The 72,089-nt window shown below is 32.9% G+C and overlaps 4 protein-coding genes across 5 annotated transcripts; all 4 read left to right on the forward strand.

Annotated features, from left to right (window-relative positions):
* Window positions 1-15,814: 15,814 nt before the first annotated feature.
* Window positions 15,815-25,294, forward strand: LOC131601514 (sterol 3-beta-glucosyltransferase UGT80A2-like). The gene is made up of 14 exons (XM_058873353.1): window positions 15,815-16,362; window positions 17,882-18,063; window positions 20,047-20,283; window positions 20,472-20,583; window positions 20,974-21,144; window positions 22,056-22,119; window positions 22,273-22,330; window positions 22,423-22,600; window positions 22,701-22,831; window positions 24,090-24,192; window positions 24,273-24,349; window positions 24,520-24,567; window positions 24,654-24,803; window positions 24,916-25,294. The coding sequence occupies exons 1-14, from the start codon at window positions 16,170-16,172 to the stop codon at window positions 25,081-25,083; spliced, it is 1,872 nt and encodes a 623-aa protein (XP_058729336.1). The 5' UTR covers window positions 15,815-16,169; the 3' UTR covers window positions 25,084-25,294.
* A 140-nt stretch (window positions 25,295-25,434) lies between these two features.
* Window positions 25,435-27,509, forward strand: LOC131601516 (vesicle-associated membrane protein 721). The gene is made up of 5 exons (XM_058873355.1): window positions 25,435-26,076; window positions 26,154-26,295; window positions 26,496-26,616; window positions 26,737-26,799; window positions 27,132-27,509. The coding sequence occupies exons 1-5, from the start codon at window positions 25,887-25,889 to the stop codon at window positions 27,273-27,275; spliced, it is 660 nt and encodes a 219-aa protein (XP_058729338.1). The 5' UTR covers window positions 25,435-25,886; the 3' UTR covers window positions 27,276-27,509.
* A 6,591-nt stretch (window positions 27,510-34,100) lies between these two features.
* LOC131601515 (zinc-finger homeodomain protein 2-like) lies at window positions 34,101-34,882 on the forward strand. The gene has a single exon (XM_058873354.1). The coding sequence runs from the start codon at window positions 34,116-34,118 to the stop codon at window positions 34,815-34,817; it is 702 nt and encodes a 233-aa protein (XP_058729337.1). The 5' UTR covers window positions 34,101-34,115; the 3' UTR covers window positions 34,818-34,882.
* A 17,735-nt stretch (window positions 34,883-52,617) lies between these two features.
* On the forward strand, window positions 52,618-56,067 carry LOC131601517 (3-ketoacyl CoA thiolase 1, peroxisomal-like). 2 transcript variants are annotated; one of them, XM_058873357.1, is made up of 13 exons: window positions 52,618-52,808; window positions 52,901-52,959; window positions 53,230-53,314; window positions 53,511-53,634; window positions 53,778-53,879; window positions 53,970-54,037; window positions 54,321-54,428; window positions 54,519-54,596; window positions 54,671-54,900; window positions 55,041-55,164; window positions 55,264-55,372; window positions 55,570-55,653; window positions 55,762-56,067. In XM_058873357.1, the coding sequence occupies exons 1-13, from the start codon at window positions 52,701-52,703 to the stop codon at window positions 55,806-55,808; spliced, it is 1,326 nt and encodes a 441-aa protein (XP_058729340.1). In that variant the 5' UTR covers window positions 52,618-52,700; the 3' UTR covers window positions 55,809-56,067. The 2 variants fall into 2 exon arrangements, with proteins under 2 accessions (XP_058729340.1, XP_058729339.1); XM_058873356.1 differs by having other exon boundaries at window positions 52,619-52,808; window positions 53,511-53,637; window positions 53,781-53,879; window positions 55,762-56,065.
* Window positions 56,068-72,089: the final 16,022 nt, after the last annotated feature.

Below are 72,089 nucleotides of genomic sequence, written 5' to 3' on the forward strand. Positions count from 1 at the left end.
AGATGAACAAGTAAGTGACCCATAATGTCAAAAAATGATGAGGAAAATACATCTCCAATTGACACAAGATTATGGCAGTCTCATCTTCTAATTCAGCTAACTTTTTGAAATCAAGAACTTTATTACATATAGCATTGAAGAATAAGCAAAATCTCGTTATAGTTACTCTCATATTCTTTGGTAGGATCCCACATATAACAACTGGTAGAAGTTGTTGCATCAATACATGACAATCATGAAATTTAAAACCAATTAACTTGAGATTTTTCATTGATACAAGTTTCTTAATGTTTGATGAGTAACCTTCCGGAACTTTAATACCTTGCAAACACTCGCATAAAATTTTCTTTTCCTTTTTTAGATAGAGTGTGACATGCTGGAGGCAAATAAGTTCTTTTTCCTTTCTCAATTGGAGTCAAATGTTTTCGTATACCCATCGCCTCCATATCAAGACGAGAATTCTTACTATCTTTAGTCTTGTCTGGAATATTTAGAAGCGTGTTAATTAAACTATCACACACATTTTTCTCCACGTGCATCACATCAAGATAATGTCTAACATCAAGACTTAACCAATACGGAAGATCAAAGAAGATTGACCTCTTTTTCCATATATTTTTTGCAACTGCCCCTTTTTATCTCTTCCTGAAGACAACATTAATGTGTTTCTTCTGTTGATAAACTTCATCCCCGGTTAAAGGTTCAGGAGCCTTATCAAACTCTTGCTCTCCATTAAAAGCCTTCCGCAATCTACGATAAGGATGGCCGAGTTTTAGAAATTTTCGATGCCCAAAGTAAACGATCTTTTTTCCAAACTTAAGTTGGTGATAACAAGTATTATCTTCACAAATAAGACAACTCAAGTTGGTGATAACAAGTATTATCTTCACAAATAAGACACACTTGATGTCCTTTGACACTATATCCATCCAAGTTACCGTAAGCAGGAAAGTCGTTGATTGTGCAAAATAACATTGAACGCATCTTAAACTTTTCCCCAGAATATGTGTCATCAACTTCAACGCCTTCATTCCACAAGAGTCGTAAATCATCAATTAATGGATTTAGATAAACATTTATGTCGTTACCAGGTTGTCGTGGTCTAGAAATCATCATACTTAACAGTATATACTTGCGCTTCATGCACAACCAAGGAGATAAGTTTTAAATAATGAGAAGAACAGGCCACAAAGATTGATTAGTGCTCAAATTACCAAAGGGGTTCATTCCATCGGTGGCAAGCTCAAGCCTAAGGTTTCTTGGTTCAACTCCAAAATCCGGAAATAACGAATCAATTTTCTTCCATTGCAACGAATCAGCTACATGGTGAATGTTTCCATTACAAGTCCTTTCATCTACATGTCATCTAAGATTCTTTGCGTCATTCGGATTAGAAAAAAGTCTCTTAAATCTTGAAATTATTGGCAAGTACCATAACACTTTAGCAGGAGGATGCTTCCTACTAACATTGTCATAGTCATTATCATCACCTTTGTTGGCCTTCAGCTTGTAACGCGACATACCATATTTCGGACATTGATACAAGTCTTCATACTCTTTACTATATAATATGTAATCATTAAGGAAAACATGTATTTTGATATACTCTAGACCCATTGGACACAATATCTTCTTGGCCTCATAACAACGATCAGACAAATTGTTATCTTCTGGTAACATTTGTTTTAGCAATTCAAGTAATTTCGTGAAACTTTTATCTAACCATCCATTTTTTGCATTCAGATTAAACAACTTTAACACCGCCAACAATCGTGTAAAATTTATGCATCCCTTATATAAAGGGGTGTCTTTATCACTACATAAGGTATCATAAATATGAGCATTCTTAAAAGAAAATTCCCCAATATCACGGAACATATCCTCTAGTTGATCCTCCATATATTCATCCATCCACTCTTTGACTTTGTGGCGCCCGACTTCCTCTTTATCCACCTCACTATGCCACATCCTTATTATATAATTTTGACATATACCATCACAACAAAGGTGCTGGAATATTTTGTTCTTTGTATATTTTGTTCTTTGTACCCTTATTGATATTCGTGCAAACAACAAAAGGACAATAAAAGATACCATTATTGTCCGGAAGATGTTTATCAGTGTATTCAAGGAATTCAAGAACTCCATTCTCATAAATCGGACATAATCTATCGACTTTCATTCAACTACGATCCATAACAACTTCTAAAATTTATTATACACGTATAATAATGTGAATGAAACAACCAAATCTAAACCTAAAACATATGAAAAATGCACTCTCATACTGACTTGACCATTTACACAAAGAAAAAAAGGAATGAAGATGTTGAAGAGTACCGTACTTTGAAGCTGAAGAATCTTATGCACGTAAGGAATGAAGATGTTGTAGAGTACCGTACTTCAAAGCTGAAGAATCAAATGAACGAAGAGGGTGAAGATTTGAGCATATACAACATAAACCAAGAAAAAACTAATGAAGATGTTGAAGAGTATCGTACTGGAAAGCTGAAGAAACAAATGAACGAAGAGGGTGAAGATTTGAGCTACAAATGAATGGATACGAAGAGGGTAAACATTACGCCACCTCTGTCGTCTCTGATTCGCTTGTTCGCCTAGGGCGTCTTATGAAAGAAATATGAAATAATTTTTTTAATTTATCAATAAACCCTTTAATCGCGGTTGGACAAACCAACTGTAGTGGAAACTTAAGTCCTCTAGCAATGGTTGGTGTATAAACTGTTTTTAAATCATTTACAATTTATTTTTTAAACAATGGAGATAGGTGACACACACTTAGGGCATGTTTGTTTCAGCTTTAAAAAAATAGATTTTTTTGTATTTTTTAAAATAGATTTTCCAAAACCGGTTTTTCAAAATATTACAATTTTTTTTAAATTCGATTTTTCTAAGATGAAACACTAATTTGGACATGTTATAACATAAACATACATTATTGAAGACCAAAACTTAGTCAAAATCGCAATTTTTTTAAAAAGTTGTATTTCAAAAATGATTTTTATGAAAGTCTATTTGAAATAGCTTCAAAATTAAGTGATTTTTTGAAATTTTGATATCTAATTTTTTTTCTTCCATAAATAGATGAAATACCAAATATCGCATTTTAAGAATAACTATTTAAACTAAATTTTTATTTGAAACTTTTATAAAAAGTTTCTTTGTAATAAAAATTTTCACAAAATTTTGTAACACTATAAAAATCATTTTAAAAAAAACCAAAACAAACGGGCCCTTAATGTACTCGGAAAAATGGAAAAAAATGTAATAGCTGAGAATCGAAGTGTGCTACACATTATTTTTTACTATGGTGTTTAAATTCAACCGTCATTAAATTAGTGTTTATAAATCAAGCAACTCACTGAAACTCATTGAATACATTGTAAATACAACGTTGTTGTTTACGCGTTTTATAATAGTGTTAGTTATAGACTCTCTGGAAACAAACAACATAAGATACATAAAGTGATAAAGGACAAGAAAAGTTACACAATGCATTAACTCAATTTAATTTAGTCACTAATATAATCTAATTGTAAATTTATGTACCATAATTCACGTTATGGATTATAAAACAAATTTGCATCTGACATTAGTACTACATGTTAGTATTTGGACAAATCAAAGAAAATGAAAGTTAACAAAAAGATATGAGACTATGCTTTGTTTTCTTTTAAAAAGAATAAATTTACAAATTGAAATCAAACTACCTCTATATGAAACCCAATAAATTGTATTGTTCATCGTGTTTCTAACTAACTACAACATTTCTTGCAATTGATGGAATAAAAAAAATCAATACTATTTAAACTAAATATTTATAGTGGTGCAAGAATTGCGCATCTAGGAAAACCAGTATCAAGTTTTACCTAAGGGTGTGTATGGTTGGTTATTTTCAAAAACCAAACCATAACCATTTTAAAAGTTTGGATTTATAACCATATCAAAAATTGGTTATAAAATCGGTTATAAATTTGGTTATGATTACATAACCGGTTTTTTAAAAAACAAATCCAATTTTGAAAAAAAAATTCCGAATTTTTTTTTCAAAAAATTTATTTATTTTGAGAATTAAAATATTTGGATTTGGATAGTAACCGGATTATAACCGAGTCCAAAATAATTTAACCGGTTAATAACCATTTAATTATATCTGGATTATATGAATGGATAACCAAACCATTAATAACTAAACCGGTTAATAACCATTCAATTATATCCGGATATTTAAAAGTGGTTTAGGTTTGATTATAGATTTGGACATCACAACCGGATATTTTGCACACACTACTAGAAATACACATATTACCTGCGGAATTTCCTGCGGAAAATATTCCGCAGGTTTACCTGCGGATTTTCCTGGGACTTTGTTAAATAAACTAAATTTTCCTGCGGATATGGAATTGGCAGAAAATTCTGCAGGAATACCTGCGGATTTTTCTGCGGTTTATATATTTCAAACGGAAAACGAAACTATAAAGCAAAATCCGCAGGTAAATTCGCAGGAAAGTTTCCTGCGAATTTTCCTGCGGATATCTATTTTAATAAAACCAAACTACTATACAAAATCCGCAGGTAATTCCGCAGGAAAGTTTCCTGCGGATTTTGCTGCAAATTTAACTATTTTCTATAGTAATTTTTGTCTAATTTTTTTTTAAAATTAATTATTATATTTAATGATTAATTATTTAATATTATTATATTAATTAATGTTTTAATGTGAATTGTGTTATTTTTAAATTTTCATCTTAATTTTTTAATGAAATAAAGGTATAAAAAATTTGAAAAAATAAAATTAATAAAAGGTAGTAAAAATTCTGAGAATGAGTATCGAAGATTTTTTATAATAACCAATTTTTTTAAAAAATTACATAAGTAATTCATATTTCAAATTTATTATCTCAATAATCACGTTTGGCCATTCTATATTACGCCTCCTATTTTTTTTAAAATTTTCAATAATCCGTGGATTTACTGTTTCTTACGGATTTACCTGCGAATTTACCTGTAGATCGGACATTAAAATATTTTACTACAGGTAACTGAATTTTTTTTAAAAAGTAGGTGGCGTCATATGAAATGGCGACTACGTGAAAAACACCCACAAACATGGTTGACGATTTCTCAATGCATCCCATATATCTTTTAGACACCACGCAAAATTTCATTTATGCCCCCAGCTTCCGTAAATGCATCTCCAAAAGCACCCTTTAAAAAAAATCTTCGGGGGTATCAATTAAAAAAATTAAATATATTTTGGTTAAGAATTCTAATATATATATATATATATATATATATATATATATATATATATATATATATATATATATATATATATATATATATATATATATAAGAAAATTGATTTAAATATTTTCTAAAAATAATAGTATTTTTTTAAAATTAATATAATTCTTCGATTTGTATTATAATAAGAGGTATGAAAAATAAAATTAAAAAAAAGGCATAATGAAATTTTGAGTTAAATGGTTATGCACAATATATCATTTAGCCATGTCATATAAAAAAAATTAAAAATTATAGTTTGATTTAGCATGATACATATTTGTGATTGATTGACATTGTCAGTCATTTTTCTCTAAAATTTAAAAGAAAAATTTGATAAAATTACTACATAAAAATCGAACTTACTCTCTATCTCATATTGGACCAACACTAAAAACAAATAAACAAATGTAAGATTAATTATCATTATTTTACTACAAATTAAAATTATATTTAATTTAAATTTAATAGACAATTATTTGTATAAATTACACATATAAACTACCACCTTTTTTTTTTTTTACAAAATAAACTACCACCTATTTAAACACTTTATATATATATATATATATATATATATATATATATATATATATATATATATATATATATATATATATATATATATATATATATATATATATATATATATATATATATATATATATATATATATATATATATATATTGAGTTTAAAGGTAGTGCACTGACAGTGTAAACAAACTTTACACATACATCCAATCAAAATCATTACACTTGTCATGTCATATTAGTTTTTTTAAATTAAAATTATGTTTTAATTGGATACATGGTTGTGATTGGTTGACAGTGTAAATATATTTTACACTGTCAGTGCATATTCCTATTTCTCATATATATATATATATATATATATTATAAATTATTTGGTTATTAATATTATTATTAATATTATTAATAATATGTTACATTAGTTTTTTTTTTTAAAACAAAAGGTTATATATAAATAAATTATAATATATTTTCTACATATTGTTTATGGGTTTAGTCTTGTATACTGTATCTCACCATGCTAACTTCTGAAAATGACTTCTTCCCTCCATAAGCACTTACGCTTTTTCATTCTAAAAAACACTTATTTTTAAAAGTCATTCTCTCTACTCTCCTGATCATCATGAAACAATGCTACCAAATAATCAATCAATTGATTCACTCCCAAAGAATGATTCACTCCCAATGATAAGGAATTACCGGCGAAAAATATGGATGACGGGGTGACGGGATTCTGGCTGAGGGACGTTTCCGACGGCACGTTAAGTTTGTGGAGCCGCGGAAGTCGAGATTGAGAGGTGCGGCAGAGCTATGAAGTAATTGTGGAGGTCGCGGTGGAGTTTCAAGGTTGTTCTCGCGTTTTTGTCGACAAATTCGGTGAGACAAGTATTCTGCGTTTTTGGTTTTCTCTTTTTCTCTTCTGTTCAATTCTTGGTCGCTTAATCGTAGTTGTGTTATCATTGATGATTGTTGCTCAGTTCTTGCTATCGAATGCTTTCAAAGTGAAGAGTTTTTCATCTTACACACATGGTGTTTGATGAAAAGTCTCAACCAAGCTCTTAGTCTTAGCATGTATTAGTATAAAATAAATTACTTGGTTTGCTTAATTGGTTTATTTATTTGGTTGTTTGTTTTGAATGACATCAATTTGTTCTCAGTAGGAAGTTAATTTGAACTGATTTTATGTCAGAAGTAGCTGTTATGAAAATATTAGGATCAAATTAGGGGCTTATGTTTATTTTGTTGACTTAAATTTGTGTTGGTTTTATATTGATTTTGCACTTAAATTATTTGAATGATTGTTGTCTGATTTGAGATTATGGACTGTGGTTTTAAAATGCGGCCGCGATTACATTGGGGCTACAACACTTGATGAATATAGGAAGTATGTTGAAAAGGATGCAGCATTTGAAAGGAGGTTTCAACAGGTTTACATGGCTGAACCTAGTGTGTCCGACACTGTTAGTATACTTAGTGGATTGAAAGAGAGATATGAGGGCCATCATGGTGTAAGAATTCAAGACCGTGCTATTGTTGTTGCAGCTCAGTTGTCTAGTCGGTACATAACTGGTATGCTCTTGCACTCTATTAATATTTGATTACTTATGTATTGGATGGGCATGATTTTGGTTGTGGCTTTGCTAACATGGTATACGTTTGTGTTTTGTATTTGTTAAGGCCAGAAGTGGTGCATACAGGAGGTTGCCATTGTAAGAGTGTAAGGTGAAAAGTGATTGCTCCTTCCAGTGTGGTCTTATGGGACTGCAACTGCTCAAACTGCTACATGAGAGCTAATACTCACTTTATTGTACCTTCTGACAAATTTGAGCTTTTGGGAGATTCTGCAGAGTTTCTTACAACTTACACGATTGGCACTCACACAGCAAAGCACACATTCTGTAAAATATGTGGTATAACTTCATTCTATTATCCACGCTCAAACCCAGATGGTGTTGCTGTTACATTCAGATGTGTTGACCCCATCAAGAGATATTTGTTGCTACTAGTTTATAAATTTGTTTGTTTATGCTAGAGGTATGCCTCAAGATAATCCACATCAAGAGTGTTTAGATTGCTTATTTCCACACTTTGAAGAAGGATTGTTGTTTAAGACTGTAGAGATTTATAAGATAAAAAAGTTATTGGATTACCACGATGAAATAGATCTACTAAATATAGGTCTTACCACACAACTGATGTAAATCATGATTTATGTAGTTAATCATATTGCGGTGTTACAAGTAGGTATCACATCGATGGAGAATGACTACCTTTGATGCAAGTTTTTGGATAGGCTGGGATTTAATACTCTATCTCTTCACCGCAATAATGCTTCTCCGATGTACGTTTTTTTATCATTGTTCTTTACAAATATTGATCATTCTTGATGATTCTTGATACATCAACGGTATGTGTAGTGATCTTTTTTACTATCTATGAAAATTGATTAGTGTTCATTGTAAATATAACAATGGATTGGATTTAACACCCTCTAAGGTTATTCAAAATCTATGATTTCTCAAACAATTCTACAGGCCACCATACAATGTAAGAAACTCTACTTATATTTTTCATGACAAGGTTGTTCAACCTGATACTTTGTCTTGGGTGAGTAGTAATAATAATAATATCTGATACTGTTTTAATAATCATAGTAATGAATCATTGATTGTGTTTCATTTTAATTTCATTAAGGTAAAGTTTTCTTCTACTAGTTGGACACATGATAGTAAAGGTTTCTTTTACAGCGCTATCCGGCTCCAACAATCAAGTGAGTCATTTCTATCAAATTCTTGCTGCAAATTTAGTTCCTGGTCTGATGAACCAACTCATGTTTCAAGGTAAGAATCATTCATTAAATAATGCGTGAGAAATAATGATGCCATGTTGTTTACATTTCAGAAGTGATATTTTAAGTTGCAACTCTTTTATTTACTACTCTTGTCATGTGCACTTATTATAATGCGTGAGAAATAATGATGCCATGTTGTTTGTAGACGTACACGGCCACCCCTAACAAAGCGCTTTGTGACGTCATTCTTCTTTCTTGGATTAACTGGGTAAGATTCTTGATATAGTCAGATATTCCCTAGTTTTATTATGTTTAGATTAAATGCAATTTTATTGATGCATCGGTATTTGGCTTCATTATTTGTGTTCAGGATATTTAGAAATCATCTTTTGTTTCTTATTGGTTTAAGCTATACTACTCCAACTTATGTTGCTGCAATTCAGCCAGCTACTCCAGTCTTTACATTTGTGTTGGCTATAATGATGGGGTTAGTTTCTCTCCTTTCAATTTTTCTGTGTTCATTTTGTGAATGCATTTTTTGTGTATGAAACAAAACAACAACCCACGCTAATATTTTACGAAAGTATGCATATTATTTATATTCAGATACACCAGGACATTTTATAATGTGTACCTTAATAAACTCATTCATGCAGTACAGAAAGAGTAAACTTGCTAAGGTAAACACTAGATATTTGTATCGATTGAGTTCAATTTAGCATCAAATCGAAATACAAATCACATTAATAGTAAGATACAGATAACTATGGTGCAGAATACTAAGGAAATAAATTTCTATCTTTCATGCATTATCACGAGCTTGCTCTTTGTAATACTATTTTGTGGGCGTTGACAGTTGATATTTGTGTTCAGCAATGGACGACGCTCTCTTGTTGGAGATCTTTTTGGCCTTCTCTCAGCCATGTCATATGGTCTATTTACCAGTTAGACAATGTCTTAGCTCTCTCATTCTACATTTTCTTGTTTCTTGATGATTTTGATGAATAATAACAGCTTCAACATTAATGCCACAGTTCTCCTAAAAAAGTTTTCTGGTGAAGAAGGTGAACGCGTTGACGTGCAAAAGCTGTTTGGATATATTGGATTGTTTACACTTGTAGCACTATGGTGGATTAGTAAGTTTTTTTCCGCTCAGTTTGGCCGTTGTCGGCCTTAGGAATTGAACCGAAGTTTGCAATTCCCAAGTCTGCCAAAATGGATGAAGTGGTTCTTGCAAATGGATCTGTTGGAAGTGTTCTCTCAGACTACTTCTGGTATTTGATATAAATTTGATTAATTTATGCGCGCGTGCACATCAACAGAGTTATGCAAATTCTTACATTAGATTTTATTCGATTTACAATCCAGGGCACTCTGTGTTGTATTGACAACTCCCCTCGTGGCCACTTTGGGCATGTCACTCACTATTCCTCTTGCTATGTTGGCTGATATGGTAATCCACGGTCGGCATTATTCAGCATTATACATTCTTGGCTCAGTTCAGGTATGGTTTATGTTTGTAGCGTAATGTATATATGTAACACTGACACTTTAGATTGAAAACATGTTTGATGTCTACCGCAATACAAACACATGTGCTTACTTTCATTCACTTTCATGTTCTTAAATTATCACCGGTGTTTATGTGTCTGTGTCGTGTCCATTGTATTGATCTTATTCAACATTTTTGTTGATATAGAGGTGTTTGCAGGTTTTGTGATAGCTAATCTTTCAGATTGGATGACAAAGAGGTTGGGATTATAGCACATGATGTTTTGTTGATTAGTTTGGAGACAACACTTATTCTTTTTTTGGTTGATTTATCCTTCCACTTCTCTGAATTTCACTTGTGAACAGTATAAAAATGTTCCTTGAACAAATAGCAATTGTAGTTATTTGAATATTTATATGTTTTATCCATTATGTATAGAATTGATTAACTAACTAGTTGATTCATTATAGAATTACTGCGGCCTTGATGGGCTTGAAACAAATGTAGCCAATCTTGAGCAGCTAATATTATTATTTTTTTAACTTGTTGACAAATGAATAGTAATGTGACTATGTAAGTATTTGGGACTAACTTTGTAGCAGATTTTATAGTAATTTGTTCTATAATTTGTATTATAATTCAAAATATTTTAAATTATAATTTTATTTTTATATTATGATTACATAGTCACATTATAAAAATATTTTAGATTTTTATCATGTTTCAAAAGTTTATAATTTTTTTTAATTTGAGATAGAAATTACCTGCGGATTTTAGTTTGCTGCGGATTTACCTGCGGAATTTTCCTGCGGATTTACTTGCGGAATTTTCCTGCGGAATTACCTGCGGAACTTGCTGCCGAAAATATTACCCACGAAGGTTTTAGCTGGGGACGTAAAACCGCAGGAAAATCCGCAGGAAATGTGTTTCCTGCGAAAATGTGGCTAAAATCTGCAGGTAAATCCGCAGGAAATTTGAGTATTTCTAGTAGTGACACCCCTAATTTTACCTATTTATCATTTCATACAAACAAAATCAAGAAGTAAAATTGTGACAAAAAAAACATTCAAGCAATATGTTTATCTTAAGAATCTCATTCTTCAAAATATGAACTCATTCTCCTTGTGACATTTACTCTTTATATGATATTAGGTCTACATAGGATATTTTCAACAAGAATGAGAGCAATTCCATGGGTCGTGATGTTCGAGGTATGCTCCGATTCCTTCAAATTCGTGTTATAAATTATGTATGTTTTATCATAATCGGTACAATTTTACTTACTAACAGATGACACAAATTTTACTAAAATATTATATTGTGTTGCAGATATTTCCGAATAATATTAAAGGACGAATCGGAAGCATAGCCACATTGGTGACCTGATTTGATGCATGACTATGCTCCTATTATGTTTACAATTTCTCGTGAGTTGGAGCTCATGTGCTAAATATATTATTTTTCAGATTTATTTATTTAAAAGAGTAATGATAAGTATTAGGGTCTGTTTGGTAAAAATAACGGTTGACTGATAAGCTAGCTGATAGCTTATAGCTTATGACTGATGGCTGATGACTGACGACTTATAGCTTATAGCAGATGGTTGAGACTGATAGCTTATAAGCTCATTGAAGTGTTTGGTAAAATTAGCGGTTTAATTAACTTATAAATGTAAAATGACATAAAAGATATTTAATATATAATTATTTTATTTTAAATTAAAATAAATTATAAGGGTTAAAAATGAATTTAATTGAAATAATAAGGATAAAAAAGGAAGAAAAAATAATAAGCTATAAGACATAAGCTAAAACGTTATTTAAAATAGCGTCTGGAAAATAAGCTATAAGCTAGTAAAATAAGCTATAAGCTCGTGATGAAAAGACCGTTACCAAACGGGTCTAAATTATCATATGAACTTATAAGACATAAGACATAAGCTATAAGCTCGAAAATATGTCTTACCAAACAGAGGCTTAGTATAAGATAATCATTTTTCCATTTTATTTCAAGAAACTTATATGTTTACTTTGTAATTATAATTTAATTATAATTAAATATTCTGATCTTATTTTTAAGAGAAAATTTATTTTTTAAATTTATTGAATAATCAATGTATTTTGACTATATGATGGATCATATTCATTGATTATTTAATGAATTTAAAAAATTAACTTTCTCTTATAAATAAAACATGAGGAAATATTAATTAAAATTTTCTATTGTCAATGGAATATAATGGGGGTAGCCCAAGGGGGTACTATCGCGTCGAACTAGATAGACTTTGGTGCGACTGCGGAAAGTTCCAAGCATTTTGTATGCCTTGCTCTCATGTCATAGCAGCATGTGCACATTCTCGCCTGAATCCTAGAAGACATATATCCCCCGTGTACAATGTCAAAAACATATTAATTGTGTACATCAATATGTTTTCGGTGGTGGCAAAGGAGGATTATTGGCCTGTTTATCAAGGGGATATTGTTTGGCACAATGACCAGATGAGAAGGAAGGAAAAAGGCCGCCCTAACAACACCTGTATTCAAACCGAAATGGATACGACAAATATAATGATTCGATTATGCAATACATGTCGTGAAACCGGCCACAATCGAATAAATTGTTTCAATATCGGGTCTAGCTCTGCAACATAATTTTTTCTGTCAATTTAAATATGCATTTTATGTTTATTGTAATGAAGCAATTTCAATTTCAGTTTCAATTAGACTTTCATTTCATATTCCACTAATCATTCAGATACAACTTTCTTAATGCAACCATACAAACAACAACAACAAGAAGGAAAAAAAAATTAAACAACTGAATACATCATAATAACTAAGAGATTACAACCATCAAGATAATTTCAGCTGGTCCAAACATCATCATAAGAACGTCATAGTCGTTTTCACGGGTTTCCATGCGCCAGACAGTGTGGCACCTCCTATAACACCCCTTTTCTAACCTCAAATAAATAAATATTTATAGAGTATTAACATGCATATAATAAAAGGGCGTCACATGTCGTTTTCACCGCAATGAAAACCCATAACAATTATGCAAACATGCACTGATCATTCCATAACATAATTTGAATCTTCATGTTTTCATAAATATGCATATCGCATGCGGAATAAAAGTAACTTACGAAGTTTCAATGAATATATTCCATGCTATATTCATCTACCAAATCATATAACATAATCAATCCAGAATATATATATGTCATATGAATTCAACATTTGGCTACATAGTCATCCACATTATATCCAAAATATCAAGTCAAATACCATAAAGACAACATTATCCAAACTTTAAAACATGAGTTCAAATAAAACCCCCTAATGTTACATGACCAAAGCATTTGACTCACTACCTAATCAAAACGATAAACCAAAAGCTCCTCGGCTAAATCCTCGGACAAGCTCACAACTCGTCGAAACCTGAACGATGTCACAATGAACATCGTTCAAACAGAGGGGGTGATAATTCACATCATAATGAATATATACAATATGTACAATGAATATATCATACAATAATATTATCACATCCTCACATTTCATAATTGAATAAGTTCCACAATTATTACACAAAGCGCAATTTCCAATCATCACAAAAATAATTCACATCAATTCAAGTAATCACATAACACATGCAATGAATGTGACTCAATGCATGTGGTACCATGTGAGTATTAAGCTCAACGCTTCCGATTATAAACCAGAGCCACGCTTTCGATCAGGATAAGATCAAAGCTCTCAAAATTATGAACCTTTTAGTTCACCGCTTCCGAACCACAAAGGAATAAAGCCACGCCTATGTTTCCACACAAGGATCAAATTCACCCGCTTATGTTTCCACACAAGAATCAAAGCCACCATGAATGCATGTACAATTATCACAAGATATATGCAATTAAGATTATCCATACAATCTTAACATACCACATACCATAATAATTCACACATTAAATTATCCATCAATTGTAAAAAATACATCAAGTAATCATTCACAACGAATGCATCCAAATAACCTACGTTCATTCACACAATTTCACGAATATCATATCACATACATATCAACAAATGTCATCCACAATTCATCGATTCATAACTCACATATACATAATTACATGTTATTCAGACAACAACATCATAATTAATTCATCAAGTGCTAACTGTTCCATTCTTATTATATAGATAATCACGTTAGCCCCCTAATACTTCGTACGACACATAAAACGGAGTTACGGATCAAAAGTTATGACATTTAGAAGTTTCAAAAAATTTTGCATAACAAGGGTCGCTTAGCGGGCTCCTAGCGCGCTAACTATAAATCCAGAAAGTTTCATCTTCGCAATCTCTCTTAGCAAGCTCGCGATTTCTGCAAAATATACACAGAACTCGCTTAGCGATCTGAGTTCGCTTAGCGAGGTAGCGATTTCTGCGTTTTCTGCAGAGCACACCAGACCTGTACCAGTGCATCCAAAACCCTCTAATTACATGTATGGCTCATTTATTAGCAATTAAAGGTTTTGATCATGCATTTTACCATTGATTAACAATATAAGCATCTTAGCATCATAAATCATGTCAAAAGCACTCAAACCCTAAACCCCAAAAATCCCAATAATTAGAAAGTTATGAGAAAGAAAGAGATGAACACATATCATAATACTACACATTGCATAAGTATATAATCAAGATATTGAAGATTCTCCCCTTACTTGATTCAAAACTCCTTCCTCTTCAAGTTTCTACAAAATCCTCTTCTCTCTTATACTCTCTTCTATTCCTCTTGTTCTTACCAAAGCCAATGTTATGAAAATGAAAATGACCTAACTCTCTCTTACTATCTCTTTTCTCTAATTTGGGCTTAACTCAATTATTGTCCACCATCCTTATTTCACTAATTAGACCCAATAACATATTATCTCATTAATAACTTTATCAACCCAAATAGCACAAATACACATATAATTAAATACTCAAATAATTATTATATCACATAATAACTAAATAAATAAATAATTAATAAAAACACAAAATAAAATAATTACTAAAATAATTAAAAAAAATTAGGATGTTACACCCCCCCATAAATTATTCCTCCATAAATTAAATGCATGTGTCACACAGAGTGGCGCCTCCTCTGTCTAACGATTTTTTTTTTAAAAGTGGTTAGATTGGTAAATTTTTTGAAAGTATGGTTATTTAGAGAATATGTTTGAAAAAATTAGTTATTTTAAAAAAAAAATCATTATTTTCTTTTAAAATTAATATATATTTTTTATTAATCAAGTTTTTTTTTAAAAATATCAAACAAACTAATATTTCAAAAAAATTACCTAACTAATCATGTTTGAGGTCTTTTTCACGTAGGCGACATCCTGGTTATTTACGAATTTGCCTGCGGATTTACCTGCAGACCAAACATTAAATATCTTCGTTGGTAAATTCGTTGGTAAATCCGCATAAATTAAAAAAAAAAATGCGCCATATGAGATAAGTTTTTTTGAAATATTAATTTGTTTGTTATTTCTTTTAAAAAAGTTGGTTATTAAAAAAAAATCTTAAAAAAATGTTTTTTTTTTTAAATTTATTTTTTATTTTGACTAAAAAAATCTTCTTAGAAAAAGACACATGTACTTATACGTGGACCTGTTTCTCTTTCCCCGCAGAAAAATATCCAGATTTTATGGAATCGGGTGCGGCAGCCTGTAAAGTCGATATCTCTCTCTGTAAATTACAAATCAAGCATCGCGCACTCACATTCGCAACACGTCACTTCTGCACAAACAAACCTTCTGATAAACCCATCCAATAACCGGTCTAGTCCGGTCCATCCCGGTCCAATCCAATCCAACCCGGTTCGGTTGGGTTTTACAACAGAGTAATAATAAAGCAACCGCACCACAGCGTATATTAGCATCTCCTTCGCCACACACTATTTCATTTCCTCGATTCAATTCAGTTTCTCTCTCTCTCTCTCTACACCCTGGAACCGTGCAGCGAATCTAGGTCACTTCCATCGGAAATCTCGCGGCGGAAATGACGGACTTGCCGGAGAATCGCCGGCGTTCTTCTTCCGATTCGTCGAGTTCGAGCGATAATTCGGTCAGAGTGGAGCATGATCAAGGTGCTGGGAGCGTTAGTACTAGCAAGGAAGTTGAGGAGAGTACTATCGATGTTGTTTCCAATGGAGTTTCCGTTAATAACGGTAGCAGCAGTTCTTCAACTTCAGGTTACTGAAATTCTCTTTCTCTATGTATGGATTTTGTTCTGTTTTGTTATTTGAATTTGTGAGTTTGTAGAGTTAGTTGCGGTTAATTGAAAGTTGAACTGTTTCTCGTTCTTACTTTGATACGCTTTTTCTATTGTGCTTCGTTATATATATTTTATTATGTTCTATTGTGTAATATTTGTTTTAATTTAATCTGATTGTTTCAGTTTCTTAATATGTATGTTATCTGAATTTATCTAAACTTTAGATTCAATGTTCATGTTGTTTGTTCTTAAATTTATTTTTGAAAAAGAATTGTATTCTTAAAGACAATTTCGGATGAACGAAAGTCCAACCAGAGTTGGTTATTTGATCTGATCTTATCATTCCGCTTTCATTTTTATTATTATGTTTAAATTTTGTATGTAATATTGTGCCTATGTCCATATTTTATTACACGTGCTTACTAAATTAGAACACTACCATTATTAGATGTGTCCTTGGGTTACACAGCATATTAACAGAAAGTTGTTGGATAAATCACATAATTTTTGCTGTCGAAGTATGTTGATATCATCAAATGGTTAATCCTTCACTAGGCTTTATGTCCACTCTTCCTTCGGTAGTGTTTGTGGCACTAATGTAGTCCTCCTTTCCCCACAAGAAAAGACACTCATCAGTTACTATCATACCCATGGCATGAGACATTACGGTAGTTTAGGTGGTGCGGAGAAGGCGTGTATATGTATCATTAAGGTGAATTGACTTGTTGGAGGATAGTACAATAGTTAGTAAGTCTTCTTCATTTGGAGTATCCAAACCCAAGTTATAATTATACATGTCTAAATCTTCCATGTTAGATGAACTTCCATCATCATCCATGTCCAATTTCTACCGGATGAAAAATCTTCAATATTATACTTAACTGTTTTATCCAGACTTTTCTTCTTCATGTGGAATTAACAAATGAAAAAGTAGTTAACGTATAACGAGTAGTGTTTTAAATCACAGTTCACATTTCCAATTTTAGCTGCAATATTGCAGTTTATTATTATTTGCTGCAGTGGTTTCATGGAATTTGATCCTCTATTCGAGAAAGTGCCTAATTAATTTCATTCTAAAATGTGCTCCCTTATGATCTTGACATTTCTTCCTCAACAAAACCTTGTTAGTGCTGCTACACTCATTCATGTTTTCCTGTTTTCTCCATGCTTCCCTGTGAAGAAATAAATTTATTTAAAGTAGAGAAACAGGGAGATTCAGTAGGAGGATAAGATATCCTCTTAGAAAACCAATAACAGAAACCAGAGGCCGAGACACAAGAAAAACTCGGTGGCCGAGCAAAGGTTGTCATTGTCTTTGTATATCCAAAACTGAAAGCCACCTAACTTGATAAATATTAAACGTGCCATGTCCGCTTAGCATTTTAATATACCTTATTTTTCTCTCTCAATATTTTATTTGATATCATTGTTTTGTTTGATTTCATTGCTTATTCTTAGGTCTAACTATGGGGGTCTTGTTTTCTCCCTGTATTTAGGCATTCCAAGCAGGGGGTTGCCCAAAGTGACCACATTGCCAGTAGATATATCCCATGGAGATAAATTAGAGTCAAGTCCAAGTAATTTTAAGTTGGAAAGGTCAAAAACAGAGAGGCAGAGACATCTAAGGCCTGAGGAGGCAGCACAAATTTTTGATGACAAATGTCCTGTACATGAAAAGGTATGTTATTGTAATCAGCGATGCTTGCTAGCTTTTTGTTTTCCCCTTTTGTCTGTGAAACATATCTATATGATGTCATTGGTTCTCTAAGGCTCTGGTTGGGTGTTTAGGAGGGAAAGGGGGAAGATTTATCCTTCTCTACAAAAGCACTCTCAAAAATATGCGAAAGATTTATCTATTTTTCCTTCTACTCCCCTTCATCCAAAGCCCTCTCTTTTCCTCCCCTCCAAACATGTATACTGTTGAGATATTGTTTTGTTATTAGTATTTATTGCTTTTATTAATAGTATTAGTTAGGATATCATTGTATCTAATTTTTTCTATCTTAATATGTCTCCCCCCTAATTAGTGGGGTTGATTAGGAGTCTTAGACCTATATATATGTGTGTATTCTCTATACATAATAATATAAGAAATTCAGATTTTAGCTGGTATCAGAGCTTGGCTCGAAAGACGGCTATATATGTTGTCATTGTAGCAGTCTTAACATTTGAACAAAAGACAACATAAATGCCACTGAAATTTGTAACTTTATATAGATGAAATAAAACACGAATTGGATGCTGAAGTCATTCAAGGTGAAGAATTTTAGTCCTAAGACTGAACAGAATATCACAAAAACTGCATGTAGATCACTGGTTAGGCAAGAAAACAAGCATATGAAATCATCCAATATGGACCCACCCCAAGACCATGCATTTTCATCATGATTCTTAGTTTTTGTTGCTTCTCATAAACCAGTGATGTCAGAACTATCGGGAAAAGAAACTGCAGAAAGCTTAAAAGTTTAAAATATTTGTATGCTTGCCAGTAATGAAGAATATTTTGTTCCCCAAAAGAATAAAAAAATATTGTGCTATGTTTGGATGAGGGATATGGTTAGGAAAATGAGGGGTGGGATGATGACTATCAAAAACTAAATCCCTTGATTATAAAGATAAAAATCAGCAACCCTAATCATAGAGATATTTACTCAATATAATTTAATATAATATAATTTAAATCTCAACAGATTTTAAGTGAACCTCACGTGTGCCAGGGAGTATGAAGAAAATGGGGGATTTTGACAAGGTAATTTTAATGCAGAAAAAGATGTAATGCTTGGTCAAGGGGTAAAGAGACTTATAATACTGAAATAGTATCATAGGATAAAGAAATAAGAAACATGTAGCATGCTGATCTCAAAGGTTAGTTGTGTTAGCGACATGGTAAGAGATTCATCTTGTAAGCGAGACTATGTGGCAAGTAGTATTAGGAGGGGATCTACTGAGCATATTAGGGGGATTATGTCGGGCATAAGTTGCTTGTGTACGGGCATATTTTCTCCATGGGAGCTCTGAGATCTAGAAATAATTGTAGATTTCCTTTAGTATTGAATAATACAGCTATTGATGTTCTTTAGTTCTTTTTCTTGGAATTTTATCCTTCAATCAGCCATCTAGTTTCTGACCAGATTTCACGTAATGCTCAATTTCCTGTATCTTTGTTACTACTTTATGAGGATTTTAAAGCAGCCCTATTTGGAAGACTTTAGAGGATTAACCAATGTATTAGTGGTTTGTTTTAAAGACTGGTAGTTAACATATACACAATCAACTTGTACTGAGAAATATTCTATTATGTTGATATTTAAATATAGGAATATTTTGTTTATATATGAATAACATAAACATATGCCATTGTAATTAATGTTGCTGATTGTACATTGATTTGTTTCTGAGCCTGTATGATAAAATTGTACTCTCACCATTTTATAATTTATTTATTTTCCCACTCATAATAGACATGATTTCTTAGAAAAAAAAAATAGAGATGATTTCTTAAGATACATTATTGCTTTATCTGATCCATGTAACTTACCTTATTGAATTATTATATTATGCCATGCCTTACTTTTCTTTTTTAAGTTTCTATTGACTATCATCTTTATTCTTGGTTTTAATCCCCCGGCTTAAACTTCAGTTAACATTTACAACTGTGCAGCTTAGATTGTTGAACAGAATAGCTACTGTAAAAGATGACGGAACTGTAGAATTTGAGGTTCCAATAGATGTTGAAACTGAAGCTCTTGGTGCTAGATCCACTCATGTAAATAATGTTATTGATGATTCACTTGGTACAACAGACCTTGATTACATTCCTCCATTGAATATAGTGATGCTTATTGTTGGTACAAGAGGAGATGTACAGCCATTTGTTGCAATCGGAAAACGCTTGCAGGTATAGTAATGATGCTTATTATATTTTTGGCTGTATCTTTATTTAGCTTGGAGCTCCCATTTTGTCCTACAAAAGTTGTTACTGATACCACTATTCTATTTTTATTGAATGAATACATTGTTTTTAACAATTCTATTCAAGGTATATTTGTATACGAATTTGAGGCCCTTATTCAAATTTACATGCAGGATTATGGTCATCGTGTTAGATTAGCAACTCATTCCAATTTTAAGGAGTTTGTTTTGACGGCTGGGTTGGAGTTTTATCCGTTAGGGGGCGATCCAAAAGTCCTTGCTGGATGTATGTACTACGTGTTCAACTGCAGTTTCTTTTTCTGGTGTTTGAGTTGTTTTAATGCATGTTTTCTTAGTTTCTTCTGTCCCATAATACTTTCCAATGCGTTTTATTTGGGAAAGTGGCAGGGGAAGAAACTTGCAACTTTTAAAATTTCATGGTTAGAAATGATAACTCCAGTGCTTAAGCAAATAAATAAGTCGGTTATTCTTCATCTACTCATTGCACATTCTTAACCATTAAGTTACTGAAAACAGCTGGAAATACGTCTTAAATCACTTCAAAATGTGTTGTGTCATGGATAAACTATTTACTAAGTTCAGACCATGACATTTATTATCGTCCTTTCTACAACTGCGTTATATGTTTTTACTTTGACTTTTTATGCCGGTGCAGATATGGTTAAAAATAAGGGCTTTCTGCCATCAGGACCCTCTGACATACCTACTCAGAGAAATCAAATGAAAGAAATTATTAACTCTCTGCTTCCTGCTTGTAAAGAACCTGATATTGATTCTGGTGTCCCCTTTAAAGCAGAGGCAATCATTGCCAACCCCCCAGCATATGGTATGCTTGCTTGTTACTTACATTTTTTATGATATGGTTCATTAAATTTGTGCAATTTTATTTAGTAACGATTCAATGTGCAATAAAAAAATCCGATGGTACTATGGAATATGGGAACAGAACCAACTCCAGTTATTGCCGAAATTGGGCCATGTGCAATTTTAGTTTTTCTGTTGCTTATACAAGGACTGATTTAGGATAATCTATCATGTGATCAGTTGCTTGTTATATTAAATGACTCATGGAGTCTGTGGATTCAGTTTGGTACTAAGAAGGGCCATGGTCAAGTACCATTTTATTTTCGGGGAAGGATAGTTGTTTCAAGGTTGTGTGCTATGTTCATCCAGATGCCATACTTTTCACCAATTATCCAGTGTCAATTTTATAGGCCAGTCATTCTAAATAGTTCTTCCCATTGGGATTGTGAATGATGAGTTGCACGGAGAAATTTTGAAATAGGGCCTCAGCCAAAACACAATGAACGTTTGGGTTGGTTTCTCTGAAAAGTGCTGTGAAGGTTGTTGTCATTTTGTCGACTGGTTTGGGGTTACCCTACATAACGGTTTCTAAATCAAAGCACTGGCTGTTACCAAATAGAGTTGGATAGGAAATACTAACTAAGATGCTAGAAAAGAAAAATACAAAGTGAATTAAGATGCCAACATTACAATTTAAATCAGATAATTCAGATCTTAATATACTCAAATTATTTCTCTTATACTACTTTTTCATGATAAAACATTTTGTCATTTCTCTATCTAAATTTTGAATTACTGTTTCTGATAATGTCATCCTTTCACATTTCTTGCTGGTTGATTCTATTTTTCTACTTTTATGATGACAATGGAAGATAATACTCTTTAATGCATATCATTGTTTTTGCTGCTGACACTGTTATGCTTTTAAAATAGGGCATACTCATGTTGCAGAGGCCCTAAAAATTCCAATTCATATTTTTTTCACAATGCCTTGGACGTAAGTTTCATCTCGATGATATTATCATACTCTTCCATATTTCTCTAGTCTTTTGTTTACTAATTTTTCTTTTACTTCTTTAAAAGTTGGTTATTTCTTGTAGTTTCCCTTGTGATTGAAGTGCATTATATGTATTTTATCTTTTTCACCCAGGCCAACAACTGAATTTCCTCATCCTTTGTCTCGTGTAAAGCAACAAGCTGGTTATAGGGTGAGTTCATTAATCAAACCTGGTTTTTATCATCCACCAAATTTGTTGCAACTATGTTTGAGACTTAATATTGATCATTCATAACTTTTCAGCTTTCATATCAAATAGTTGACTCATTAATTTGGCTTGGAATACGAGACATGATTAATGATCTGAGGAAGAAAAAGTTGAAGCTACGGCCTGTCACCTATTTAAGCGGCTCACAAGGTTCTGAAACTGACATTCCTCATGCATATATATGGAGTCCTCACCTTGTTCCTAAACCAAAAGGTGGATACTTTAGATCATAATCTTTATATTTTGTATATTTTCAATGCAATTATTCAGATCATTCTAACCAAGGATTAAATATATTATTTTTTATTTGCAGATTGGGGACCGAAAATTGATGTAGTAGGATTTTGCTTTCTTGATCTAGCATCAAACTTCGAACCGCCGGAGTCCCTTGTAAAATGGCTTGAAGATGGTGACAAGCCGATTTACATAGGGTTCGGCAGCCTGGTGAGTTTAACTATTTAAATCATACATTTATCTTGTCGGCAATATATCTCTATATGATAATGTTAGATGTAGGAACCTTCGAAACCAGTGCAGTAAATAGCGCCATATAATGGCGTACCAGAGCGATTCTGGCTGCTACAGGATACATAGTATTTAAGTGATTTGACGTAGCTAACACAACTTAATATTAGATCGAAAATTCCAAAAAGCCCTTGAGAATAAACAAATATCAGGGCTTTTGGTTAGGGTATGTCAGTCACAATTTGGTTAGGGTATGTCAGTCACAATTTGGTTAGGGTTATGTCAGTCAAAACTAATTGCTTACTATGTTGCGGTGAAGATAGCTTGACATTCAAATGATCAATTTTGCAAATCATTCTTGTATAGCTTAACTCATTCTCCAAATAGAGTGAACAACAGAAATTAAAAGTGCTCTTGTATGCTGCAATGAAGGTAGCTTGGCATTTAAATGATCACTTTTGCAAATCATTCTTGTATAGCTTAACTCGTCCTCCAAATAGAGTGACTTGCCTTGAATGATTAAATTTTGAAATTCAAAGCACCTTCTTAGTTGAGGTCTTTTTTGCCTTGACTTTGATTGAATAATTTGATGTAGACTTGAAGTCTTAAAAAAAGGGCATCTCCACTGAAACTTGTGTTATGTATACGAGCAATTTTTAATCTGTTATACTTATACATATACTTTTCACTGTTAGCTTGTTAACTGCTTATGCAAGTTTGTTGTTTTTTGGGCTATATTGGGGTTGTCCTAACTACCTGGAGACCTTTTTGTAAATAAGATTTATAAGGCTTGGAAAGAAGAGGTTAAGATTCTGTGGAACTGTCCTACGTTCACTATTTTCTGGTCTTTTTAGTTAGAGGAGAATGCTTAGATTTTTCAGGTTGTTTAGATGTTTTAAGCATTATTATGGGATGGAATGAAGATCCTTGCATCTCTTCTCTTTGGTGCTTGGCTCATGGTCTCTCAACTCAAAGGGGATTTTCGTTTAAGACGTGCATCCAAATTGTGCTTTGCAAATTATAGTTTTCATGAGTTTTGTTTGATGGTTCTTAGAAATTTGCTCTAGTTATAGTTTTCTTGTCGAGGATATCCTCTTCTTCCTTGGTATATGTCTGGCACAATTTCTTTTTTTATAAAACAAATGATTTCTCCATACTTTTTCATCTCATGGATTTCACTCTCCCCTCCTCTCTCTTACCACTCTGTATATATACTTATATCTCATTTCTGTTACAGCCGGTCCAAGATCCAAAAAAGATGACACAAATAATTGTAGAAGCACTGGAGACCACAGGTCAGAGGGGCATCATCAATAAAGGATGGGGAGGTCTTGGGAATTGTAAGGATACTGCTTATTCAAGCTTTCATTTGAATAGTTCATTAGTTTTTTTGTTTCTTTAACAAAATGTTCTTTCCCAGTGACAGAACCAAAGGACTCTATATACTTGTTGGATAATATTCCTCATGATTGGTTATTTTTACACTGCAAAGCAGTGGTAAGATCATCTAATTCAATACTTAGTTCAGCATTTTATTAAATGTAAAAACCACATTAAAATAACAACAAATATAATAGTTATATCAAATTATTAAATTTTGCTATCTAAATTTTTGGTTGCAATTATTTAGCTCTGCAAATTCTAATTGTTTTACCATGTTTTTGCAGGTGCATCATGGAGGAGCAGGAACAACAGCCGCAGGGTTGAAAGCTGCGGTAAGAAATTAATACCTTTTTTTAGTCCTTAGTAAATATCATATCATTTGGTTTTGTTTTTAATAAACTTATATTTTTTATGGCAGTGCCCAACGACCATAGTTCCTTTTTTTGGCGATCAACCCTTTTGGGGTGAGAGAGTGCATGATAGAGGAGTCGGTCCTCCACCTATCCCAGTTGACGAGTTTTCTCTTCCTAAGTTGATTGATGCCATAAATTTTATGCTAGATCCCAAGGTAAATAAAAAAAATAATTTCCTTAAACCTGTACGCTTATTAGCCAAATGAAATGAGCTTGCTTCTTTCAAAGCACATGCTTTGATTTAATTCTTGTTTGTACTACTTCCAGGTAAAGGATCATGCAATTGAACTTGCCAAGGCCATGGAAAATGAGGACGGGGTAACTGGAGCAGTGAAAGCATTTTTTAAGCAGCTTCCTCAAAAGAAACCCGAGACCGATACCGAGCCGTCTTCATCTAAAATTTTCTCTTTAAGTAGATGTTTTGGTTGTTCCTGATCCAATGCAAGCTGATCAACCCCAGCCTTTTCTCAATCTATATGTACATCCCAATTTTATATGTTACTGCATCAACGAGATGTGCTCAACTTGTTAGTTGTCACAGTCACGTGATTGCATAGTTCTGTGCATGCTTCTATTCAGTGTGAGCTTTAATATGTATATGTAAATTTTCTGTTGTGTTTAATATTATTGACTCTCTTGGTGCCTAGGTAACGGTTTTGTTCTTTTTCTCTTTTGTACTTGACAAATATATCAAATATATACATGATCTAATTTCAAAGTATGGAGTTATGATGCAAAATATTGACCAGCTATCTTATATGTATAAACAAATGAACTGCCTAAACTAATATTCTAGATTGTTAAATGTGGTACTTTTTTGAGGTATATTTCAGGCCGGTTTAAGAATTAAGCAGCCTAAACTAAGATTCTAGATAAAAAAAACCAATCAATCAATTTCAATTAAAAAAACATAGATCCTAACCAATTTGTCTAGTTGCTCCATGCTCTGAAAGCGAAGTTTCTATCTTAATTTCAAAACAATAGTAGTCATTAACTTGGAAAAGTGTAATACTTAGAATAAAATAACAAAATCAAATAATGTGTTCCTTTCTAGAATTGACGACTTTCTTCATTTCAGATGAACATTTGACATTATCCTTTTCCCGTTTCCATTCCTCTCAGCCCCCAAATTTGACAACTTCTCTTCATATCTCTCTCCATTATATTTCTTCATCATTTCTCATTTTTGTTAAAAAAAACAAAAACTTGTTACAGAGAGTTTTGATCATTGATATTCGATGGGACAACAGTCTTTGATTTACAGTTTCGTTGCTCGTGGCACGTTGATCATAGCAGAACACAGTGACTTCACAGGAAACTTCACCACCATAGCTTTGCAGTGTCTTCAAAAACTCCCTGCTTCTAACAACAGGTTCACTTACAATTGCGACGGTCACACCTTCAACTTCCTCGTCGATAATGGATTCAGTAATTAATAATCTCTTTTTTTATTGATATATTGTTTTTTTTGTTGATTTAGTTATATGATTAATTGATTTTTGTAGGTTACTGTGTTGTGGCCGTGGAGTCTGTTGGTAGACAAATTCCAATAGCTTTTCTTGAACGTATTAAGGATGATTTTAACAAAAGATATGGTGGAGGAAGAGCTGCAACAGCAACTGCTAAAAGTCTTAACAAAGAATTCGGGTATCTAATTATGTTCTATTATCTCGATGTTCAAAGTTTATTTATGTTTTAAATAATTCCGATCCATACCGGTGAATTAATCACAATTTGTTCTTTTATCATAAAAACGTTATTGTCGAAGCTGTTTTTGCTGTAACATACCGTTTTTAAAAACTTTTATAAATTTGCTCTCTATAATACTTATGATATATATGCTTTAGCCCAAAGTTGAAGGAGCATATGCAATATTGTGTGGATCATCAGGAAGAAGTTAGCAAACTTGCTAAAGTCAAAGCTCAAGTTTCTGAAGTCAAAGGAGTTATGATGGAAAATATTGACAAGGTATTATATTAGTTGTATATATAGACATACACACTTCTTCAGATTGAAGACGTGTATGGTGTCTGAATGTGTATGCGTTGGTGCTTAATAGTTGTTGATTGTCTATGAACTTATGTGCAGGTTATTGATCGGGGAGAGAAGATTGAAGTTTTGGTGGATAAGACGGAAAACCTTCATTCTCAGGTTAGATGCTTTATTTTATTGTTTATTTTCAATCACACGAGTGAAACTACCAGTTTTATGTATGTGAAATTGAGTAAGGAGATGATTATGGAAAATATATTGTTTTTATAAATGTTTAATTAATTAATATCACTCGTAGTTTAGCACGAGTAGTTTAGTTTATGTGCGGAGTCTGTGAGTGTTGTAAACTTTGTCTTGGATACCACCGATGTATAGTGCAATACGCGTGGAGTGTGCGAGTGTTGTAAAACTTGAACTACGAAATTTGATTCAAACCCTAATATTTGATTAATTAGTTATCAATTATTTATAATCATGGTTAATCTTTGCAGGCACAAGATTTTAGGCATCATGGAACCCAATTGAGGAGAAAGATGTGGTATCAGAACATGAAGATCAAGCTCATAGTTCTTGCTATCATAATTGCATTGATTCTAATTATTGTTCTTTCTGTGTGCCATGGCTTCAGTTGTTAAATATTGTCACTACATTTTGAGTTGTTAAATATTCTGATTATTGAAACTTTTTGATTTGTATATTAGACATTGAATGTCTTCATGTAAAAACAGTTAGGAAGGGAAATGAATAAGGTTTGGTAGGATGTTTTTCACTTCTTTTGTTTCTCTATAAACTTGATTATTTCATTTATGGAATTGTATATCATTTTGAATACTATCATTTGCAAGTCACCTTAGCTTCTTATAACTAAATCATATGTGACATTATTTTTCTTAGATTTAAACCCACTTTAACTCTCAAGAGAACCATATGATTTCAAATCTTTGTTGTTGTAACATTTGTCAACACACAAATAATCCATAGAACTGGCGTGAATAAGCTAAACCATGATTTATCAATGCATTACATATTCCTAACTAATAAAAAATGCAACAAAGCACATGTCTTAAAATAGACTAAGAAAAAATGATTAACTGTTTTCACAACACCATAGCCACTCAAATAAACTTGAGAAGTCACCTTCAAAATACTGCATTTAACCAAGCTATCATTGTGTATTGTTATTTGAATATAATTTATTTAAGCATTTGATATAATAATGTATACTAAGAATTTGAGTAATAAACACATAAACTTTGAGAAATTTGATGACAATGTGCATGAAGATGGCACTCGAGATAGTATCATTAAGTAAAAAATATGAAAGATCAATCAAGTTCGGTGAAACTACGAAGCTCGAAGTATGGGTAAGAGAAGACCAAAAGAGTAAGCGAGTATAAAATCAATAATCTATGTTTTACTAAAGTTGATATGTTAGAAAAATTTTATATTAAAAAGTTGTAGGACAAACAAGTTAAGTTTTATTGGATGTGCATGATAATTCAAACATTTTGTATAAGTTTCTGGGAGCAATTTGATGTGAACAGATTAAAAAATAAGCACTTTTGGAACTGCTATTTTCAAGGGCGTAACCGGTTACGTGAAAAGGCGTAACCGGTTACAGAAGGAGTTTTCAGTTATTTTTTTCTATTATGCATAGGCGTAATCGGTTACGGCCTTTGGCGTAACCGATTATGAGCCCGAGTTTGGACTGTTTAACTTATTTTTTAAGTTGTTTTGTATTTCACTTGTTTTATATAGCTTGTATAAATATCTCTCAATTGTAACATTGTTGTTAATGCCAAATTCACATCCCATCTCAATTACTCTCTCTCTCTCTCTATTATTTTTTCACATCCTCTTCTTCAATTACTCACTTTTCTCCATTGATTAACCAACATAGTTTGTGTATGTTCCAATATTTGGCATCAAGAGCCTGATTCTGATCCATAATCCGTTGCAAAGATGACTACCGTCTCCAATGATCGATTTCCCACCAATTTTCCAACCCTTGATACGAAGAACTATGATAAATGGTGCAAACAGAGGAAGATATTGTTTGACTATCAAGATGTTCTTGAAGTGGTTAACAATGGAGTTACTCTACTTGGGGCAGAAGCTACAGATGATCAGAAGGCTACACACAAGGATGAAAAGAAGAAAGATTACAAGACACTTCTTGATTCATTCTTGTGTTGATGGTGACAACTTTAAAAAAGTTGGTGATTGCAATTCAGCGATGCAATCTTGGGAGATCTTGAAGAAAGCTTGTGAAGGGGTTGATAAAGAAAAGGTGATGATGTTACAAACTCACAAGTGATAGTTCGAATTGGTTCAAATGGAAGAGAAGGAGACAATTAATGCGCATTACGCGATTAGTGAATCAAATTAAGTCACGCGGAGAAAATGTTTTTGGAGCAAAATGTTGTGTCGAAGATAAGATTCGACAACATTGTAGTGACAATCGAAGAATCAAAGGACTTTTCAACATTGAGCAAAAAGGAGCTTCAAATTTCTCTTGAGGCTCATGAACAAAGGATGGATGAAAGGGAAAATGATAAAGCTTAAGCATCAAACTCATAAAGACAAGAAATCCACACAAAAGAAAACTCTCAAACAAATCCTAACGGTCGTCAATATCCAAAATGCTTGTCACTGGGTTTTGGGACAACGACAATCAGCTCCTCATCAAGATGACAAACGTCATTTTTTCCAGAGGCATGAGGGTCAGCCTGTCATAGTGGTGACGACCGTCACGGCGCACCAGATGTGTTTTTTTTGTGTGTGCATAAAATGCAGAATAAACCCTCAAACCCTCAATTTCTCTACTTCTAAGCATCATACATAAAATACATAGCACAATAACAAATTTATCAGCATTAAAACATGCATTCCACACATATAACATGCATTCATAAGTTTAAGCATCAAACTCATAAAGACAAGAAATCCACACAAAAGAAAACTCATGAAAATCCTAATTTTTCCCAATCATGCTAAATCCGAAAAAAAATTAGATTTAAAGACCCCACTGTTTAAGAACCCCGCCTTTGAGTTAACAGAACCTCCTGGAATCTAAATAATGGAGGGGATATTGTTGAAAAGCTTTGAATCGTCTTCTTTCTTTAAGCTTCAAGAATGTATGCAATCTCCTTCTTTTACTCTTTCTTTCTTCTTTCCATGTTCCTTTTTCATCCCAAAAGATAATGAGAAACAAGTAAAAGAACTAGTAAGAGGGCTGGCTCCTCATGGAAAAGGACCATTTTCCCTCCAACTAAGTCCAATTTATTAGTTTTCTAGTAGTCCAAAACTAACCAATTCCTTAAAATTTCAATCTACTAGAAATGAGGTTCCAAGTGAAAATGACAAATGTGTGCTTCAATTACCATGTATTAAAAAAAAATCTAGTAATTAAATACTAAGCATCTGTGTTACATTTTCCCCCAAATTGAAGTTTGTTCTCAAATTTCTTTTATCATCAAGGTGGAAAATACTTTTACATGTACTACTCCAGCTAATGTGGTTTCACTTAGTTACGACTCTTCCACCACTTTCTAAAGTGTCCTTCACCGAACACACAACTCTCAAAGTTGGAATAAAGTTGGTTTGTACCATATCCTTTAGGTTTTGATTATAACAAAGTATTTAAAGAACAATTGAATATGCTAATGTTTGTTCAAGTGTGCAAGAACATATACTGTAATTTTGATTCAAAGACAGTTCAGATACTACGTTAAACATCCAAAGAAAAGTTTAAAGTTGTAGATTCTGAAGAATCAGCCTCTAAAGAGGTCGACTTTTGAATACCACAGTCTGAAGAATAGTCAGATCCTAGACTCTGATCAAGTCAACCTCTAAAGACTCGGAGTTTGAAGGACCAGAAACTAAGACTCATCTTCTGAAGACTCGGAACCTGAAGTAGTCAAAGATCAAGGATCAAAAAACTCTAATAGGTCACTATCAGACTCCGAAGACATTTTGTCTTCTTCTGATCACGTGAAAACTTAACATAAAATATGCAGAAAACAGAAGGAATGCAACTGATAATTTCTCTTGTAGCAAAGGAATTTCAAATGGTCCTTCATCGACATTAACCATACTTTTTTATATATGACAATACTTTGTGATCTTTTACGAGAAGAGTGTTCTCATCTTCTATCATATCACACATCTCATGCTGGAACATATATAATTTTGAATCTTATCTTTCATATATTAAATATCATCTTCATTAATTAACGGAGTAAGGTCAACATAATCACTAGAACAATCATTATCATTATCAAAATTATATATATATATATATATATATATATATATATATATATATATATATATATATATATATATATATATATATAGGGAGCGTATCCGGTGAGAACGGGTGTCTTTTATGAGAAATGGGAACTATTGATATCAACCATCAGATTTAATTAACGTTTAAGATTTATTGATTCCATATTAAGAGCACCTTACTGAATTTTTATCAATTATGATCCATATTTAAAAATTCCATAAATAAAATATCTTTTTAAAAGAATGTTGTTATTTCTTTAATTATTAGAATATTATCAAAATAGGAAAAAATTTCGGAATTATAACACTTAATATTTAAATGTTATCACAATAATTTTCATTTTCACTATAATTCTAACTCCATTTTAATTTGATCTATAATTTATTTTGAATGAAATAAATTATCTTATTTATAATATATTTTTTTATTCTTCATAATTGATTTTGATTTGTTCATTATTTAATTTTGAATAATACTATGAATATAAAATTAAATTTATACTTAAGAATTCATAAACTTTTATTTTTCACATAATTATAAATATAACTTGTTATTAATTTGTCACTTATATTTTCATTTAACTAAAAAAACTTAAGAATGTAAATTTATTACTGATATTTTGATTAGGATGATTTATTTATTTTTAAATTCACTTTTTTTCATGCTATACTATTCTAACCATTTTAAATATTTTTTTAAAAATCTATTATTTAAATTTGTATTTGATTAAAAATACTGAAGAAAAAGAAATTTTTACTTATATTTTAATTTGGTTGATTTATTTATTTGAAAGTTCAAAATATTTTGTTCTTGCAAGTTATTCTTGTGACTATTTTAAATTAAAACATATTATTGATTTATCAGATATATTTTAATTTGATTATAAGTTTTAAAAATGTGAAATTATTAAATATATATAGATTTGGTTGAATTATTAACTTACAAGCTTGGTAATTTTTTTTTTTTTTAATTTCAACGATCATCTCCATTTAAAATAAATTATACTTGTGTTAAAATTTTAGTAATTAAAGCAAGTAAAAAAAATCGGAAATAATATCTTTTTATGAAAAATTTAAATACTAGGCAAACTAGATAAAAAGACAATAATATTCTATTTGTATTGAATTAATAAATCTTATGAGTGATAAATATGATTAAAATATTATTTATTCAATCATAAGATTAAAATATATTTATCACCAATGTTCTAATCTTATTTGATCAAATAATAGCACATTAGTAAAAAAAAATTGTGATAACATTAAAATATTAAGTGTAATAATTCTGAAAAGAATTCTCTTATTTTGATATTATTTTAATAATTAAAGAAATAGAAATGTTCTTTTGAAAAGATACTTTATTTATGGAATTTTTAAATATTGATCATAACTGATAAAAATTCAGTAAGATGTTCTAAATATAGAATCAATAAATCTTAAACGTTAATTAAATCTGATGGCTGATATCAATAGTTCTCATTTCTCATAAAAGATATCAGTTCTCACCGGATACGCTTCCTATATATATATATATATATATATATATATATATATATATATATATATATATATATATATATATATATATATATATATATATATATATATATATATATATATATATATATATATATATATATATATATATATATATATATTGCGTTATGCTCAACGTAATCCCCTCATGCTCTCTATAGTTTATTTATATATTTATTTAATAATATTAATCGTGGTACTCCAAATGATAAGTGGTAGCTTTGAAGTGCCAACGTTGATTGAGATACTCCTTTTTTTTTTTTCACTTCAATTTTTCTTTTAAAAATCTCAATGATGTTTTAAATATTAAAATTTAACCTATATAATTTAAGTCAGTCAAACGAAAAAATTATTTAAAAAATTGAGGAAAAATTATACATAAAACGGGAGATAAATGTTGCTTGATAAATGTGTCTACATTTTTCTCTAAATATTAAAATAGTTTTATATTATATTTTCAACATGTTATCAATAGATATCAATAAATGTTTTTTCTTTTAACATTTACTTTTAAGAAAGTGAAAATTTCATGGCAAAGACATAACATGACATGAATGACATTCAAACTAATTTGATACCTCAAACTATCACGTATTATTTTCTTTTTGTATTCAATAAATTTATTAAATAGAAAAAAAAATTAAAGCGTTTTTTAAAAAATAGGTCAAAATTCAAGAAAACAACCATAGTTACAAATAATCAGGCTCTGTTTGGTAAAATTAGCAGTTGGATGATAAGATAGCTTATAGCTGATGACTGATAGCTTATAGTTGATGGCTGATGGTTGATAAGCTAATTATAGTGTTTGGTAAAGTTAACGGTTTAACTAATTGATAAATGTAAAATAACATAAAAAGAATAAAAATTAATAATTAAATGCACATTTAAATTAATTAAAATTTATAAGGGTATTAATGGAAGAAAAAATGATAAGTTATAAGCTATAACGCTATTTAAAATAGTCTGAAAAATAAGCTATAAGCTAGTAAAATAAACTATAACCTCGTGATGAAAAGACTGTTATCAAACAGGTCTTTTATTATCATATGAGCTTATAAGCTATAAGCTCAAAATATGTCTTGCCAAACATAGCGTTAGTGTTTCATTAAAACCTTATTAAAAGAATTTTAAAAAAATTATAATAAAGAAAAATAATAGTAATAAGGAAGAAAACAACTAATTTAAAGATCAAATTTATAAAACCTAAATATTAAAAAGCCAATTAATTCTTAATTACAGAGCATAAAAACAGCCGCATAAAAAGATATGATAATCTTTATTAGTCAAAAAATCAAAAGATAATATAAATTCAATCCGACAAAATAACCAATTTTATATTTTCTTAAATTTTATTTTTGTTGCCGACATTTATTTTTTTTAAATAAAAAATATATTTAAGAATTATAGTTTAATCATTTATAATATTTTTTTGTCCATATTATTATATTTTAATCTTTACAAAATTATTTATATTGAAATTTATTTTAATAATATATAAAATATAAACTTTTTATTTAAGAGAGTTAATTAATACTTACATCAAAGTTTTTAAATAATAAAAAAATTATCAAAATTGAGATTATTTAAAGACAAGTGATGGTGGACAAACAGATATGAGATAAACAAATTAACAAGAGATAGAGAGAATGTTGTTTTCCATTCCGTTGTTTGTTTTCTTTTCAAGCCTTTGCTTTTTAACCGAGCAAATGGAAAATGAAGACATTGAAATAGTGAAACTCTCAAATCATCAAGGTGAGGAACCTCTTTTGAACGTTCAAAGAAAAGAAATATTTAAAGAATGTCGAAGAAATCATGCTTCTAGCATTGGAGGCTTCGCCGTTGATGGTTGTTGCGAGTTTTTACCCGCTGGAGTTGAAGGTACTATCGAGTTTTTCAAATGTGCTGCGTGTAATTGTCACAGAAATTTTCATCGTAAAGAATTTGTCACAAGAAGTCAAACTCATTTTCCGTCCAATACCATTTACTACCCTTCCCCAACTCCAATCTCCGCATTTTTTCCAACTACCAATAGTTACATCCATATGACTGGCACGTCAAGGGGGACTACAACATCCCTCGACTTGCCTAATGGTATTGTCCATGTTACTGAATGCGGTGATACTAGTGGTGGTGGAGAAATGCCGACTAGCTCTAAAAAAAGATTTAGAACAAAGTTCACTCGTGAACAAAAGAAGAAAATGTTGGATTTTGCTGTGAAATTAGGTTGGAAGATTCGCAAAGAAGATGAGAATGTTGTCGAGAAATTTTGTAGTAAAATTGGGGTGAAGTTTCAAGCTTTTAGAGTGTGGATGCTTAACAATAAACGCACCATTGGAAAACAATCTTAGAAAAAAAAATTATAATAAGAATTAATAAATTGATAACAATAATATTTATTGTTATGTGTTCTTGTATCAATCTCTCTATGTAATTGTTTTCCATTTTATGTGAGACAATGGAGGATATTTATAGTATTTCTCTGTTGTTTCATGTTTAATTGGATTTCAAGAAATATCAATAAACTATGTTTTAATTTATTTTCAATTTTTTATTTTAATATTTATTTTTTATTTATCATTTAATTTTTTTAGCATTTTGAGTTTGATCAATATTATTGAAATGCCAGGATGATATTAGCTTAAGGGGTTAGGGGTTAATTTGTTTGTAGCTCAATTATTTTTTATAGCCAAACAAATTAAATTAAATTAAACGGATTACAAGGGATACTCATTTTAAATTTTTTTCAACTCTGCATTCGCACATAAAAAAAATTCTAGATTTATAAAAGTAAAATAAAATATATATGTTTTTTATTTATTATTTTTTAATATTTAAGTTTGTTTTTAAATTTTTTATAAATTTATTAATTTAAAAATATTAATAATTTATTCACATTAATACGTAAATATAAATAAATATTATCGTTATAAATTAAATCAAACTTAAATTTTTATTTATTTTTATCTTAAAAGTAAATATTAAAAATTTTCCGCTCACTAGAAATATATAGAGAATGTTTGAGTTGCAGTGGATGTTTTGGTCATCTCTTTCACACATTTTTCTTTTGACGAAACAAAATAAATATTTACATTTTTTTATAGTTTTAATAGTTTATTAAGTTTGATTTTATTTATTTATTTATTTATAAAAGGTGTTAAAAAGTATCTATTGAATTATATTAAATATTTTTACATTTTTATATGTGAATTAATTAACAAAATTGAATGGTGTTTATTAAGATCATTTGGATGGTCAAAATATGAATGGCGACTTTCTTTTATAGGAAATTGTAGTTGTAATTACGTCATAGTAATTACTTCTCAACTTTCTACATAATTAATAAATACAAATAAAAGAACACTTGAATGAGATGACGGAGTCTCTTTCCTTTTAACCAGAGGTCTTACAATACCTGAATCAAATGTAATGCTCTAGTTTCTTCTATTGCAAAGTTTGACACTTCAAAAAAAGCGGAGATCTCTCTAATTCAGACCCTCCTTTTAAAATTTAGTATTTATTTTCCAAAGGTATGTTGATGATTAAATCATGGAAATTTTCTCTAATTTTCTACAAGTTAGATAGCCACTCCATTTCCAATACCATATCCATTTCTCATAACTAAAAAATAACAAAGTCTTTTTATATTTCCATCCATTGCATGGGGATTTTTAGTTTAGGGCACATTCTTTTGCATGGAATCCATCTTCCATCTACCACTTTCACATGATATGGTGGAGTTTCTTCTATGGTCAATTTTTCTTCCTTAACCAACATAGAAGAAATTAAATTATATGAAGCTCTACAATCTATAGCACTAACATCTTTTCCATAATTCCTACAATTTGATGATTTTTTTTTAATGGGTCTTATCTATACATAGAGGGTTGTACATTTTTCATCTCCAACTTAGAATTTTCTTCCTGTTGCTTTTCCCCCTCGTTTTCTTCCTGTACATCTACTTCCCTCAACAACACCTTAAATACATAATTCATCAATTCATTTGATCTTTCTATTGCATGGAGTTCATCAATTCATTTGATCTTTCTATTGTATGGAGTTTGATTTCAGTCCATGACACATCCTTGAATACATTAAGGAAAATTCCCTTTAAATTTGGCAGTCCAATACATATTAAGGGCTTTGTATACCATTCAAAATTTGGCAGTCCAATACATATTAATACATATTAAGATTAAGCAATGGCTCAAAAGGGCTTTGAATCATGGGGCACTTCAACATTTCGAGGATACTAGTTCGAAATTCCTCCCAAGTTGAGTTTGAGAAGAGAATTCCAATAATTAGTTTCAAGTAAGAGTTATCCCTTCCATGTCTACAATTAGGGCCTGCATTTTCTCTCCCTCGTTCATACTTTCAATTCAAAATAATGATCCACTTTGTCTAACTTTCTCCATTGCTCTTCGTGTGGGCGAGCTTGGGCAACATGAACTTAAATTCCGTCGCTATTGGTCTCTTCACACCATCACCATAAGGATTCTTCTGAGGCGTTCGTAGTGTGCGGTGCATAATAAAAGTTTAGGATGACCAACTCCTATTGCCTTTTTATATTTATTCTAACTTGGGTTAATAAACAAGTAGTTGCTGAATTGTAAAAACTGTAACTATTAAGAAAATAAATGGTGCATAATAACAAATGTGAGGGTCATTCCTTGTTATTATTTTCAGTGATACTCAAGAGACAAAAGAGTTGATTCCACAAAACTCAGATGAAACAATTTGTCTCCCAAAACAGTCATAATCTAAGTATTTCTAAAACAAAACTAGTCACTCAATTTATTACAGAACATGTTGCATTAAAGGACTCTCACATATTGCTGATTTTCTTCATGTAATGTAACCCTCGTGCACCTGTTCCATCCAAAAATAATAATCTGTTATTTCCCCTAATATTAAAATCGTGTCACAAAATAAGATACAACTATGCTGATGGTATTTTTGTTATAATCTGTTACATTCAATCACTTATATTTTTTCAAATTATTACTGACGTTTTGTGTCTATGTATATGTGTCTGTGTATATGTGTCTGTGTCAACGCTTTATACATGATAAATCAAGAATTTTTGTTTAGTTCTAGAGTCCAGCAATTTGGTTTGAACTGCCAGTCACCTTTGACAAGGATGGACTCAAGTAGAAAGATTGGTGAAACGTGGAAGACATGATTCGAATGCCTAGATGTAGAGTTCCAATTTCACCACAAGGATCAAATGCAAGATTTTGGAGAAAAGTGTGCGAAAATTAACAATTTGAATAGCGTTCTTCGATTGTTGAAGGATTTAGCTAAGCAAAAAGAGGCTGGCTAGCAGGAAGTTCTAACGATGTTAGAAATAATTAAATGCATGATCAAGGACATTTCAATGTTCATTCAATGAACCTTGAAGATGAGATCCCAATTTCCAAATGAGTATAAGAAGGCTCTTAGAATGTTTAATTGCCTAAGTTTGATTAAAATGGTCCTATAAGGTAGATGGATAGTTGAGGCTGAAACGATGTTTGATATCCAAAATAACAAACAAGAGGTAGAGGTTTCACTGGCCTTCATATGTATGGAAGGCAGTGGCTATCGCTATCCAAGGCGGATGACGGAAAGCCGAAAAATCTACCATTTGAAGAGGGGCAACAAAAGTTGAAAACAGAAACAAAAATCAAACAGGCTTTTAGAAATACAAGTAGTTGCTAAGCATCTCACTTCAGGCCATCCAATACTTCCAAAAATAGAGAATAGAATTTGATTTGGAGAAAGTGGGACAGTCGAGTGCCAAAAAAGCAAAGAAAAATGTAGAGGCAACTAGTTAGATGCAGAAGTGGATCAGTGAACACACAGAAAATACAAGATTGAACCAATGAGTTCAAGAAAAGTATGGAATAACTCTTGGTGAGGAGAAGAGCAATGAAGGCATTATTGTAGTCGAGTCGAGTTTGAATAATCTTTGATCACATGAGAAGAAAACCAATGGAGGCTCGAATAAGAACAATGTGATCAAACAGAAGACAGTATAGTATGGAGGCTCGAAAAGACCTAGGAAATAATTAGGAAAACGAATCGACGGTATGATTAGACGATTTTTTTCAAAACAAAAATGGCTTTCTTCTTGATTGACCCCAACATAATCACATGACTCATGTAGCTAATCCAGCCAAATAAAACAAAACTTGGCTGTAATTTATGCATCGCTTCTGTACCACTAACAGAATTATCCCAACGAAGGCCTATGGTTGTTGCATTCTTTGAAAACAATGAATACTAAATATTCTTTATCGATAAAACACATCGCAGTACATAATTGGCCCCACAACTGAAAACTTTCTTCATAAAAATTACCTACTACTATGAGTTAATATGTTTCAAAATGCTTTTATTTACTTCCATAACTCAAGAACTCCCAACAGTTTCTCTCAAATACATATACAAAACCTGTTAAGATATTTTCAACCCTACACCATACAAGGAAAATCCCACATTTCTGCCGATTGAATGAAAAAAACTAGGGCTGGTCAAAAAATCTAAGAACTGAACTGAACTGAAGTTAAAATAACCGAACCGTTATGTTTGGTTAGTTAGCCAAACTATTATACACAAGCAGTTCTAGAACCAAACTGAAACTGAACCCGAACCGAACCAAAACTGAAAATGAAAAATGCTTAAAACAAGTTAATTTTTTAAAAAAATTTGAAAAATAGCTTGATGGTTCGGTTCTTTGATAAACGGTACGGTTTGGGAAAAATTGTCTTCTAACGGTTTGATACGGTTCGGAATTTCGAAACGGTATACCAAACCAATATTTTTGGTTCAGTTCGGTTCTTAATAAATTGAAACAATTCGATTCAGCTCTAGTGAATTTTTACTACGGTTTGGTTTGGTTCGGTTCAGTTTTCTTCACAAACTGTACCATGAATAGCCCTAATAAAAACAGTAAAGACATAAAGAGAAAGAAAACACTGAAAACATAAAGTTATAGAACTATAAACCCTCAAATTCTTCTCTAAATACAACATGCAACCAAATTAAAGGCTTCAAATACATCAATTCAGATTGCATCAATACTACATCTCAAAATGATATTCTTCATCATCGTAAAAAGGTTTAAAAAGCAATCCACAGCCGCGAAAAAACGGTATTGGCAGGTACCGATACCATTATTCACTGTTTTCATGTTAAAAAAACAAATTATGGTTAATTCACACCACAACGAAGTCTCACAACACCTCCTCTACCGATCGAAATCACGAAAGCGTTAACGCGACCACGGCCGTTATTTAAAACCTAAAATCAGTATTAACTTGAGACTATCTTATGATTTCAGGATCAAATTCGATATTCATTCAATTCATAAACTAAATCGTAGATTCAATTACACAGAGAATTCACAGAATCAAACAGAATGCATAATTGAAGAAACGATTTACCTAATTGGCGGTGGCGGAGGAGTGTTTGTCAGCGTAATTAGGAGGAGAGTAAACGAGCGCCGCCACCATGGCTCCTGGTAGAACACCGTATCTCGCCAACGCTGCAATTTTGGTGATTACTGGTTTACCCTTCATGAACGCCATAGCTGAAACTTCACGGAATCAGATAGATCGGGTTTTCTGTTTTGAAAGATGAAAATCGAATTGTGAAGAAGAAGAGAGTTTTTTTTTTTTTATTCTGGTAGAAAAAGAAAAAAAAAAAAAGAGTGGGATTTTGAATAGAATACTAATTTAGATTTTATTGGGCTTAAACTTGCACAATGTAAAATTTGAACCCTAATGTACTTATATTCCCACCCCAAATTTAAATTTATCCTTTTAATTAAGTTGAAGTAAAAGTTTTTAAATTTTTACTCATGGTTAAAAAAGTGATTTTTTTCATTAACTATGTAAAAAAAATTGTGGTAAATAAATTTGTAGAATAAAGAAGTTACCTCCAAGATATTTATAGACGTTAGTGAGAGACATGATGTTTGTGTTTTAAATGTACAGGTAGAATGATTTAGAGTCATGAAGATGTTATAAAACATTTAGAAAAAAAATTAATTTTATAGAAAAATATTGAGTGTAGATTAATTATGATTAATGACTTAAACATATTAATATTAAGTTCGATGTTAATAACACACTTTAAGAGGTGAAGCGCATATAGAATATGGTGAATAGTTTGACCTGGTGGATGATATGGTTGGTAATGCTCTTAGGAAGTGTTGTAATAATTCAAAATGGCTTAGAAATTTTTTATTTTTTTTTTTGACAAAGTGGCTTAGAAAAATTAGTTAGTTAGTTTGATGGTTAAAAGTCTGTTACTTAACCCACAAGTCACCTAACTATTTATAGCTTAATGTTGCCTTCCATTCAAATTAATGCATAAGAGTTCTAAGTCATTACTAGTGACTCGAACTTCATTCTTTGATTTTCTGTTTTCGTTTTTATTTTTCTCTTTTGTTTTTGTGTTACTTGCATTGCAAGTAACAACTTTGTTGGGCCATTAATTGGCTTCTAGAGCATGGTTGCTTAACATCAAAGGGTTTGTGTTGATTTATAGGAAAACACAAATGATTTTGTGAGGGAAACACGAGTGATTTTGTGAGGGGACAGTTGGGAAACATTGAAAAAATAGTGATTAAAGAATTTTTTGCAACAAAAGCAAGATGAATATAAATGATGGGTTTTCATCTAATATCCTGATTTTTAATGAAAACATTTAGGAAAGGTTGAGTGTCTTGATGAAATCATTATTTAGAGCACAATATGTGCTTGAAGTTGGGCAAGATGGCTATAAATGATTTGGTGAAGATTTTACAGACTCGCAAAGGAGGACGCTCAAGTAAGCAGGGCCGTCTTTGAGGGCGTGCAAGGCGGGCTACCGCACATGACCTCAAATTTTTTACTATTAAACTTTAACTAAATGGGACCTCATAAATCTTCACCACTATTAGAATGTGGTTAAATAGGGCCTCTAATTATTTTGTCATGGTTGAACCATGACTAACCTACACAGGGCCTCCAGAAAATTTAGACGGCCTTGCAAGTAAGAGTCATACCAAAAAGAGAGTTTGACAAAAGCAAGATAGAATGTTACAATTGTGAAAATCATGGTCACTTTGCAAATGAGTATTGGTACAAGAAGGAAGGACGAAAGAAAATTCAAAAAGAAGATGAAGAAGCCAATATAGCTCATGATAATGGTTATGAGCATGAGACAGTTTTACTTATGGCTACCACATGTGATGGGAATCTAATGTGTGAGAAGTGGTACTTTGATTCCGAATGCTCCAATCACATGACATGACATAAGGAATGACTTACTAATTTTGACTTAAGCATGAAGACTAGTGTAAAGCTTACAAACAACAACTACCTTAAATTGAATGTATTGAGTGATAAAAATAAAGAATGGAAAGGGTGCCTCGATTGAGAAAATACTCTATTTACCCGGAATAAAATAAAATCTAATAAGCATAGAATAATCATTGGAAAAAGGTTTCTTAGTGATAATGAGTGCAGATGAATTTCAATTGTTTGATAAAAGTAAGAATATGATATTGAGGTCTCAATTGTCAAAGAATAGAACTTTCAAATGACTTATACAAACTACAAAAGAATTTTTTCTTGCAAGCATTAAGGAACAATAATGGCCATGGCACACAAGGTTTGGACATCTAAATTCTAAAAGCTTAAGTAAGTTAAAATCTAGAATTTAGTGTGTAACACCTCGAATTTGATTAATTTATTAAATTATATTTTTATTTAATTACTTAGGTGATTTAATATTCATTTAATTATTTATTTACATGATAATATGTGATACTATATGACTATTTTGTCATTGTGGATAATTGTGGGAGAGAGTAGTAAAATTTAATTAAATTTTACTTAATTTTAAATGGATAAAATAATAGAATAATAATTAATTAAAAAAAAGAGGTTATGAGATTTGGGGGTAAAAACTTGATTAATGAGAAAATTAGAATGTGGAATTGTTAAAAACTTTTCTTTAGAAGTGTTCTAAAGGGTATAAGAGGAGCCTGTTGTTCATGACCCCCACTCATTGTCATCTCTCTAATGGTTAACATATTTTCCAAGGTATTTACCATACTCATGGAGTTTCCACGAGATCCCATGATCAATTTTGGTGCTCATTCTCCCAATTTATGTACGCCCGAGCCTTGTTCAGCAGTTTGTTCATGTTATTCACATCTTTTAGCCCTAATTTCTCCTAAAACTTACATTATGCTACCAAGCTCATCTTAGATATCCAAGTTCCAACACTTTAATTTATTTTCAACACCTCATACCACTATAACCATTTTGGTGAACTTGTTAATGTGTTCCTGCAAGGTCTCTTTATTGCCTTGCGTAATTCCACTAAGTATCGCCATCTTGGTCGGATGCTTCTTCTGGACTATAACTTAAGAGGTAAACACGTCACAATGGTCCCCTATGAGTTTATATTCCCGTATGGGAGAGACTTCTACCACTTCAAGATAGTTCCCATGAGGGTTAGTGTGGAGAGTTTGCACTTGATAAGTCCTCCAGTGTGATAATAATCCAGCCAATAATCAACATGCTTGATATGCTCGGCATGATCCTCATTTCAATCGAAGTTAAATAGTGCAAAGATTTCTCCAATGTTGTCGGTATCCTACTGTCGAGAATATGAACGGACAATGTAACACCCGTAATGCGACAGATTATTTAATTTAGTTATTTCGAGTATTTGTCGTGAGTTGTTGTATTTTGAGTCGTCGAGTCGGGTATTTTAATTGAGTAGTCGGTCGATTGCTAATATTATTATTATTTCGTATTTTTATTATTAGGAATGTTAATAATGTGAGTATTAGTATTTTAAGAGATAAGCTGCTAATTAAAATAAACTAGTTAAACTAAGCATAAACATAATATAAGGAATGATGTATCTTATTTTAATGTGGGCTAGCATAATTGGTGAGGTGAGCTGTACGGAAGAATAATAAGCCCATTTGGTAGTTGTGATACAAGTTAGAGGTAGCGGTATGCAATTTAGGTTTTAGCAGAAAAAAAAGAATAGAGGCATAGAAGCGAAACAAGGTTTTTGGAGAGGAGCAGTAAAAATCACGCAGAGACAAATTAGGGGATTTCGATCGGAGAAAGAATTTAGAGCAACCTTCAATCTAAGGTAAGGGGTTTCTAGCTCTATAACCGGGATTATGATAAATGACATGTGGGAATTTTAGGTCGTTAAAAATTATAGCTGTGTTGAATTGTGTTACGGGTAATACTGGAATGATGATTTTTTTCCCTATTTGAATGTTATACTGCTGTGAGTTTTGTTCTTGAAATTGGTCTTGACACTACTATAAATCCCTAATATTGTTGCAGTATTAATTGATATTTTCTGGTAACTATGTTAGGAATTAGAATTAACCAATCACCGAGATTGCGTGTTGTGTTTGGCTTGTTTTATTATTTGTATGTGATGTTGTTGTGTGAGGTCTTTTCTGATATCTGTGAGGAAACTAATCCTGATGAAATGTTGCAAAATTTAGTCGTGTTGATTTAACTGGAATTAACCCTATAAACAGTGGGTATTATGTAAATCGATGGATGAAAGTATGAGTGGAAAATGGATCACGGAAAAATAAATAGAGAAGATTAGAAATTTAAGTGGAGGAAGAAGAAGTGTGGCGGGGGCTCCATGTGGCTAATTTCATATTTTAGCCTTTCTTTTATGGGACAGGTGCTACAGGTAGAGACGGGGGCCACCAATTACATTTTTAATATTTCTTTTGTTTGTTTTAGTGAATAATCTCATGATTTGGCATTAGCATAATTTCCACTTAATTTATATAATAGCAATGATAATAAGCATGATGTCACATGAAATTAAGACAGTAATAGAAGCTGGATTATGAGAGTTTAATTATAGCAGAAAATAGCAGAGAATACCAGAAGTGAATATCTTGGTTGTAGAAATTATATGTTAATAGCAGAATAGTAATCTGATGACGGACTCAACAAAAATAGCTGAAGCAGTATAAAGGATAACATATAGCATATTAGTAGCATAAATAAATTAGTGTAGTATGCTTCAGAAGGATAATGGCAGGGACTGGTTTTGGTGATGAGGGTTGAAGCCCTGGGTACCACATGCATGTGCATTGTTAGTGTCGCATTTTATATTGCATAAGTGTGACTTGTATTGTGAATTGTGATGTTGGTGTTCTGACATGGTGATTTTAATTACTCAAATTCTAATATATATTATTTATCATACACATGTCTATGTAGTTCGATATCTCACCCCTTCTGTTTGAATGTTACCCCTATATTGGTAACACGCGGGTTAAGAAGATTAGTACGTTTTCGGAGTGGCTTGGAAGATATTAATCTTCCATTGTTTATGTCGGGTAGGGTCATGCTCTGATATGTAACACTCGAGAAGGGATGAATGATAATTGTTTAGTTGTTGTCTTTGTTTTACATTGTTGAATTATGAGTTGAATTTTAAGAAGTATTGTGATGTTTTCAAGTTGTTTTAGTTGAACAAGATGATATGTTATTTAACATTGAATACTGTGATTCCGCTGTATAATTAATATAAAGTTGTTTGGTTTCAAAGACTAAAGTATGACGTTATCGGTTCATCTGAATGTGAAGTGTTATGTATCCATTGAATTAAAATGAGCAGATTGTTCTATGATGTATGATTTTACTGTGAAGCGTGACATCCCGCTTGTTTGTTAAAATTTTATAACTCTGATTTTGATTATAATTGTCGGGTAGAAATGGGGTGTTACATTAGTGGTATCAGAGCAGGTCAGTCCGTCCGGGCAAGTTGTCGAGTCTGTAGAGTTGTGCAAAAGTTGAATATTGTCAGCGTGTTGTTCCTTAGTAATCGACATGTGTCTAAAACACTGTCGGTACTTGTTTACTTTTCTAATCACTCATATGCAGAAGTTAGTATGAGATAAGTGAGGGAGAAACTTTGCTTCTCATATAAGTTCTAGTTGTAAGATGATGGCTCAGTGTTCTGCTGATGGAGACAATGAAAGTATCATTGAAGTTTTGGTGTCTCCCAAATACGAAGGTGACATGGATTCGAGGTTTTGTTGTTAATCAAGTTAGAGTACCCTGACGGAGAACAATCAGGCATTATTGATGGTTACTTCTCAAAGGATGAGGAGAAATGTGACGGTCATTAACCTACGAATGGAGTGTGGATCCCTCATGTTTCAGAAAGTGATTGCCAAGTAAATAAAATAATTTTAGAAGGTGGAACTTATGAAGTTACGAGGTTTCGTTGCTGCTGTTTGATCGTGAAGTTATCGATTTGAATTACCCGTGCGTGTAATGTCGATATTAGGGCGATGTTAGAATGATGAATGTTGCTGTAGACTTTGTCGTGGGATCCATATGAGTGATTGTTAACAAGTTGATGATGTTGTTGGATGGTTATGGATCGCAAGTCAGAGTTTGGAATTCAAAGAGATAAGTATGAATTTAAAGTGTTGGTGATTATACAAGGGAAGAATTCTATTTTGGATGATGTTGTAAGGTTTGTTACGGTATGACGTCAGTGTTGGCCTTTTCGAACAACTTAGAAAATTCATACCTTGTGTTCTGGATATCAGATTGAGGTGCTGTTTGAACCTACGAAGAGGTGAAAATATATTCTACCTTATGGGAGTGTTTTAAGTACAATAAATACACTCCTTCAAGGTGGAAACCAGAAGTCGGTTACATAAACATGAGGCTTTTGAGTATAGATGGTTATTATGGCAGTTGTTTGAAACGAAGTCAAGTGGAACATGTCGTTGACGAACAAGTTGAAAGAATGAGATGTTCGGCATTAAAGATGATTTGGGTGCCGATGGCTTTTAAGGAAAAGTCAAGTAGTAGTAAAGGGGAAATAAACTTTTAGAAAAATTGAAGTAGTGTTTGTGATGCCAAAGTGGTGGCATGCGTAAAAGAAGAATTGTAGAGAATCTCTATCACCAATTCAATATGAAGAAGACTTGTTGAGATTCCTATTGGAATGAGGTTCAAATGTGAAAGATATTAGGAGATTTAGAGTAAGACCAGAAGTTGTGAATATTGTTAAAGTCTTTTGCCCAGATAAATACCTTGGTTAGGACAAGACAAATTGTAATGTACAAATATATTAGTAATTCTGGAATTGGAAAGTACTTAATGAATTGTGTAATGCTAAGTGAGTACGAAGCAGGATGTGTAATATGTTTGAACGATGGTGTCTCATCGATGAGAGCGAGTGAGAAGGAAGTTGTGGGAGACGTAAACCTCAGAGTAAAATTATTGGATTATGACGTTGTTAATGACTTTGAGTGAAAATTCGGAAGGGACGCTATTATGTAGTAACGACAGTTTATACTTCATTATGGTTGTCAGCTATCTATTGACAAATTGAGGAACTGATCACCCTTAATCTCTTGTTGATAGTAGACGAGGTCGTGTTGGATGGCATAGACTTGTCTTGTTATCTTAATAGTAGGTAAGGTGATGGATATTAAACCGTGAGGATAATCGCTCACCATGTTGTGTGAACTTATGAAGAAGCGACTGTGAAAGAGTGAAACGTATCGGATGGTGACTTAAGTTGGATAATCAGTGTTGTGCAGTTAAAGCGTGATGTGACACAGTTGTTATGCGTGCACGACTAGGTAGGAGTGAAAGATTATAATATCATGAGCCGTGGGAATGATATGTCTTGATTTATATGTTTGATTTGGTAGGTTGTGATTTAAGGATGTTGCGTCAGGGCACTATGGTTGCTAGTAAATATTTGCTGATGATATAAGAATTATACTGTGGGGTGTTGGTTGATGGTGAACTACGTGTATGTTTGTTAAGTTATACGGTTAAGTTGAAATTATAACGATTTTTACCGTTGCTAAAATGTTATTGATGATTACCGTATATAACAAAGAATTGTACTCCATAATATGACGAAGTCGAGCATGATAGCTATGTTGATGTCGCTATAAGAGTAATACGACGAGGTGAAAGAGTTTTTGGTATTTTGTTGATGAGTGACATAAGTATGTGGGAATGAAAACTGTGTAGGTATTTCGATGTTGGAAATGTGGTTAGGATGATGATGTGATGTCGTATATCCAAGTATGAGTGCGTTATGGTTGTTGCTACCTTAAGGAATGATATGTCAGGATATTGTTGATTGATTGACAAGTTAGTAACGATTATATCACGAGGGCGTGGAATAGCATGTGTGTGTTGGATTTGAATCGTATCAAGTTGTTGTTATTTCGGAGAAGTAGTGATTGAAGAGTCACCAAGCGCGACTTGAGAATCGAGAAGTTAGATGCGAAGTTTGCGTTATGAGTTATGGTATCGAGAGCATTTTCGAGGACGAAAATATTCTAAGTGGGGGAGAGTTGTAACACTAGTAATGCGACTAATTATTTAATTTAGTTAATTTCGAGTATTTGTCGTGAGTTGTTGTATTTTGAGTCGTCGAGTTGGGTATTTTAATTGAGTAGCCGGTCGATTGCTAATATTATTATTATTATTATTATTATTATTTCGTATTTTTTATTAGGAATGTTAATATGTGAGTATTAGTATTTCAGAGGATAAGCTGTTAATTAAAATAAACTAGTTAAACTAAGCATAGACATAATATAAGGAGGGGTGTATCTTATTTTTATGTGGGCTAGCATAATTGGTGAGGTGAGTTGTACGGAAGAATAATAAGCCCATTTGGTAGTTGTGATACAAGTTAGAGGTAGCAATATGCAATTTAAATTTTAGCAGAAAAAAGAGAATAGAGGCATAGAAGCGGAACAAGGTTTTTGGAGAGGAGCAGTGAAAATCACATAGAGCCAAATTGGGGGATTTCGATCGGAGAAAGAATTTAGAGCAACCTTCAATCCAAGGTAGGGGGTTCTAGCTCTATGACCGGGATTATGATAAATGATATGTGAGAATTTTGGGTCGTTAAAAATTATAGCTGTGTTGAATTGTGTTACGGGTTATACCGGAATGATGAATTTTCCCCTATCTGAATGTTATACTGCTGTGAGTTGTTGTTCTTGGAATTGGTCTTGACACTACTATAAATCCCTAATATTGTTGCAGTATTAATTGATATTTTCTTGTAACTATGTTAGGAATTAGAATTAACCAATCACTGAGATTGTGTATTGTGTTTGGCATGTTTTGTTGTCTGTATGTGATGTTGATGTGTGAGGTCTTTTCTGATATCTGTGAGGAAACAGATCCTGATGAAATGTTGCAAAATTTAGTCGTGTTAATTTAACTGGAACTGACCCTATAAATACTGGGTATTATGTAAACCAATGGATGAAAGTATGAGTGGAAAATGGATCTTGGAAAAATAAATAGAGAAGAGAAGAAATTTTAGTGGAGGAAGAAGAAATGTGGTGGGGGCCATAGAGACTTGGGGTGGGCGCCCCTTAGCCTTGGGGTGGGTGCCCCTTAGCCCTGGGGTGGGTGCCACATGTGGCTAATTTTACATTTTAGCCATTCTTTTATGGGACGGGTGCTACAGGTTGGGACGGGGGCCACCAATTTCATTTTTAGTATTTCTTTTGTTTGTTTTAGTGAATAATCTCATGACTTAGCATTAGCATAATTTCCACTTAATTTATGTAATAGCAATGATAATAAGCATGATGTCACATGAAATTTAGCCAGTAATAGAAGCTGGATTAGGAGAGTTTAATTATAGCAGAAAATAACAGAGAATACCAGAAGTGAATATCTTGGTTGCAAAAATTGTATGTTAATAGTAGAATAGTAATGTGATGACAGACTCAACAAAATTAGAAGAAGCAGTATAAAGGATAACATATAGCATATCAGTAGCAAAAATAAATTAGTGTAGTATGCTTTGTGACAGAAGGATAATGGCAGGGACTGGTTTTGTAGCAGGAGTAATTTTAATAACAGAGGCTTGGTAGTAATACTAAGAATTGATGAAAACAGTACCACATAAAATATTAGAAACCTTCCCCGATAAACGAACTAACCGGTTTGGGATGAAATTTGTCTGAATAATTACGGAACGCATGTAGATTGTTTTGGTTGGAATATTTGTGTTGAATTGTTGTTGATGATTTATTGTCGTTGATTTGTTGTTGTGATGCATTGATACTAAGTTGTAGGCCTATGGCCAGTGATGATGTGATGTTATTACTCTTTTAATATTGCAAAGTGCAGGAATTATTGTGACAATTTATTACCTCTATTTATTGGTAATAACAGTGATATAGGCGTATGCCTCGTGACGAATTTGTTGTGATTGTGTATGTGATGTTGCATTCATCGAGTCACATTCATTTACATTTTTGTGACGACCTAGATTGAAAAACATGGACGAAGGCTTATGCCTATTTGACGCCTCTATTAATTGGCAATTGGTGATGGGGATTGAAGCATTGGGTACCACATGCATGTGCATTGTTAGTGTCGCATTTTATATTACGTAAGTGTGACTTGAATTATAAATTTATGCAAAGTATTGTGATTTGTATTATGAATTGTGATGTTGCTGTTGTGAAGTGGTGATTTTAATTACTCAAGTTCTAATATATATTGTTTATCATACACCTATTTATGTAGTTCGATATCTCGCCCCTTCTGTTTGGATGTTACCCCTATGTTGGTAATGTGCAGGTTAAGAAGATTAGTGCGCTTTCGGAGTGGCTTGGAAGATGTTAATCTTATGTTGTTTATGTTGAGTCGGGTCATGCTCAGATATGTAACACTCGGGAAGGGATGAACGATAATTGTTTAGTTGTTGCCTTTGTTTGACATTGCTGAATTTTGAGTTGAATTTTAAGAAGTATCATGATGTTTTCAAGTTGTTTTAGTTGAACAAGATGATATGTTATTTAACATTGAATATTGTGATTCCGTTGTATAATTAATATAAAGTTGTTTGGTTTCAAAGACTAAAGTATGACGTTATCCGTTCATCCAAATTTGAAGTGCTATGTATCTATTGAATTAAAATGAGCAGATTGTTCTATGATGTATGATTTTACTATGAAGCATGACATCCCGTTTGTTTGTTAAAATTTTATAACTCTGATTTTGACTATAATTACCGGGTAGAAATGGGCTATTACAGACAATGGGTTTCTCCTTCATTTGACTATTAGAGAAGCTACTTCAAATCTTTTCTTCTATCTTGTATTGGGAGCCACACGACGAGTTGGATGAAGAGCTTTTGACGGAATGTAGTTTCTGATTCTCTCTAATGAGTCGAGGGAGGAGTCTGATGCCTCTCAGTCTCGTGAGGTCGGGGAGAACGTGTAACTTCGTGGTGTATCATAGGTGATTTAGCCGGAGTTGGATATGGAATGAATTCAAGATGATCCCGAGAAGCCATATCATACAGTGCTTCCTCGAGGAAGAGCAAATTGTATGTTTACTTCCAATCTCATACTCCTCTTAGTCAAGAGTTGAGAATTTTGCTACAGTATCATATTGTACATGGTAATCATCATATTATTTTTTCCTTATAGGCCTAAATTTACTTGCAACAGTGGAGACCGAGAAACATCTTCGATGTAGCCATTAAAGGTCGAGGTAGAGGTTGATTAGGCAGTGCGACAAAATCTAACGGTTGATTATGTTGGAAAATTGGTAGAGGTTGAGATACTCCTAAAATAACTCTTTGAGTAATCGTGTTTGAGTTAGTTGGATCTGATGGCGAAGTTACAAACATTGCATTATCTGATAATGGAGGAGGAGGAAGAAGACGAATCGTGTTTGTTTATGCCGCTGCAACGACATCGACCTTGGAAAATCTAGTAGACTTGGAATCGACCATAGTAAGAGTTTTCGAATTTCAAATTTCTGGGGAGGAGATCTATAACTCGACGATCGGAGATCTAAGATCTGAATCTTCGACGTAAGAATGAAGGTTTCTTGATGAATTTCGTAGGAATCAAAAGTCGATTTCCACATACGACACTACTATCATGTGAGCGAACCAAAAATGTGAGATGGATCGATGATTGGACTTCCGATGCGGTGCACTAAGCTTTTCGTATAGAGGCGAAGGGTGTGCTTGCAAGGTTAGCACTCCAACACATAAGTTAGTGAGAGAATAAGAAATAATGAATAGTGGAGATGGATTTGAATTGTTTTTAAAATATCGCCTTCTCTCATTATATAACGAGGGCGATTTTAACCGCTTCATGTGGAATGAGACATATCATGCTAGGGACCATGTGATTGATCTTAATGATGCGTGATGAGCTAGGGGTAGAGATCGTCTATACTCGAGAACACGAAGGTCCTCGTATCTATTGCATAATCCTTCATGATATTTGATCATATGTCTTCTGAACAACTCAAAACAAGTATATATTATTCTATTTTTCACAGATTTCTGAGACAGTTTATTTTATCTATTTAAAAAATAATTTTAATAATTTTAATTTTTAATAATGTATATTTATATTTTGAAATATTAAAATTAGTTTATTAATTTATAAAATATAATTTTTGAAATAATTTGATTAAAAATAATTTTTTAAAACATTAGCTATACCAGTAGAACCTAATGCAATTTCCAATAAAAATTAACGGAACAAGAAATTTGATTAAAATTGAATTCTATAGTTTTTGAGATTTTTTTTCGCATAAAAGCTCATTTAAAAATATATAATGTGGCGGCTAAATTGATTAATTGCTAGAACTTAAATATTTATTAAAAAAAATAATTGAGAACCTTCCTCGTACCGTCCAACGTTGACCGACCAACAAACTTATTGTTAGAGTCCGTGCATTCAATATACATTGAAACATGAAAAATGCTTTAAATAACTAACATTTATTACCTTAAATTATTTTTTTATAATTTTTAGTTGTTCTGTGTTGAACTTTCAATTGCGTTTACTCAAGTCAATTTAAAAAGACTTTAATGAACAGTCACGTGTAAAGAAATTTTATAGGTCGTTCACTAAATAATCATCAATCACCGTAGTTCAATTTTCCGCAATTACGATTGAAGGGAACTGGAACCACTTGATGTCAGAACTGACCCCGAACCAGACTATATTTTTTTAAAATATCAATATGATTTAGCAGAATACATTTTGTATTTTTCGGTTTAAAAAATATATTTTTTTTTCTTTATTCTTTCTCTGTCATCCATTATATAGTGACAGAACCAAACACACGTTTTATGTGAGTGTTATAGATTCTGAACAGAGAATAGAGTGAGAGATTCAGAATTCAGAAAGAAAGAAAATGGAGAAAGCAATTGAAAGACAAAGAGTTCTTCTTGAACATCTAAACCCAAACTCTTCAAATTCTGTTTTCTCAGCCTCTCATACTCATCAATCCACTGATATTTCTGTAACTTTACATGTTCTTAGTTCTTACAGTTTCATGTAGTTATATGTTGTGGTGTGTCTTTTGATTATAGGTGTTTTGTTTTTCATTTGCAGGCTTCGTTTTGTTCTGCTGGACAAACAGGTGGATCTGAAAATGATGTAGTGATTGTAGCGTAAGTTTTTTGGATTATATAGCAATATGAATGTGATTGATGATACTATGTAGTATTCTGAGTTCTGACAAAAACATTGAAAGCGCAGCGCGTGTGTCTGGTGTTTGATACGTGTCTGTGTTAGTTAGATTTAGTTGTTTTTTTCTCAAAATACTACTGGTGTTGACGTGTCTGTGTTAGTTAGATTTAGTTAATTTCTTTTTCGTTTTTGTTAAGGTGAGTAAATAGTAATTGACTTTTGATGTTAATTTTACTGTGATAATGATTCAGTGCTTATCGTACTGCTATTTGCAAAGCGAAGCGTGGGGGGTTCAAGGATACTCTTCCGGATGATCTACTTGCCCCAGTTCTCAAGGTAACTTCTTTGATTAATCATTTGGTATGGACTATGGAGTAATGGAGTAATGGAGTATAAGTGTATGTATTTGTTGATAAGTGAGAAGTCGCGCGAGCATGCTGTTGAAAACGTAGACTCAATCTTGTGTTTTTGTGTGCGTTTATTGACCAAACTCCATGATCAAATCTTGTGTTTATTCATGATTTTTCTGTAGGCTGTGATAGAGAAAACAAATGTGAAACCTAGTGAAGTAGGAGACATAATCGTTGGCACAGTTTTAGGACCAGGATCAGAACGAGCAATTGCGTGCAGAATGGCAGCTTTTTATGCTGGTTTCCCTGGTAAATTTTCCATGCTTTATTCAACCATTCATCAATCAATGATAGCAAGTAGAATGAAAATCACTAAACGTAGAGTTCACGTAGATGATCTCGTTTGGTTTCTAACAATTTCCAATATGTGATTATCTCTTAATTTCAACCAGAGACGGTGCCACTTCGAACTGTCAATAGACAATGTTCATCTGGACTTCAAGCAGTCGCCGATGTTGCTGCTTACATAAAATCTGGATTCTATGACATTGGTAAGAAACTAAGAATGATTCTAGACTCTATTTAAAAGCTAAAGGCCTAGAAATGTTTTGGCTTAATTTTCTTCCTCTTGTTTGATGAAGGAATTGGAGCTGGAGTGGAGTGTATGTCACAAGATAATATTTCAAGGATCGTCAAAACTAGCGCAAAGGTACATTGAAATTGCACTTTTCAAATTCCAGATAAATAACCTGATCTGAAACGAGGCTCTGTGCTATGTTAGAAATTGTGGTTGGTCCTAACTCATCTCTACAAAACTGACTTGTAAGATGATAATTGCCCCCCACTTAGAAGTGAAGTACATGTTCAGGCCATATATCATCCGATATGAGATTTGGATTTTCTGTGACAGGGAGAGCTTATAAAAATAACACATTCAGAATAAGAATGAAAACACCTTAATACTTATTTTGAGTTTTTCATTGTTTTAACAGGCGGAAAATTTTGCACAAGCCCGAGACTGTCTTCTTCCGATGGGAATCACTTCAGAGAATGTCGTACAACGTTACGGTGTGACAAGGCAGGAGCAAGACCAGGCTGCTGTTAGTATATGAAATATGTTCTTAATGTACTATAAGAATCTCAGAAAAGATTATTTATGCAAATTAATTCTTTTAATCGCGTGTAACTAGGTCGAGTCTCATAGACGCGCTGCAGCTGCAACAGCCTCTGGTAAATTCAAAGAAGAAATCATTCCGGTTTCTACAAAGGTAAGTTCAAACTGCCAAAAAAATTTCCTCTTATCATTTGTAATGCTATTATATTGATGATTTTGTTGATGAAGATTGTGGATCCTAAAACCGGAGAGGAGAAGCAAATTATTGTTTCGGTTGATGATGGTATCCGCCCAAACGCCAATTTGGCTGATCTGGCTAAGCTTAAGCCCGCATTCAAAAAGGACGGAACCACAACTGCAGGGAATGCTAGCCAAGTTAGTGACGGTGCTGCAGCCGTGCTCCTCATGAAGAGAAGCGTTGCCGTGCAAAAGGGGCTTCCTATCCTTGGAATCTTCAGGTACACAATAACGATACATATTCAATATACAGATAGTGTCCGTTTGTTCGCTTTTTTAGTCTCTTGTTTTTTGTTCCCTATTTTCGCTTTGATTAGGTAAATATAGGGCTAATTTAAAAACACTAAATTCAATGTTGCAGGAGTTTTTCTGCTGTTGGAGTAGATCCGGCTGTAATGGGAGTTGGTCCAGCTTTTGCTATTCCAGCTGCAGTGAAATCTGCTGGTCTCGAACTCAGTAACATTGACTTGTTCGAAATCAATGAGGTAAAGTTTTAGTAATTTCCATGATAATAATAACCAATGACTATAACTTTCTGTTCTACATTTTCTGAGCATTTATCAATTTGATCGTCTTTTGTGTAGGCGTTTGCATCGCAGTTTGTTTATTCCAGCAAGAAATTAGGACTTGATCCAACAAAGGTCAATGTCAACGGTGGTGCCATTGCTCTTGGACATCCTTTAGGCGCCACAGGTAAAGTCGAGATATTTAAGGCCCGTTTGCTCACGTCTTTCCTATTTTTAGTTTCAAAAGTTCGAGAAGATGTTATAGAAGGTTTATATTAAAAAGGCACAAAAAAATCTTAAACTCGCGACAGTGGAACATATCGACTTATTGATCTTTCTGATGCACTTACAACTGGTGAATTTTTCGGCTGTCTTTTATGTCAGGTGCGCGCTGCGTATCAACTTTGTTGAATGAGATGAAGCGTCGTGGGAAGGATTGTCGCTATGGTGTGATCTCAATGTGCATAGGTGATTTTTTTTTATACTTTTTCGCTAAATCACATTCTGGAAAAGAGATTATTAAGAAAGCTTATAACTCAAGTAAAAGTTGCATTATTGAATTGTGCATGATTTCAGGTTCTGGTATGGGAGCTGCTGCAGTGTTTGAAAGAGGAGATTTTTGAGAATTTATAGAAGTTTAGAATGGTTAGAAAAAGGATCAATCATTTGTCACAAGTATGTGCTTGATCTATGCATTATTTGAAGTAGTGCAAATGAAATAAGGAAAATAGAAAATTAAAATAAAAGAATAGAGTGGAACATCAATTTATCATAATTTACTTATATCTAGATGAAGTAATTAAGTTGCTCCATCTGTTGATTTTTATGTGTTCTTTGAGGTTTTTGTACACTGATCAAAGAGTTAATAAATTTTGTTGTTTTGGATTAAATTATTGTCTTTTTTTGGTGATAACTTTTTTGTGTGTTGCTGTTATTATCTCATTGCATATACATTTCTCAAAATGAATAGTTAAGGTTATAAATGAAAAATATATATTTAATGTAATTTTAAACTCTAAGTAATAAGTAGTTGCATATTTTGATTTTTAAATAGAAAATTAAAAAAAGAAATTAGAAAGTTATGATGGAATTAGAAAAAACAAACAAAGGAACTAAACTTCAAGAATTATGATTCAAATCCTTGAGCGAGTACAGGTTGGGCTTAGGATTTACATAGGCCCAATGGCTTAAGTTAGTTAGAGTAATTTTATCTAACAAATATTAAAAAATGAGAATTTCTTAACTCACCTTATTATATACTTGAAAAATACCTTATTTAATTTTAGAAATGACCCTTAATTTTCAGCGATGTATCTTCGGACACACCTTTAGTTGTTAAATGTTAGATTGTTTCGGAGATGTATCGGTAGACCTTTATTTGTTAAGTGTCAGATTATTTTGGAGATATATCTACGTAAAGTATTCAGAGATATATCCCCATATCCAGTGCATATAATAAACTCTAAATATTTTAAGTGATTCTCAGATCAAATAGTCAGAAGGTATGCTATGATTCGACAATACTAAGGTTATGAAGAATACATAAATCTAATGCAAAAGTTATAATAGAGTCGATAAATAAAATGCAACCCAAAATATATCAAAAGTACAAATACTATAATTTATTGTGTATGACGGACTCAGACTCAACCTTGGCCTCGTGCCCCCTTGTTCCTACGCTACCTCCTATACTGCAGTGCCTCCCGAGCCTCCGCCATCATGGCATCTACAACGCACTCGCCTCAGAGCATCTAGAAAGAGTCCTCCGTCAATACCTTCCTGCACAATCTCCATGATACAATGACATTTAGACAACATATCAACAACGTGACTTGTCTTGAAGTTGCTTGTTGTTGCTTGATGTTGCTTGTAGTTGAATGTTTGAAGTTGCTTGATGTTGTTTGATGTTGCTTTAATGTGGTTTGAGAGATAAAATGGGGTTCGAGAGAGTTTGAAAAAATGGGTTTTGAGAGAGTTTGAGTAAGTGGAGGACGTGAAGGACTTCTGGCACGTTTTTGAAAGAAGAGCGTCCAGAGATGCATCTACGTAAGCTTTTCAAAAATGTATCTCCGAAATAATTGCACGTGGAGGTTAGGATTTTCTGACATGTGCGCATCTAAGTGTCAGAGTATTAGGACAAAATTAGTCTCTAAAAACCCTTATGGATTGTCACAAACAAATCCAAATTTTGACATCCCCTACATGAGTAGGTATGGAACCCATTGAGATCTATGATGTCGACAAATCAGGAACAATCTCAGATTCCCCAAGTGTCTTACAATGATAACTGGTTTACCTACCGAGGGCTTACTTGGCTCCTCAGGGCATTCTAAAATCATCAGCGGAGTTTAGGTTCAATAAGCTATGTTCACCTATGTGGCATAAGTGTTAGGAAGTGAAGATTCGCATGGGGTGAGGCACCACATCTCTATTTGTAACCAATAAGCTAAGTCTTATGATTAAGAAATAATATGCATTAAGGATCATAATAAGATAGTCAATAGGGCGTAGGGCTTGAATATCATACAAATCAAAAAGAAATTATCCAAAGTATTACAAAAATACATCCCCATAGATAACTAAAAATTAAATCATAAAAAAAGAAGAAACATAAGATCAACCTTCCTTGTTCTCCTTTGCATGAACTTCATGAGTACCTTTACCACTCGCACCTTCATTAGATATCTCGGCGCCAGGGTTACAATCTTTTTCCTTCAGATATACTAGACAACCATCCACCACCGTCTTAAAGTAGTACATCTCAGATACGTAAAGTCCAAGATGAAGGCATAGATCCCTAGCTTTAGACCTTTCAAAGGATTCATCACCCGCAGAAAGGATATCTACCAGAGCCCCCTGTAGAGATTTCTGCAGCCATTCATTAAATTTTTGGGTTGATTCCACATCCTTGATCAAACCAACAATGGTCATTTCGTGATCCGAGAATTGGCCTTTGCGGTCTCCTTTTGATTTTGCGCTTCCATCAACTGTTTTTCTAGCTCCTCTACTCTATCAATGTGGATCATTAGGTTTTCTTTCAGGTGACTGATCTCCTTGTTGAAACAAATTTCATTATTATCATACGCATCCCCAACTTCAAATAGACCTCAGGTCATGACCGCACATCACATTAGGTAAGACGTGATATTTTGGGTCATTTTTTGGGATCCTATAGACTTTACCTTTTCAAAGTCCTCGGTGGTATTCAAGTGGTCATAAAGGTACTTCTGTCCATCAAAACTGTTAGACCAGAACTTGAACTCCTTTGAAGAATGGGATAATTGTTGGAGCGGTAAAGCGGCAAGCAACAAAAGGTTTGGAAGTATTTATCCGGGAATTTATCGTGTCCACAGAGATTAGTGCTATTGAACTGCCGTTCGACGGATTCTTAGTTCTTGAGTTTGGGTTAAATGGGTTTAAAGTAAACAGGAAAAATATAACATATGAACATAAAATAAATTCATTCTTGATAGAGAATAACTTATCTGGTTTGAATCTAAACTACTCCTCACAAACTTAGATTTATCACTCCTCCGTACTCAATCTACAATACTTATCAGAATAACCACATATCTCTCACATCAATGTCCATTTCTGCAACACCGACGAGAGTTCAACTATATTGCTCTTTCGACGATGTCTCAACCGATCGAATAACACAGAGACATTAAACTTAGATATTATGTGAATGTTAACCCCAAACTCTATGTCTAGAATCTAAAGCTAACAGATATCCCCCTAATCAAGATTTATGATGTTTATTTCTACAACAACACCAATCCAAAGTATTTAAGCAAAAAGATCAAGGAAACACCGATTAAGATTTGTAAAGCAAACTTTATACAACTAGTAGAAAGAGTAACAAACATCCATGGGTTAAGAGTAATTTACATACAAACTCACCAAAAGAGAAATAAAAAGAGAAGAGAAGAAGAAGAACAAAAAATCTCACGGATTGTCAGCTCCGATTGATGAATAATCCACCTCCGATCATCCAAATGCAAGCTCCAATGGTGTTTCCAAGCTAAATCTAGCCAAAAATGACCTAGGATAAGTTGGGGTTCAAAAATACCCAAAACATCACCTAAAAAATCTGATTTTCGCCTATTTATGCAATTTTGAGTTCTGTACAGCGCGCGTCGCGCCCAACCTGCTGTCATGAAAAAACAACTTATAGTAAAAATGACGTAACTTGAGAACCGTAACTCCGATTTGCATCTGGTTCGAAGCGTTGGAAACCTTATTCAATTTCCCATATAACAATGACAACATATCAACCAAATTGGTGATTTATTATTCTTTGTTTTTGAGCTTTATTCGTTGACGAGTTGGTTTCGTTGCTAAAAAACGCGCGTTTGAAGCCGTGTCTTCGACACGTTATTGCTCATGCTCCAAATACGCCTCAATACCTACAAAATGAATAGAAAACTATCAAAAAGTATAAAAGTATATGAAAATACATCTATTCACAAAGTATACGTATTTATACACAAAACGGGGTATTATTCAAACGGTATTAACAAAAAGTATCGATAAGTGCAACAAAACATATATACAAAATAAGTACATTTTTGCACTTACCAATAATGCATCAAGGTGGTGACCTCCAAGTAGGCATCACAAACCGTATCGCTTATTAAAATTTTCATCTTCTTTCGAGAGCTTGGATTCGAACCACCATAAGAGGGAATGATATTGACTTCAGAATCAGAGATGCTTGGGATGCTTTACCAATATCCATCTTCCTCTTCTTGATGGCTTAGGTTTGGATACCTGTCAAGTCGGTCTTAGAGGCAGAGTGCTCCCCGCGTCTCGCTATGGCCTCAACCGCTATTTTCCTTTGTTCCTTCAGCTTTAGGCTTGTCATTTTGGATGAAAAAGGAACACCAAAGCAATTCAGCAGGTTGATATAAAGATGTAAGTATAATATATTAAAGGATATATAAGCATTACCCATGAAGTTTTAGATTTGTTCTGGATCGTCAGCCATATTCGTTAAATCTCAGACCTTTACCACCTAGAAAGCATCTAAAATAGCTAAAGCTTGGACCTCTAAATCATCTAATTTATCATAGACAAACTCGGACACCGATAACAGGTTATCCGTACAGTAGGTCAAAAAAGCGATGGCTCTCGTTCAACACATACATTACTTGAGGGAATCTACCCTGCTTTTTACACATGAAACTTGTCTTAAATCCTTTATAGTTGGTAGTATAAGCTTGGAGGAAACTTTTTCCTGGGATACCGCTAAAGGAAATCCATCCTCCCTTTTCGGCCCTTTTAGTTCAAAAAAGAAGAAGAATAAACCTAAGGTGGGGATTATATCCACTGCTTCGCAAACCATCTCAAAGGCTTTTATATAACCCCAACCATTTAGGTGTAGCTGGGAAGAGGTGATATTTAGGATTTTGAGGAGGTCGGATTCAAAATCAGTAAAAGGGATATAGATATTAAAATCTTGGGTTAATATTAATTCACCCCCTTGTAATGTTAGCGAATTTTGCTTTTCCCCCTCCCTACCTTTTGGCAACGGTTTTTTTCAAAAAAACCGTTGCCAAAACCTGCCTTTGGCAACGGTGGGGGGGTAAACCGAAATTCGCTCATATTACAGGGGGGTAAACTACTTTTAACCCTAAAATCTTCAATCACCCTCAATTAAAAATAACAATAATCATCCAATAGTCCCGTTGGCCGAGTAATACAAACCCTTTCGTCGGGAATGCAGGGTTCCAACACAATGGCTTCTTCGTTACCAGTGGAAGAAATCTGCCTATTAGATTAAAGATTGGAAATGTATTTGACATCAATAGTGATATGGTCATAGCTTAGAACCTCTTGATCAATAAAAGATCTAATCATCTCCATCACGATTTCCACGGAACCTGATGATGAAGATTCTGAATCAGATTTGCTAAAAGATGAAAAATATCACCGTAAACTTCCTTAACAATGTGATTAAATTCAACTTGCCCCAAATGGTATTTACATTCTCTCATAGATGAATCCCAGAGTTCTCTTATCTCTTGGGCATTTTGGGAAATCGATACATTTGTTAGATCACCACACTAACGTATTATAACCATGGTAAAAGAATTAAAGTAGAAAAAAGTAAGGTAAAGAACAATACCTGAAATATGTGTGCTAGCGACTGATAGGAAGTGTAGTACTTTGAGAGCAACCAAGGTCCTGTCGAACCAGGGTCATAATGGAATTGGTTTCCTAATAAAGAGTCATCATGACACGGAGAGAGAAGAAATCTAACATAATATTTGTAATCATTATTCATAAAAACCCACCATCACACGTCATCAGGCTATGAGGTGACTTATGGACTGATTAAAGTTAGGTTGGAGTACAATCCCCGTAAAACACAGAGAATTCCAGGACTCTTTGTCCGAATATTTCACCCATTTAGGCCTTATGGTCGTGGGGCTTATATACGTCCCGAAATTCTTGAAGCCTAGTTGTACATTTCACTAGGAGCCGATAGGTGAAGACCTAATTTGTTGGGTTACCCTTAATCAATAAACAACTAATTTAGTGCCTACAAACTAGGAACGAGTAAGATACCAGATCGAACATATGATTCTTGGAGACACGCATGTGATTGGTGTTTAGCCAGAGATCCGAGTTGAGAATCCATCGTAACAGTTCTGTGTAATCTCATGGTCGCACATGTGTTTCGAAATTGAAGGGGAAGACGTTACGTGGTATAAGTTGTAACATGATGATGACGACACACGTTACTAAGAGTCATTTAATCATGAGACTTGAATGGGCAATTCTTAATGGCCCAAATAGATGAGACATAGGGAATAAAAAAGCTTCTCATGAAAGGGGTAAGGCATCTGAAAAATAGACAAAGTACTCTAATAGTAGAGCCTAAATCAATATACTTCCATACATTTGCAACCTCATTTAACCAACATCAGGAAGGTTACCTAAAAAAGTGTTTTTAGCGAGAACACACACGAAAACAAGATTTCTAAATGTGACCAACAATTATATCGTCAATGAGATAGTTGAGTTATTGAAATTCTTGTTGTATCAGTAAAGAAAAAGTCTTATTTATTGAAGGAAGAGGATGTATGAGCATTAATTATGATCTTACATTGAGGGCATTGTTTATTAAATCCCTTGAGAAATTGAATGATATAATCACTCTCTCGACAAACTTTAATGATAGGAAATAGTTGACATCTATAAGTGGCAGTGCATGTACAAGTAGGTAAATGTATGAAATTATTAAACCCCTACGAAAACTTCTTAAGGGTGGTGAAGTATTATGACATGGTGTTCTCACCTTGTGTGAGGGAATAAAGTTCTTCTTGGAGGTTAGATATACGAAAAACATCATCTTAATAATATCTTTCATGAAGCTCTTGCCAAATTTCAAAAGCAATTTACATCCATAAAACACTTTACAGAGATTTTGCTTTCTGCTTTCTATGGAGTTTGTGAGCCACGACATCACCATTGTGTTGGAGCGATCCAAGGAAACTGACATGTTGTTGACATCCCAGTTATTCACCTTTAAAATGGTAGATTTCAACCACCAAATTACTTTAAAAAAAAATATCCAAACAAAGCTATGTGCACATTTAATAATGAATTTCAGCTAATCCATATCAACTAATAAAATCGACAATAAAATCAACAAGAAAAATCCAAATAAGTCTATGTGCACATCCTTTTCACCATCAAAACCACAAATAATAAAATAAGTAGTTGAACTACTAAATGCTTATGTTGAACTATAATCACATTCTTTTAATTCAAGTAATTCATCATGATAAACATAAACATATTCTAAAAACACTCAAAGACAGGTCTCGTGTTATATTAATAAACCAAACACTAGATTCTTGTTCTTACTTCTCGTGGATCAATCAATAAGTCATATGTTAAGAAGCTTCATCCTCCTTGTTTCAAGTCAAGTACAAGACACTCAAAGACACACACTAATTTAACAATTACACGTTAAAAAATGGAAGTTATGAAAACAACTGGATACAAACTTTGAATTTTTTTTAGAAGTAATATATAATTGGCGCAAGTTGAAATTATTATCAATTAAAACTACATTAGAAATATTAATACATTAAACTTTTACTTTAACAACAAAGTTATTCATCTAAAACCATAAATATAAATTAGAAAAACTAAATTAACGTAGACCTAAAAAATATTTATATAGAGTGGTATTTATCAATTTAAAAATGATTTTGTAGAGGTTAATTAAGTCTTGTGTCAAATAAAAAAAAATTAAGTTAATATGATATTAAAATCTATTATTTGAGACAACTCATCATTTATACATGAACAAGAAATTCAATAACATTTTAAAATAGTAAATTTTATAAAATTATTGATATTGGTGTCCAATCTAACGATCTCATATTTTTTTGCCTAATTGAATTAGAATTTATCGATGATCCAATTCAACTTCTATCACATTCCTTTTAATATATATTTGCTTAAGTGGTAGTAAACAAACATGTCCGTCTCATTTAGATCCGTCCCATAAAAGCCTGCAAAAAAAGATAGGGTGGAAAAGCATAGTTAAGAGTGTAGACCAAAAATATTGGCGTGTTCCGCTTTAAAAGTGAGGCTGGATTGGGTCAGGGGACATTGCACCTTTTAAGTTTAAAAATACAGAAATTCAAGTTAATGTCTATCCTTGTAAAAAAAAAAAAATCGCATAAAAAACAGGGTAGAACGGGACGGACACATTAAAAAATGCGGGTCTAAACTCTTGACCCGTCCTACACTAAAGTATGAGTCGAACCCAATTGGGATTCATTAATCCAAATGATTTTACAACTTTTAATTATTGTTTATGAGTTTTTATAAATGATTTTGTGACATTTTTAGTTGGTTTTTCCAAATTGTTTTGGATTTTAATTTTATTTTTCTCTTTTGTTAAATTATTATAAATGTGAATTTAATATAAATTTTAGTAATTTATTAAATTAATAAATTTCACATCAATACTTTTATAAATGTAGGGTAAAGTTTTCGAAATAAATGTTGGTTACGGAGGATGGAGACTGGAATTTTCCGGTGCTTGATAACTGGCTTCCTCCTCAATGGATTGATAAACTGAAATCGTGTCTGCCCCCGGTGATGGGACAGGATGCTGACTCTTTCTATTTTGCAGGTACGGGAGATAATAATTTTTCGATCAAACATATGTTCAGTGAGCTTGAAGGCTATAATGATGCAGATATTGATGGAGATTGGAGCTTGATTTGGAAAGCGTCTGTTCCGGAACGATGCAAGACTTTTATGTGGCTGGTTAAACATAACAGGTTACTTACAAACCTAAGCAAAAATAGGAAAGGTTTGGGAAGTGCAGAATGTAATCTGTGTGGAGCTGCCCAGGAATCTATTCTCCATGCATTGCGTGATTGCTACAAATGTGTGAATGTTTGACAAAGCTTAGTCCCTAGTGAGCTTTTGTTGGACTTTTTCTCGGTGGATATGACAAACTGGCTTCGCTTGAACCTCACTCACGGGTCCAAGAGTAACAAGGGCTGGAGGGATACTTGGATGTTAGCATGTCATACCTTGTGGACATGGAGGAACCAGGAAGAACACGATGTGAATTATTTGCGACCTATAGATCCCATTAATCACATTCTAAGGAGTAATGATTATTCTCATGCTATGAATCTGACCAAGAATATTAGAACTGATAAAGGTGGGATTAAGGATTTGGGATGGAATCCGCCTACAAACGGAATGATCAAGCTTAATACAGATGGTGCAAGCAAGACTCATGATGTTGCTGGATGTGGAGGTGTGATTAGAGACGAAAAAGGTATCTGGAGGGGAGGTTTTGCAAAATATGTTGGGATAAGTAGTGCTATTTTGGCTGAGATATGGGGAGTTTATGAAGGTGTTAGACTCATTCATCGATTGGGTTATAAGAAGGTGGAGATAAACATTGATTCAATGGAAGTTGTCGAAGTCTTAGACCAAGGAGTTGTTCGGCATGTGGAGTGTGTTACTATTCTTCGGCAAATCCTGAAGCAATTAAAGCTTTTGGAGATAGTCATTATCTCGCATGTTTATAGGAAGGCCAATGCGTGTGCGGATTATTTGGCCAATCATGGGTGCATTGATAAGAGATTTATCTTTTTTGATAAAGCTCCTGATTTCCTTGTTGATCTGTTAGATCTTGATGCTGTGGGGATTTCTTTTCCTTTAGTCGCCTTGTAGATGTTTTTCTTTTGGGCTTTTTAGCCCTCTGTATTATCAAAAAAAAAAAAGAATAAGATCAAAATTGCAATCTCAAATCCACAATTCATTAAAAAAACTAAAATTATGGATGTAAAAAAGTTAAGGTACAAATAAATAATAAAAATAGAATTTAAAAATGCAATTACATGTAAGCGGATCAAAATAATCAATAAAACGAACAATTTAAACCAAATAAATCAAAATAAAATCGATTATTTTTAGTTCGGTTCTAAAATCGAACCGAATCAATAAAACTCAGCATGATTTGGTTCGGTTTTCTATTTTAATTATTAAGGACCGACAAATCATTGAATCGAACCAATAGATATAATTACACTATGAACTTTTATTTCATCCATCATTAACCTCACATTTTATATCAGTTCAACCATTATTCATCTTTGTTTACACTTATTTTTTATTTTTTTTAACAAAAAATATTTAGAACGTCCGACCTCCAAAATATAGAAAGTAGAAATCATAAGTCATAAAAACTTATTTTCACTGATCTGTTGCTCTCGCTGCCCGCGACAACTGTTGCTTTATCTACCATCATTCTAATATGTTATGGTTGTCTTCTTTGTGTTCAAGTTCTTTTTGTTAATTTTTATATTTTTTAACCCTATTTTTAGTTGTTCTTCTTTATCAAAATTTCTTTTAGTTTTGTTACAAAATATTTTGATGTGTTTGAGGTGTGAAACATGTTAATTAATGTGTGTTTTGTTGTGTTGTATTTGTTAAACTTTTAAGTTCCTTCCCAACCTTCTAATGCCAAGTGTCAACTTTTATATTTGATAGTGAACTTATTTCAAGATGCATTAGAAATCATGTCACTTTTTCGTACGTATTAAGAGAAATTTGTAAAAATACAACTAGACAGCTGAGTTTGAATTATAATTAACATCCTTAAGAACCAGCCGACATTATTTAAGAATTCCGCGGCTCACTCATGTGTCTGGTGAAGCCTTGGGGCAACTGTTACGGGCCAGACAAAGATCAAAATAGCAAAGGCCTAATTCATTTCAAATCCACTTCACTTGACCCAAGCTATAAAAGTTAGTTTACACAAAAAGCAATGTACAATCATTGATTTCCACATTTTACTACACTGTCTTGAATCTTTAACTGACTTGAGCGTTTGAGTGTTAATCATGCAGGTTCATCCGTGCCACCATAAAGAAGATAAGAACCTCCGTTCATGAGTATTAGTTTTTCAACTGCATCTTTTTCACCATGGCTTCGTCACTCCTTCATTGTCTTTGAAATAGAGGTTCTAAAACATTTGACCATCGCTCCTTTGCAATTCCATCTCACATGATGGCCATATATGAATGTTTATCAGTATTGGTGCAAGCAGAAAGCCTTTTGTGACCCTGTTCTTTCATCTATTCAGATTCAGCTGCAACCTATATGACAATAGAGGATTAATCTACCTAAAACCAACCATTCATGGCCTTGGAACTCTTTTAGAGCTTCGGTCCTTTGAGGGCCTGTTTTTTCTAATAACATTTGTCAGCTTTAAAGCACATGCTATAATTTATTGCATATACGACGGGGATGGATGGCAGATGTTGTTCTCCAAGTAGTAGACCGAGGATCACTTTTTCGTACGTATTAAGCTGTCCATTATATCAGGTGCGCACTGCGTATCAACTTTGTTGAATGAGATGAAGCGTCGTGGGAAGGATTGTCGCTATGGTGTAATCTCAATGTGCATAGGTAATTTTTTTTTTTACTTTTCGCGAAATCATACTCTAGAAAAAAGTTTATATAAAAAGCATATGATTCAAGAAAAATTGCATTATTGAATTGTGCATGATTTCAGGTTCTGGTATGGGAGCTGCTGCAGTGTTTGAAAGAGGAGATTTTTGAGAATTTATAGAAGTTTAGAATGGTTAGAAAAAGGATCAATCATTTGTCACAAGTATGTGCTTGATCTATGCATTATTTGAAGTAGTGCAAATGAAATAAGGAAAATAGAAAATTAAAATAAAAGAATAGAGTGGAACATCAATTCATCATAATTTACTTTTATGTAGGTGAAGTATTTAAGTTGCTCCATTTCTTGCTTTTTATGTGTTCTTTGAGGTTTTTTTTACACTGATCAAAGAGTTAATAGTTTTGTTGTTTTGGATTAAATTATTGTCTTTTTTTTTTGGGGATAATTTTTTTTGTGTTGCTTTTATTACCCCATTGGGCCATTGCATATACATTTCTCAAAATGGATAGTTATGGTTATAAATGAAAAATATATATTTAATGTAATTTTAAACTCTGAGTAATAAGTAGTTGCATATTTTGATTTTTAAATGGAAAATAAAAAAAATAATCTGTTGACATTTTTCCAACGAAAGTTGTTTCCTCGTTATGATGGAATTAGAAAAAAACAAACATAGAAAATAAACTTCAAGAATTATTATTCAAATCCTTGAACGAATACAGGTTGGGCTTAGGATTTACATAGACCCAATCGGCTTAAGTTAGTTAGAGTAATTTTCTCTAAACAAATGTTAGGATGCCAGAACCCTAAATCTAATAAAATTATGAAAAGCTGTAAAATTAAGAGAAAGATAAAACTAAGCTATAAAAATAAAGACTCATTTCTTTTCATTGATCCTCTAAAATGTGTCAAAGACACTACATATATAATGCTCCTAATGGATAAATAACTAAAAGCCCAAAAGCTATTAAAAGCCCAAAAGCTATTAGAATATTCTAGAAAATATTATATCACCTAATACATCAAAATACTAATTAAACTAATAATAATTTATTCTATTAAACTCCCTATCATTGCCGTCGGGTCCACTTGAACCTTGTCCTCAAGGTTCTAAAATTAACGCTAAAATTAAAATATATTTTTTCTCACAAGATAACATATAGCTTGTGGAAAGAAGCCAATGAAAGGATCAAAGTGGAAAATATAATAATAGAAAGTGGGAGAGAGGCAATTTTATGGATGTTATGGTTAGAAGTTTAGGAAATAAGAGAACGTGGAGGACAGGCTAGTAGGATAACATTGACAAGTTTCCTTTGGAATAAATGCTAGCTGGCATTAAAGGATTTTTTTTTTCATTTACTGTCCATGAAATTGGAGAGAGAAAATTTGTATCGTGTTTCTCTTCTTTTTTTGACACAGAATCCCTTATCTTCTTTCACTCATCTCCAACTCATCTTTTTTTCTTCACCATTTTGCTTTAACTATATCACTCAAATCATGTGGATGATGCCGGAGAAGAGACACCCGCCGGAGAAAAGACACCATTAACATTTTATCACCACCGGGATCAAAAACGAAAAAGTAATGTCTCTGATTTGAAAGTATGAACGCAGAATCGGAGGTTCCACCGGTGTTCGTCATAAAATCCGGTGGTTTTGCCGGCGGCTGCTGCACATCCGATGATTCTTCTAGTAACAGTTGCGGATCCAGTGGTTGTTTTTGTGGTCGTTTCATATCCGATAATTTTGTCAATAACAGTTGCAGATTTGGTGGTTTTTCTAGTGACCGTTCCAGATCTAATAATTTTTCCGGTAACAGTTTCGAATCCGGTGATTTTTTCGGTGGTATTTTCAAATCTGAAAGTTTTTCCGAAGGAGATGATATCAGAGATGACGTCGACGTTGGAAGAGTCGTCGGACATGGTACAGGAAGTGACGTTGTTGCCGGAGATGTCGCCAGAGAAAATTTTGATGAATCTGAAATTTTGTTAATTTCTTCTTTTGCTTTCAACTTTTCTGCATAACTCTTGATCACATATTTTTCTTTGAGTTTTTCTTGTGACATATTGATAGAAAAAATAGAGGCTTGATATTTCTCCTCAATAACTCTCTTTTGATTCTGATATTTTTCTTCTGCTAGATACAAGTTTTGGAAAAGTTCTTGAAAATCATTTGGATAAGTTTGTTCTTGAGTGAATGGTTGGTGATGTACTGATATATGCGGCAAGTTATTGTGAGTGATGATAGGATGTGGGAGGGATACTGATGGTTGTTGATGTGGTGTATATGGAGGAATATTAGGGGTATGTGAAATGTTTGGATTTGGGGTTGAAAATGGAGTCTCATTGATGTCTGAATAAAACCATGGAATGGATGGGGAATAAAATGGAGATGGAGTGGCAACATATGGAGGGGTGAAGGAATCAGAAATATTTTGAATTTGTTCTTTCAACTCTTCTCTATATTTGTTTGATAACTCATGAGTTTCAATCAAATATTGTTTCAGAGTTTCCAGATCTTGGTAAAATGTTTCTGATTGTAAATTGGAATTTTGGGGTTCTGGTTGGTATGGGTTAGGTGAAGGTGGATATGATATGTATGGGTTAGATGATGTAGGTGGTATAGTTGTGACAGTAGAGTAATAAGGAGAAATGGGGTGATAATAAAATGGTGATGGAACACTAACATATGGAGGAGTGAAAGATTGATAGTATGGATTTGTCATGGAAGGATTGAAGTTCAAGGATGAAAGCACCAATGTTAGGATGCTAGAACCCTAAATCTAATAAAATTATAAAAAACTGTAAAATTAAGAGAAAGATAAAACTAAGCTATAAAAATAAAGACTCATTTCTTTTCATTGATCCTCTAAAATGTGTCAAAGACAGTACATATATAATGCTCCTAATGGATAAATAACTAAAAGCCCAAAAGCTATTAGAATATTCTAGAAAATATTATATCACCTAATACATCAAAATACTAATTAAACTAATAATAATTTATTCTATTAAACTCCCTATCAACAAATATCAGAAAATGAGAACTTCTTAATCCACTCTATGTATTTGAAAAGCTTATGTAATTCTAAAAATGATTTTCAATTTTCGAAGATGCATCTTCGAACACATTTTTAGTTGTTAAACGTTAGATTGTTTCGGAGATGCATCTTCGGACAAACCTTTATTTATTAAGCGTTAGATTGTTTCGGAGATATGTTTACGTAAATTCGGAGATGTATCCCCGTATCCAAAGCAAATAATAAACTCTAAGTATTTTAAATGATTCTCAGATTAAATAGTCAGAAGGTATACTATGATTCGATAATACTAAGGCTATGAAGAAAATGACATATATAAAGTTATAAGTTAAGAGTTCATAAATTAAATAAGAAAGTTATAACAAAGTCGATAAATAAAATACAACCCAAAATATATGAGTACAAATACTATAATCTATTGCGTATGACAGACTCGGACTCGGTCTCAGCCTCGTGCCCCCTTGTTCCTACGCTATCTCTTATACTGCAGTGCCTCTTGAGCCTCCACCATCCTAGCATCTACAACGCCCTCTCCTCAGAGCCATTCGGAAAGAGTCCTTCATCAATACATGCCTGCACAATCTCCATGATACGATGACATCTAGGCAACACATCAACAATATGATATGTCTTGAAGTTGCTTGTTGTTGCTTGTAGTTGAATGTTTGAAGTTGTTTGATGTTGTTTGAAGTTGCTTTAATGTGGTTTGAGAGTGTTTGAGAAAATGGGGTTTGAAAGAGTTTGAGAAAATGGGTTTGAGAGACATTGGGTAAGTGAGGAAGGTGAAGGACTTCTGGCGCGTTTATGAAAGAAGAGCGTTCAGAGATGCATCTACGTAAGCTTTTCAAAAATGTATCTCCAGAATAATTTCACTTGGAGTTTAGGATTTGCCGACATGTGGGCATTTAAATGTTAGAGTACTAGGACAAAATTAGTCTTTAAAAACCCTTATGGGCTGTCACAAACAAATCCAAAATTTGAAATCCCCAACATGGGTAGGTGTGGAACCCATTGAGATATATGGCGTCGACAAATCGGGAACCATCCCGAATTCCCTAAGTGTCTTACAGTGATAACTGATTAACCTACCGAGGACTGACCTGGCTCCTCGAAGCATTCTAAAATCCTTAGCGGAGTTAGTTTTCAATAAGCTATATTCACCTATGTGGCACAAGTCTTAGGAAGTGAAGATTCGCATGGGGCAAGGCACCACATCTCTATTTGTAACCAATAAGCTAAGTCTTATGATTAAGAAATAATTCGCATTAAGGATCATAATAAGATAGTTAAAAGGGCCTCAGTAGGGCTCGAATATCATACAAACCAAAAAGAAATCATCCAAAGTATTGCAAAAATACATCCCCATGGATGACTTACAAATAAATCATGAAAAAAAAGAAACATAGGATCAACCTTCCTTGTTCTCCTCTGCATGAACTTCAAGAGTACCTTCACCAGTCGCACTTACATTAGATATATACGCTCCAGGGTTAGAATCTTCTTCCTCTAGTTGTAGAAGACGACCATCTACCATTGTTTTAAAGTAGTCCATCTCAGACACGTTAAGTCCGGACTGAAGGCATAGAGCCAGAGCTTTGGACCTTTCGAAGGCTTCATCACCCGCTGAAAGGATATCTACCTGAGTCTCCTGTATAGATTTCTGCAGCCGTCCATTTGATTCCCGGGTTGATTCTACATCCTTGATCATACTAGCAATGGTCACTTATTGATCCCGGCAGTTGGCCTTTGCGGTCTCCTTTTTCTTTTGCAGTACCATCAACTATTTTTCTAGCTCTTCTACTATATCAATGCGGATCCTTAGGTTCTCTTTCATCTGCTTGGTCTCCTTGTTGAAAATAATTTCATTCTGCTCATACGCATCCCCAACTTCAAATAG

Source organism: Vicia villosa, linkage group LG5, assembly GCF_029867415.1.
Source record: "Vicia villosa cultivar HV-30 ecotype Madison, WI linkage group LG5, Vvil1.0, whole genome shotgun sequence".
Taxonomy (NCBI): Eukaryota; Viridiplantae; Streptophyta; class Magnoliopsida; order Fabales; family Fabaceae; genus Vicia; species Vicia villosa.

Coding starts and splice junctions, on each gene's coding strand:
- LOC131601517 (XM_058873357.1), top strand. CDS start 52,701: ATGGAGAAAGCAATTGAAAGACAAAGAGTTCTTCTTGAACATCTAAAC. Junction 54,038..54,320: donor TCGTCAAAACTAGCGCAAAG/GTACATTGAAAT, acceptor TTGTTTTAACAG/GCGGAAAATTTTGCACAAGC. Junction 55,165..55,263: donor ACTTGTTCGAAATCAATGAG/GTAAAGTTTTAG, acceptor TCTTTTGTGTAG/GCGTTTGCATCGCAGTTTGT.
- LOC131601516 (XM_058873355.1), top strand. CDS start 25,887: ATGGGACAACAGTCTTTGATTTACAGTTTCGTTGCTCGTGGCACGTTG. Junction 26,296..26,495: donor AGTCTTAACAAAGAATTCGG/GTATCTAATTAT, acceptor TATATGCTTTAG/CCCAAAGTTGAAGGAGCATA. Junction 26,800..27,131: donor CGGAAAACCTTCATTCTCAG/GTTAGATGCTTT, acceptor TAATCTTTGCAG/GCACAAGATTTTAGGCATCA.
- LOC131601514 (XM_058873353.1), top strand. CDS start 16,170: ATGACGGACTTGCCGGAGAATCGCCGGCGTTCTTCTTCCGATTCGTCG. Junction 18,064..20,046: donor AATGTCCTGTACATGAAAAG/GTATGTTATTGT, acceptor ACAACTGTGCAG/CTTAGATTGTTGAACAGAAT. Junction 21,145..22,055: donor TGCCAACCCCCCAGCATATG/GTATGCTTGCTT, acceptor CTTTTAAAATAG/GGCATACTCATGTTGCAGAG.
- LOC131601515 (XM_058873354.1), top strand. CDS start 34,116: ATGTTGTTTTCCATTCCGTTGTTTGTTTTCTTTTCAAGCCTTTGCTTT.